This window comes from Callospermophilus lateralis, chromosome 2 (genome assembly GCF_048772815.1).
Source record: "Callospermophilus lateralis isolate mCalLat2 chromosome 2, mCalLat2.hap1, whole genome shotgun sequence".
Lineage (NCBI taxonomy): Eukaryota > Metazoa > Chordata > Mammalia > Rodentia > Sciuridae > Callospermophilus > Callospermophilus lateralis.
Window position 1 is genome coordinate 48,170,715 of NC_135306.1, and position 72,089 is coordinate 48,242,803.

At 38.1% G+C, this 72,089-nt stretch overlaps 3 protein-coding genes across 3 annotated transcripts; 2 read left to right on the forward strand and 1 right to left on the reverse strand.

The window, feature by feature from the left end:
* The first annotated feature begins 2,208 nt into the window (after positions 1-2,208).
* On the forward strand, positions 2,209-2,781 carry LOC143390904 (interferon alpha-6-like). Its single transcript, XM_076843388.2, has one exon. It carries the CDS (start codon positions 2,209-2,211, stop codon positions 2,779-2,781), a length of 573 nt encoding a protein of 190 aa, XP_076699503.2.
* Positions 2,782-39,470: 36,689 nt separating this feature from the next.
* LOC143385985 (interferon beta-like) lies at positions 39,471-40,034 on the forward strand. Its single transcript, XM_076841391.2, has one exon. It carries the CDS (start codon positions 39,471-39,473, stop codon positions 40,032-40,034), a length of 564 nt encoding a protein of 187 aa, XP_076697506.2.
* A 16,825-nt stretch (positions 40,035-56,859) lies between these two features.
* LOC143390905 (interferon alpha-2-like) lies at positions 56,860-57,432 on the reverse strand. The gene has a single exon (XM_076843389.2). The coding sequence runs from the start codon at positions 57,430-57,432 to the stop codon at positions 56,860-56,862; it is 573 nt and encodes a 190-aa protein (XP_076699504.1).
* Positions 57,433-72,089: the final 14,657 nt, after the last annotated feature.

The window sequence follows — 72,089 nt, forward strand, 5'->3', positions numbered from 1 at the left end:
GATCAGGGGGCACACTTTTGCACCACACACCACCCATGGAGAACCCACAATGACAGGCCCCATGCTTGCAGATAGCCACCAGGCTCTGTGTCACTTTGAAATGGACCCTAGGAAGGAGAGTGGGAGGGGTGGTGATCCAGGACAGTCAGAGTGACTGTTCAGATCCAGGCATCCTGAGTTCCTGCACACAAGATAAATAGCCAACAGACAGAGTGCTACACCCTTGGAGCATCCAGCTTTAGGCCATTGGGCTGATAAATGAGAACATGATGGTGGAGACGCCCACAGCAACTCAAGCATTGGCTCCTGGGCCCAGCACCTCTCGGGTTGACCCAAAGTTGAGAGAGGTGGACATATTTTAAAGGTTTCAAATCCTGGAAAATCCAAAGAGCATGCAATAAGAATGTTCTTCACCTTGGCCTGTTTAATTATAAGTATCTCAGCCATCAACTTTGACCATATATGTATTACTCTTCACTTTGATTTTATATTTGTGACCATAGTATTTGATATTGTGCCTCAAACAGGTTTCACTGTATTTCTTCAAAGGTTTTAAAGCATTTATTGAAATTATTCTCTTTTTTTTGAGCTCAGATTTATATTTTCTTCCCTTACTCCCTCTTTTCCCTCTTAGATTACCTGCTGTCAAGTGCCCCCATACATTTTTTCTTCTTCTGCCTTGATGTGCATTTTAGTTTTCTATGTTATCTTCTTTCATTCTTGTTTTCTCTTTTCTTTTGTCCAAATTTTCTTTCCTCTCCTTTTCTGTATCTATATAATGTTATGGCAATATTGGTATATTTAATTGATAATAATGATAATAATATTTTTCAGTCTCTTCCAGAACTGTACTACAAGTTTATACCTGGATTAGAAAAATTGTGGAGAAAAGTTCCAACACGTTTTTGGTGTTTTCCTAAGGTTGAATAGTATGTGGCTTTGCTCTAAAGTGATTGTAGTAAATAGAGATCACAGCTACTCTCAAAGTGATAATAATATTTATCTTAAAGTGATAATGAACTGCAGAGGACATACATTCAGTGAAAGTATCAACAGAGGTGTATTTGCCAAGCCTGTGGCTCTGAGGGGAAAGAAGATCATTAAATAGTCCCTTACATAAATAAAACAATAATCATTGTAAAGATGGTTGGATATATAGTAGCAGTATAAAAAAGGAGGGGAACAAACCACACCAAAGAAACCAGAACAATTGATCTCATATCTACCATATTGGAAGAAATGACATTAAAAATACTTAGAAAGTTCATAGTGAAAATCTTTAACAAGCTAAAAGAAGATAAGAAATGAACTTAGAATAAGTGAGAGATAATTTCAATAAAGATGTAGAGATTCTGGAAAATACGAAACAGAAGTACTAGAAATGAAACTCAATAAACTAAATTAAGTTTTCAGCAGAAAGCTTCACTAATAGATCACTTTGAAGAGAGGTTTTGAGGAATATGATACATTGTGATTTATACAAATTAGTGATACTAAAGTCATTGAGTAAATTTATTTAGAAAGTTACGTTGATACTAATAGCTTTTCAGGTTTACTCTTGATTGAATGTTTAAATTTAGACATTTTAAATTCAGTATTGAATACAAAGATTAAATTTAACAATTTATTTATATATTTACTTATAATATTTTCATTTATAATAATGTCATATTCATCGGGTATATAAATACATACACATGTATATTAAAGCTTAATAGGCTGGACGTAGTTGTGTGCACTTTAATCCCAGTGATTCCAGAGGCTGAGACAGAAGGATCACACGTTTGAGGTCAGCCTAAGGAACTAAGGGAGGACATGGTAACTTAGCAAGACTCTGTGTCAAGATAAAAACGAAAAGGGTTGGGGACGTGGCTCAGTCATAAAACGCTTCTGGGTTTAATACCTAGTAAGCTCCTCCCCCACAAAAAATTAATAGGGGTTTCAGTTGGGAAAATAATTCTGAAAGCAAGGTCTGGGGACAGGGCAGGGGGAATATATAATGAAAATGTGGTTTGGAAACATTACTCTAAACACATGTAGTGAAAGCATAAAGGAAAGCAAAAACAGAAGTAGAAAGTACTTCTGAAAATTGAGAGCATATTGGTTCTATTTAAGACATAGGAACAAGTCAAGGGCTTCAGAGAACCTAGAGGCAAAGGTGCAAGACCACCCATCTCAAGCAGCCCAGCAGCATCTGCAAGATCCACAATGGCCTTGCCCTTGGCTTTCCTGCTGGCCCTGGTGGTGCTCAGCTGTAAGTCCACCTGCTCTCTGGGCTGTGACCTGCCTCAGATTCACAACCTGGGTCTTGCAACTCCTGACAGAAATGAGGAGGGGACCTGGACGCTCCTGGAAAAAATGAGGAGAATTCCCACTTTCTCCTGCCTGAACTACAGAAAGGACTTTGCTTTCCCCAAGGAGCAGTTGGAGGGTGAGCAGGTGCAGAAGACTCAAGCTGTTGCTGTCCTCCATGAGATGACCCAGCAGGTCTTCAACCTCTTCAGCACCCAGGAGGCCTTTGCTGCTTGGGACAAGACCCTCCTGGACACCTTCCTCAGTGGCCTCCATCAGCATCTGGATGACCTGAAAGCCTGTGGGACCCAGCAGGTGGAGGTGGGAGAGGCTCCCCTGAGGGCTGTGAGGAAATACTTCCACAGGATCACTGTCTACCTGAAGGAGAAGAAATACCTGCCCTGTGCCTGGGAGGTGGTCAGAGCAGAAATCATGAAATCCTTCTCTTCATCAGCCAACTTGTATGGAAGACTAAGGAGCATGGGATGAGACCTGGTCCAGCAGGGAAATGCCTCTCACTGATGAACACACCTTACCACACTCCCACAAGTTCTGCCATTTCAAAGACTCTCCTTCCTGCTGGAACTGAGACATAAATTCAATTTTTCAGATGTGTTCAGGCCTTTGCCCAACATTGCTTTCAAATCTATAGGCACTAGACCCTTATGTCCATGCAGATGTCTCTATTTATCTATTTAACTATTTATTTAACTATTTATATAATTTTATTTATTTTGTCTATATGATATTATGTATATGTTTGCAATATAATTAATAAAGCTGGACATTTTCTTTGTATTTAAGAAGTTTATATTTTTGTTCTTCATTACTTTTTAATTTTTTTTAACTCTTTACATTCATGCAGGAGAATGAGGGATTGGATTCATTTTTCTTTTCTTTCTTTTCCATTTTATTTTAAATAGCAACCAAAAGTTTAGTTCCAAATGCTGATTTCTAGGTTGAATTTACTTCATGGCCATCATTGTTTTTGCCTGTAGACAAAGTGAGATTAATAAAAAATCAATAAACTCTGGATATGATAAAGGAAAACCATAAAAATTACCCCCCAGAAGAAGAAAAAAATAACGGGACTTCTCTGACTCATCTTTCTGCTTACTCCATTGGGGTTTGTGCTTAGATACTCTTCATGTCTCACTCATTATCCCAATTCCATCTATTTTCCCTCTGTAGTGATGGTTTCAATGCACACAACTGCTTTCTGATATTCTTGTTTAATTTTTTTAACATACGTAAAAACACAAAAGTGGTGCACATTAGTGCGATGCCATATTGGATGTAATGTTTAAATCAGGTCAACATATTCATCTCTTTGAACATTTATCATGTCTCTGTTGTGAACCTCTCAAGATCCCTTCCTCCAGCTTTTTCAAATGCACAGGAGGTTCATGCTTTGAACAGTCACCACATCCTGCAATTGCCCACCAGCTCCATGTTCCTTTCCAGGTGTATTGGGGAACTATTGATCAGCCTTTCCCACCTTTGCTCACCTTCTGCTCTCTGTGGCCTCCGGTAAGCACCATTCCACTCTCAGCTCCTATGAGATCAACTTCTCTCTAGTTCCCATGTGAGAGAGATCCGGTGGCACTTGTCCTCCTGTCCTAGTTCATTTCACTTTACACGTGATCTCCGGTTCCATGCATGCTGCATATCACAGCTTTTCATTCTTTTCCACATTCATGCAAGTGCACACATGTGTGTCTGAATAATATACCATACAGTATATAATATACAAATATTTAAAAATATAATCATTATAAATATATATATATATATATATATACATATATATATATGTATATACATATATATATGTATATTAACATTTCATTTGTGGATTGTGATTCCTGTGACACTCCTCCTTGTTCCCTAATTCCATGGATCTTATAATGTCACTGCCTTATCACAATTGTTTCCTCCCTCTATGATTCAGAAACCTGCAGTGTGCCTGGCATGGTGGTGCATGTCTGTAATCTCAGAGGCTCTCCAGGCTGAGGCAGGAGGATGGCAAATTCAAAGCCATACTCAGCAACCCATTCAGGCCCTCAGCAATAGGGAGACACTAACTCAAAATCAAAAAGTAAAAAGCGGTAGAATGTAGCTCAGGGGTTATGTGTCCTTGGGTTCAATCCCTGGTACCAAACAAGCAAACAAACAAAACACAAAACCAGAAAGAAAAAACAACAAAAACAAATCAACCAAGTGTGATTTCCTCCTTTATTTCTCATTAACCTGCTCATGCATATCTGCTTCCTGTTCTATTATGGTTTCCGGCTATAAATTTTCTCTAGAATTGTATCCAGTCACCAACTGAAAGCCATAAATGAATGAGAGTTCTACGTTTGTCCGAAACCTCCAAGAGAAGTTTTAGTTCCTACTGGTTAATATTTTTGGAAATAAAAGCATGTTGTTATTACAGTGATATAACAGTAGCATGACAAATAAACATGAGAAAGCATGATTCATTTCACTCTGGAAGCCATTAACATATTGACAGGAGAAGACAGCAGCCTACTGGCCCAAGTAGACAGGGAAAGAGTCCAAGTCTGGCAATCAAGTTTCTGTTCTAGGCACAATTTCTATGTCCTGATAAGAGACATTTTTCCACAGCTAAAATAGGCTGTTCTCCTGGAAGGAAATGACCCCCATACCAGAAGAGTCCATCTTCTCAACTTTCCATCCCAGAAAGAGCAATGACTCTCAGCCCCAGGCAGGTAGTGTCCTCTTTGGCAGAATGGGTCAGAATGCTACCACCCTCCCCTTCAGCCTGCTCAGCCTTCCAGAGTCTCCTGGCCCTTTAGTCCCTCTGCATATTGTATGATGCTAGAAGGCAGGAGAGCATGTCTATTGTATATGGGAGGCAGGAAAGTATACCTGAAGGAAAATGAGGAAAAATCTAAGTGTCTACTTTTACAATTTTACTCTTAGTAAATTACCCAGCATGCCTTTATAGTGAAGAGAAAATTCTGTTTTGAGAAGGAAGGATTGGACCCAGGGTGCTTAATAATTTTGTCATAAACACAGCCCTTTTAAATTTTTAAAAAGTTTTTAACATTTATTTTTTGGTTGTAGGTGGACACAAAACTTCTGTTTTATTTTTATGTCCTGCTGAGGATTGAACCCAGTGAGTGCCTCACGCATGCTAGGTGAGAGCTCTTCCTCTGAGCCACAACCCCAGCCCAAACCAAGCCCTTTTATTTTTTATTTTGAGACAACTTGTAACTTGCTACGTTGTGTAGGGCCTCACTAAGTTGCAGAGGCTGGCCCTGAACTTGCCATCTCCTCCTTCTTTAGCCTCCCGAGCCAGGTGTGCACCACTATGCCTAGAGAAAATTCTGTCTCTTTGAATAATGACTTGGAAGATTTGCTCCACCTTGATTCAGGAGTAAGACACAGCAAGGGCAAATGTAAAGGGATTTCAGAGGGTGCAGAAATAGCCACCTGACAGCCTGTGAAAGAATCCATTGGGGAAGACACTGGGAAGTTTAAAGAAGTTTGAATAATGTGGTTACTTATGAGGGTGATCAGGAATTGCCTGTGAATTTCTGAGCTAGCTGAAAGGGGCTTGGAGTGAGGGAATCACTCAAACTTTAGTTCAGATCACAGACCCAACCTTTTCTCCAGATGAGAGGAAGGGTGCAGTTTGAGAAACTCAAAGTTACATTTAATTATTTTTTTATTTTTCTTCTTTCTTCCTGTAAAACTTACGGGATTCTCAATTTACAAGAAGGCAAAAAACACTGCAATTTCTTACCTTGTGGGTTTCTTTTTTCCTCATTTCTCTATCTCTGTATTTCCCTTTCTTGTTGCTTAACACCTTTCAACATTATTGCCCTTTCTGTTCTTTAATTATTTTTTAGTGTTGTTTACTTCTTTAATGTCGTTTACTTTTAACTCTTTATCATGTCATGCTCCCTGTGCAAAAATCACAAAATTTGGCTCTTTATTCTCAATTCACACTGAAACATCTCTGGAACCATCTTCTGATCATATCCAGATGTTAATTTATTATAGTGGAAAGTGTTGAAAACCAAGATGAGAAAGTAGTGAGTCTGACAGCAAGGGGCTCTGACTCAGCCTGGAAACAGGACTAGAGAAGGACTCAAGTCAGCCCTGGGTGCCTTGGTATGCACCACCTGGAGAAATCATGGCTCTGTGTATGTAAGAAGCAGGAGGATGAAGGTGGCCACAACTCAACCTTCCCTGCCTGCCAAGCCTCACACAGCATAGGGCAAGGTAGGCTTTCTGAGCCCAGAAAGACAGAACATAGACAAAAACCAGATGCCAGATCCTCTGGCATCTCAATTTCTCTGCTATATGGATTTGATATCACACATTACTTGATTCATAAATTCAAGTCTATTTCTATTCTTTCAGTCCTTAATAGGACCTTCCTGACAAACCATAAGTCAACTATCCCTTAGGTGCTGACCTTGGATCATTGGTGAGTTTGGAATAGTTCATCTCTCCAGATTTATATTTGTCTCCAAGGAGCTCTCCAAATGACCTAACAGTGTTAATGGGAAGTATGAGATACTACTTTCAAAGATCTTAAAATGATGGTTTTCTATAGTCAGCCTATAAATCATTTTGATGGTATTATTTTTAATATCATTATTAGGAGTTTGGGAGTATTTTCTAGACTAAGACTTAACTTTTTGAGATTTTCACACTCCCTGTTTTCAACTCTAGGGTTCTCAGGGTAGACTTTTCTTTGAGTAGATTATGACCAAGTTGGAATGCACAGTCAAGGCCAATATCCATGTCCTGCCAGACTCGGTGAGTATGCTAGTCTTGGAGCCTAGTGGGAAGGCTGCTGTTGGTTGGTGTAACTCCCCTCTCTTCTCTTAAGGGCTGATCACATCTGGATTAAATGAGAGAACAGTCAGGCAATCCATTGACTGGTCTTTGAGCCTCTGTCGAAAGCAGGCATTTCCCTGCCTTGGGCACCTGAACATTGGCCCTCAGTCTTCCCCTCTGCCTTGGCCCTGGGACTCAAGTTGGCTGCATTGCATGTGGCTAAGTTAGACTCTGGTAATAGTCAAGGAAGAGTCACTTCCTTCTTTCACTTTCATGAAAATTATGACATCTATTTCTTTTCCCTTTTACCCACAAACTGTCTAATTTTGCTTTTTAGGAAAGTTGAAATGAGAAATGAAATCTGATACAGAAAAGCAGTGCAGCCTTTCACCTTTCTTCTACTTTTCATTATTTATCTGACTTCATTATAAGAGCCTAATGCATGAGCAGAAACACAGAGTTTTCCTGGTAAACCGCTATTAAAAAGATTGTACAAAAAATTAAGGTGACAAAATCACAAAGAGAAGGAGAGGAAAGAAGTCTTTTTCTCCCTGGTTTGATAGCCTGGGTCTCACCACCCTGCACTGTCGGAGTGAGACAGAGACCAAGAGCAATGATCCCCAATGGAACCACACTGACTATGACCAGCTAAAGGCCATGTGTTTCTGTAGGATTAGTTTTACATGAAGGACATTTTACATGAGTTCCCTGTGCCCAGCTCAGAAAATCTGAGGAAGACAAGAATTATAAAAAGTAGAAGAATAAAACATTAAAACTATAATTAGCAAAATAATCTTCTTTGGCTATTGAAGTAAATGATTTTTATAAGATAAGTCCTCTAGGTACCTACTCATAACAAAACTTTAGTCTCAGGATTACAAGAGTTTGATACCTGGGTAAATGTATCAGGAGAGGATAAGTCACTACTGAGCACTAGGGTACATGGGATAAGAACTCTAGAGACAGGGCAAGAATCATGGAGAGTTTATTATTTTGCCAATAAAGAAATGAGTCTCAGTAACAGAGTCCTCACCTCATGAAAAGGTGGTGCACCTGCTCTCTGGATGAGTCTGGTGAGTGTGGACTGAGGACACTTTTTTTTTTATTGGTTGTTCAAAACATTATAAAGCTCTTGACATATCATATTTCATACATTAGATTCAAGATGGTTATGAACTCCCAATTTTACCCCAAATACAGATTGCAGAATCACATTGGTTACACATCCACATTTTTACATAATGTCCTATTAGTAACTGTTGTATTCTGCTACCTTTCCTATCCCCTACAATCCCCCCTCCCCTCCCCTCCCATCTTCTCTCTCTACCCCGTCTACTGTAATTCATTTCTCTCCTTGTTAATTTTCCCATTCCCCTCACAGCCTCTTATATGTAATTTTGTATAACAATGAGGGTCTCCCTCCATTACCATGCAATTTCCTTTTTCTCTCCCTTTCCCTCCCACCTCATGTATCTGTTTAATGTTAATCTTTTCTTCCTGTTCTTCCTTTGACATGTGAGAGCAGAACTTGTTACTAGTTGTGAAAACTACCTAGAAAGCCAGGTGGTGCAGTGAAAATATTATTATTTTGAAATTACTATCAACATACTCATAAGAAACTGAAAAATACCTGGATTTCTCTGAGTATTATTGGCAGACGGAGGAGCAATGTAGACCTCAGTAAGAAGATGGTGGACAGAAAAGACAGTGTCTACATTAACTCTGATCCTGTGGCTCAGTGAAGCATAAGCACACAGAACTGCTGGAATATCTTGTAAAAGGAGAGGAAAAGAGAGAAGCTCATCCACCAGTAATCAGCAGCTTCTGCTGTGAATGAATCAAAGAGCAATCCTATTCAGGAAGAACTTCATTGCCAGAGATGATCTGGTAGAACATGGAACAAATAAGGGATTCATAGGTTGAGGGAGAAGACTTTCTATGTCAAAGAAGGAAAGAAAAGTGAATGTTAGGGTTAGGGCTCAAAGTTTGGTTCTAGAACAGAGAAGAGTAATGTTTAGAGATGAAAATGTGTGTGTGAGTGAGTGAGTAAGTGTGTATGTGTGTGTGTGTGTGTGTGTTAGAGAGATTGGAATTATAGTCCTGTATGGCAACTGGATGTCACAATTTTCTTTGTAAAATTGCGTTCTAATGGAGGAAAATGTTATTAATGAATCCTCTGTGCCCAGCTCAGAAATTTAAAAGATAAAATTCAGAGGTTTAAGGAGATAAATTGGAAATAAAGTAGTACTGAGCAAACTTAAAATCATTTGTATACTGAAACTGAAATGACAGTTACCAGCCCTTAGCTATACAAACAGAACCAACCTTTGCTATCAGCATCTGGTTCTACAGACACTTCTGTCTTTAGGTCAAAGACACTTCCCATTGGACAGGCACATCTGCTATTTACTTGTAAAACTACCTTCTTGTGTAAAATCAATACATTAGGTTGATAGTATCTTGTTTGATCACCTAAAGGTGGTCTCACAAATGCCTGAAAGACAGAGCTGACTTCCACTTTTTCTGAAAAACTGGGAAGATCATCCAAATGCAGAAGACAGAAGCTACCTGTCTCTCCTATTCGATATCCAGCAGATGTTCAATTTTTTTCAGCACAGTGGTCGTCCATGATGATGGCAATGAGTTCCTCCTTCAGCAACAATGCTCTAGACTTCATTTCAGTCTGGATCAACTGAAGCCATCACATATAGGAAAAGTATGTCTCCACTTGGGATTTGCTCCCCAGACATATTTCCAGATAATTATCTACTATCTTAAGGAATAGGAATACATCTCCTGTGCCTGGAAGATTGTCAGAGGGGAACTTGAATTGTCATTTTTTGACATTAGCAATCATCAAAGAAAAGTTAGCAAAGAAAGAAGAAACTCATGCTCATGGCTTCCTCTACCAAATTATATGATTTTCTTACTGAACTCCCAAACACAATCTCATCTATGAGTTTTGCACCAGAAGAAAAATATCTCAAACATAACAATGAAAGTATTTTAAATAGATGTTATACATCATGCATTTTAAATTGACCATAAATATATAGAAGAATAGCATGGTTTATTTTTTAAAGAAAAAATGTTGGGAACTACAGGGCTTGCCGACACGTGCTCCTTCTCCCTCTCAACCTTAGTGTCCTCATCCGCCGCGGGCTATGGCCAAGCTGGAGGCAAGAAAAATCATCTTGGAGCACTAATATCTCAGCTGTGTGCCACCTTCTCCTGCTAGTGAAGAATTTTCATGATCCGTGACCTCTCTTTGACCTCTCCATCTTCAGCAAGGTGATGTTTCTATATCTTCTCACATGAGTGGATCAAGAAATTTGAGAGGTGGATCCAACATGGCGGTGGGCGGAGAGGCAGCATTTTCAATACCCCCCCAGTGGTGGGGTCATAAAGACGCATAGATAACACTTAGATTCTACCAACGGAGAATCTCCTAGCAAAATTCAACTGAAGAGAGACCGGCCGGGAGCTACTAGGATATTTTGAAGCGACAGTTTGCCCCAGATGAATGAATCCCTGCAAGGAGACACAGAGGTCCAAATCCGCCAGCCGCAGTCTGCGCATTGCAGCGCAGCTGCCGGCTCGTCTGCCCGCAGCCAACGTGACTGTGCCCCGCTAGCCTCTGAGACGCAGCTTGGCAGGAAGAAGTCTTTAGCCAAGCCTTCATGAAATAGCGAGCCGGGATCTGAGGCCAATCGGGGACAGACCAGTCCCACCCCTCCCTTCAGACACTCCGGCAAGGAGCCTGGGGCCCGCCATAGCAGAGAGGTGACGTCATTGGAGTTTGGCCGTCGGAATTCCTTCCCAGCAGAATCCACTTTAGCAGGTGTGTGACTCCCTCCCCATCCAGATACAAGCAGCCAGGAAACTTCAGGGACCTCTCAGGGGTCGTGTCTGTAGGAAAGCAGAGGGGATCCCCGACCCCCAGCCCCCCATATCACCAGCGGTGACTCCCAAGGTCTTAGCCGCCAGTTCACCACAGCACTGGGGCTTAAATGGGACACGCGGTGGGGCGGCAAGTGTAACTAGATCTCTGGGGAACTGCTTCTGGGGAATAGGACCTGGCTGGCTGACAGGAGGAAGGGGGGGAAGGGCCGGAGAAGTGAAATGGCTCTGGACTGACAAATCTGAGAGACTCCCAGGAGACGCCTTATAGGGTTTCCTATCGGCAGGTAGAGGGCAGAAGCTCCGCTCAAAGGGCACAGCTCCGCCTACTGGAAGAGAAGAAAGTGGATCTCTAAGACTTCAATATATATTTTTTACTTTTCTCTCTGTTCCTTTCTCCCCTTTTCCTTCTCTCTTTCTTTCCCTTTTCAAGTTTTATGGTTCTTTTCATTCTCCTCTAATCTATCTATCTCTCTCTCCTTCTTTCTTTTTAAGAGCACCTTCATTCCCCTACTCCCCAACTTTCATCCCAAGCATTACATCTTCCATTATGTGTAATTGTCTAAATGCAAATAGGTGAATGTCTCGAGGCTGTCTATAGGGCTCCTAAATACCTAGCTACTACCAACACCCTGATCCAATTGCCTGTTAGTATCCACCTTCAGTAGAGCAATCTTCTAAAGTAGCCAAGACATACTAACCCTCGTACCATCATAGCACCTAACCTAAACATATAGTCCTAAGAACAAACAACAAATCACTATATGCATACAGAACCTGGAAGCCTTTTAAGAATTGAATGAATCAGCTTTAAAGTACAATAAAGCCCAACATTTCTAGGCATAGTCTCCCACCACAAAGGAGAGACAACAGAGATATACAAAGCCAAAACAAATGTATAGGAGAAAGCAGTTACAAAGCAGTCAAACAGAGCTGGAAAGTAACATGAACAACATGAAAAAACAAGGGAAAAAAGGATTACAAACAATGCAGGACAACTTAAATCTACAGGAGGACCTAGAAGCATCAGAAACATGGACAGGGAAAGAAATCAAGGCATACCTAACTCAGATGGAATGGAATATTAGAGAAGACATGAGACAGCAAGTCCAAGCAATGAAACTATATTTTGAAAACGAACTAAACAAACAAATTCAAACTGCAAAGAACGAGGTTTACCAGGAGATAGAGATTAAAAAAATAAATAAAACAAACAGTAATCCTAGAAATGCAAGAAACCATAAACCAGAATAAAAACTCTAATGAGAATATTACAAATAGACTAGATCAAGTAGAAGTCAGAACATCAGATAATGAAGACAAAGTTTATCAACTTGAAAAGAATACAGTCAACACAGAAAAGATGCTTAAATCTCACGAGCAATCTATCCAAGAGATATGGGATCTCATGAAAAAACCAAATTTGAGAGTCATTGGGATAGAAGAAGGCACAGAGATTCAAACCAAAGGAATGGACAACTTATTAAATGAAATAATCCTAGAAAACTTCCCAGAGATCAAAGATGGAATGGATTGCCAAATCCTGGAAGCCTACAGGACCCCAAACATCCAAAACCGTAATAGACCATTCCAAGACATATGATTATGAAGATAGCTAACATACAGAACAAGGAGAGAATATTAAAAGTCACGAGAGAAAGGAGGCAGATTACATTCAGGGGTAAACCATTTAGGTTAACGACTGATTTTTCAACACAGACTTTGAAAGCAAGAAGATCCTGGAACAACGTATTTCAAATGCTGAAAAATAATGGATTCCAACCAAGAATACTGTATCCAGCAAAATTAAGCTTCAGATTTGACAATGAAATTGAAATATTTCATGATAAAAAAAAGCTAAAAGAATTCGCAGCCAGAAAACCAGCACTGCAAAGCATTTTGAGCAAAATATTACAAGAAGAGGAATTGAAAAATAGCACCCAAAACTAACAGTGGGAGGTATCTCAGTAAAGGGGGAGAAAAATAACCAAAGAGGAAAAACTACCAAACTAAAATAAATAAACATGACTGGAAGTACAAACCATATTTCAATTGTTAATGGCCTAAATTCACCAATCAAGAGACATAGGCTAGGAACCTGGATTAAAAAAAAATCCAACAATATGCTGCCTTCAGGAGACTCATATGATAGGAAAAGACATACACAGGCTGAAGGTGAAAGGTTGGGAAAAATCACACCATTCACATGGCCCTCGGAAGCAAGCAGGAGTGGCCATACTCATATCGAATAAAATCAACTTCAAACCTAAGGTAATCAAAAGGGATAAAGAAGGACACTATATACTGTTAAAAGGAACCATCCACCATCAATACATAACAATTATCAATTTGTATGCACCAAACAATGGAGCTACAATGTTCATAAAACAAACTCTCCTCAAGTTCAAGAGTCAAATAGACCACAACACAATAATTATGGGGGACTTCAACACACTGCTTTCTCCATTGGACAGATCCACCAGACAAAAGCCGAATAAAGAAACTATAAAACTCAATAACACAATCAATAACCTAGACTTAACCGACATATATGGAATATATCAACCATCATCAAGTGGATACACGTTCTTCTCAGCAGCACATGGATCCTACTCAAAGATAGACCATATATTATGCCATAGGGAGACTCTCAGTAAATATAAAGGTGTGGAGATAATACCATGCACCATATGTGACCATAATGGAATGAAACTGGAAATCAATGATAAAAGAAGGAAGGAAAAATCCTGCATCACCTGGAAAATGAACAATATGTTACTGAATGATCAATGGGTTACAGAAGACATAAAGGAGGAAATCAAAAAATTCTTAGAGATAAACAACAATACAGACACAACATACCGGAATCTATGGGACACAATGAAAGCAGTTTTAAGAGGGAAATTCATTTCCTGGAGTTCATTCCTCAATAAAAGAAAAAACCAACAAATAAATGAACTCACACTACATCTTAAAACCCTAGAAAAGGAACAGCAAAACAACAGCAATTGTAGTAGAAGACAAGAAATAATTAAAATCAGAGTGGAAATCAACAAAATTGAAGCAAAAAAAACCATTGAAAAAATTGATAAAACTAAAAGTTGGTTCTTTGAAAAAATAAATAAAATCGACAGAGCCTTAGCCATGCTAACGAAGAGGAGAACTCAAATTACTAAAATACGGGATGAAAAAGGCAATATCACAACAGACACTACAGAAATACAGAAGATAATTAGAAATTATTTTGAAACCCTATATTCCAATAAAATAGAAGATAGTGAAGATATCAATAAATTTCTTAACTCATATGATCTGCCCAGATTGAGTCAGGAAGACACACACAATTTAAACAGACCAATAAGAAAGGAAGAAATTGAAGAGGCCATCAAAAGACTACCAACCAAGAAAAGCCCTGGACCGAATGGGTATACAGCAGAGTTTTACAAAATCTTCAAAGAAGAATTAATACCAATAATTTTCAAGCTATTTCAAGAAATAGAAAAAGAAGGAGCTCTTCCAAATTCATTCTATGAGGCCAACATCATCCTGATCCCGAAACGAGACAAAGACACTTTAAAGAAAGAAATCTACAGACCAATATCTCTAATGAACTTAGATGCAAAAATTCTCAATAAAATCCTGGCGAATCAAATTCAAAAGCATGTCAAAAAAAATTGTGCACCATGATCAAATAGGATTCATCCCTGGAATGCAAGGCTGGTTCAATATACGGAAATCAATAAATGTTATTCACCACATCAATAGACTTAAAGATAAGAACCATATGATCATCTTAATAGATGCAGAAAAAGCATTCGACAAAGTACAGCATCCCTTTATGTTCAAAACACTAGAAAAACTAGGGATAACAGGAAATTACCTCAACATGGTAAAAGCTATATATGCTAAGCCTCAGGCTAGCATCATTCTAAATGGAGAAAAACTGAAGGCATTCCCTCTAAAATCCAGAACTAGACAGGGATGCCCTCTCTCACCACTTCTATTCAATTTAGTTCTTGAAATACTAGCCAGAGCAATTAGACAGACAAAAGAAATTAAAGGCATAAAAATAGGAAAAGAAGAACTTAAATTATCACTATTTGCAGATTATATGATAATGTATCTAACAGACCCAAAAGGGTCTACAAAGAAACTGCTAGAGTTAATAAATGAATTCAGCAAAGTGGCAGGATATAAAATCAACACGCATAAATCAAAGGCATTCCTGTATATCAGCAACAAAACTTCTGAAATGGAAATGAGGAAAACCACTCCATTCACAATATCCTCGAAAAAAATAAAATACTTGGGAATCAACCTAGCAAAAGAGGTGAAAGATTTATACAATGAAAACTACAGAACCCTAAAGAGAGAGATAGAAGAAGATCTTAGAAGATAGAAAAATGTACCCTGTTCATGGATAGGCAGAACTAACATCATCAAAATGGCGATATTACCCAAAGTTCTCTACAGGTTTAATGCGATGCCAATCAAAATCCCAATGGCATTTCTTGTAGAAATAGATAAAGCAATCATTAAATTCATATGGAAAACCAAAAGACCCAGAATAGCAAAAGCAATTCTAAGCAGGAAGTGTGAATCTGGAGGTATAGCGATACCAGATTTCAAACTGTACTACAAAGCAATAGTAACAAAAACAGCATGGTACTGGTACCAAAACAGGTGGGTGGACCAATGGTACAGAATAGAGGACACAGAGACCAATCCACAAAATTACAACTTTCTTATATTTGATAAAGGGGCTAAAAGCATGAAATGGAGGAAGGATAGCATCTTCAACAAATGGTGCTGGGAAAACTGGAAATAAATATGCAACAAAATGAAGCTGAACCCTTTTCTCTCGCCATGCACAAAAGTTAACTCAAAATGGATCGAAGAGCTTGATATCAAATCAGAGACCCTGTGCCTGATAGAAGAAAAAGTTGGCTCCGATCTACATATTGTGGGGTCGGGCTCCAAATTCCTTAATAGGACGCCCATAGCCCAAGAGTTAATAACAAGAAACAACAAATGGGACTTACTTAAACTAAAAAGTTTTTTCTCAGCAAGAGAAACAATAAGAGAAGTAAATAGGGAGCCTACATCCTGGGAACAAATCTTTACTCCTCACAATTCAGATAGAGCCCTAATTTCCAGAATATACAAAGAACTCAAAAAAATTAAACAATAAGAAAACAAATAACCCAATCAACAAATGGGCCAAGGACCTGAACAGACACTTCTCAGAGGAGGACATACAATCAATCAATAAGTACATGAAAAAATGCTCACCATCTCTAGCAGTCAGAGAAATGCAAATCAAAACCACCCTAAGATACCATCTCACTCCAGTAAGATTGGCAGCCGTTATGAAGTCAAACAGCAATAAGTGCTGGCGAGGATGTGGGGAAAAGGGTACACTTGTACATTGCTGGTGGGACTGCAAATTGGTGTGGCCAATTTGGAAAGCAGTATGGAGATTCCTGGGAAAGCTGGGAATGGAACCACCATTTGACCCAGCTATCGCCCTTCTCGGACTATTCCCTGAGGACCTTAAAAGAGCGTGCTATAGGGATACTGCCACATCAATGATCATAGCAGCACAATTCACAATAGCTAGACTGTGGAACCAACCTAGATGCCCTTCAATAGATGAATGGATAAAAAAATGTGGCATTTATAAACAATGGAATATTATGCAGCACTAAAAATGACAAAATCATGGAATTTGCATGGAAATGGATGGCATTAGAGCAGATTATGCTAAGTGAAGCTTGCCAATCCTTAAAAACAAATGCCAAATGTCTTCTTTGATTTAAGGAGAGCAACTAAGAACTGAGCAGGGAGGAAGAGCATGAGGAAAAGATTAACATTAAACAGAGATGAGTGGTGGGAGGGAAAGGGAGATAGAAGGGAAATTGCATGGAAATGGAAGGAAACCTTCAACGTTATACGAAATCACATATAAGAGGATGTGAGGGGAAAGGGGGGAGGGAAACAAGGGAGATAATTGAACAACAACAGATGAGGTAGAGAGGGAAAATGGGAGGGGAGGAGGAAGGGGGATAGTAGGGGATAGGAAAGGCAGCAGAATACAAGTCACTAATATGGCATTATGTAAAAATTGTGAATGTGTAACTGATGTGATTCTGCAATTTGTATTTGGGGTAAAAATGGGAATTCATAACTCACTTGACTCAAATGTATGAAAGATGATATGTCATGAGCTTTGTAATGTTTTGAACAACCAATAAAAAAATAAATAAAGAAAGAAAGAAAGAAAGAAAGAAAGAAAGAAAGAAAGAAAAATGTTATTATTTATAATTTTAATTTTTTTAATAAACTTCTGGAAGGCAATTTTCAGTTTCCAGAAGTTTGAAATTTAGTTTTCTCATGGAAAAGGTTCATCAAGAGTGAATTTTTGAGAGATATTTGACAGTAAATATTGATGCTAGGTTCTATTACAGATAATAAAAACATAATTAACTGGATCTTAATACAAATTTATCTTTTTTTGAACTCTGTTTAGTAATTCATGTAGAATGACCCCTTGGTTGTCCCTCTCCCAATAGTTATTCAAAGACCTGAATGTAATTTTCAAGCCATATATTGATGCTAGAGAAGCTGAGAAGCTTCTGCTAAACTGTTCTTATGGATTTTCCTGGGGAATTTTCTTTTTCTTCTGCAGAGGATTCCTTTTCTAGGGAATAGGAATTTCTCAGTTCCATTATAATCTTATGGGACCACCATCATATCATGTGGTCGAATCTTGACCAAAATATCATTATATGGCACATTGTTTTGTTCTTTATTGAATTGATCTTGCCATTAGTTCTTTCAGTTTATTAAACTGTATATCAGTACTTTTCCCCAGATTTGGAAAGGTATCACACAATTATTACTTGAATAAGCTGTCTAATCATCTCTGTGTCACTTCTCACATTCCTTTAACTCATATATTCATATTGACCATGTATAAATCTTGGTTTCCTTCTGCTTTTGTCCTTTGTTTTAATTCTCTCTTTGTTTCTCTAATTGAGTGATGTCGAACAGCTTGAGCCTACTGTTGAAACTATTAAGGTTTTTAGTTTTGTCAATACAGTTTTTAGCTCCAAAATCCATTTGGTTCTTTTTCATGGCTTCAATTTCTTTTTCAGAATTTTTGTTTTGTTGATAAATTGTTCCCTTGATTTCATTTAGCTGTCTTGTCTTCTTCTGCACCTCCTTACGCTTCCTGAACACATTTAATTTTAAATCTTTTGTCCAGCAATTCTCTATTTCCTTGGGGCTCAGTTACTAGTGATTTATTTTATTTCTTTATTGGTGATGTGTTTGACTAACACCTCGTGATTCATATACCTTGCTGTGGTTGCTCTGCACTTGAAGGGGCAACAGCTTTTCCACTCTGATTTCATCATGTAAAGATCTTCTCCATTGCTTCACCAGAATGATGGAATTGCTTCAGGGATCACAGTCAGGTGGAAAGGGAGTCAGATCATGGGTTGTCTGCTGAATCTGTACTACGGAAAGAAGTTGGCAGGCCCATTTCTAGGTGATAGACCGTTGGTATGAGCCCTGCTTGATCATTCGATGGATAAGACGAGGACTTTGTTCAGTAGGGCTGGCACTGGTACAAGACTTGCTTTAGGATCCGCAGTTGAGTCTGTAAAAGGTGGGCCTCTTATCAGTTAAACAGATGGAAATACTTCCCAGTGGGTCTTGGGAAGGACTTTTCCCAGTACCTAGGCAGGTTCAAGAACCTGGACAGGACTGGCCCCAGATTATAGAGAGCACTGTGCTTTAGGATCTGCATCTGGACCTAGGTTGGTGAACTTTCCTTCACAGGCATAGAAAAGCATGTCTCCCAGCTTCTCTGGGTAGATGAGACTGATCATATGCAACAGCTGAGAGAGGCTAAATCCAAGTGATAGGGCTGTTTCAGAATCCACAGTCAGCCACACTTGGTAAGTCTGCCTCCACAGGCATGTTATGTGTGTGAACTCGCAGTGGTGGAGTGAGGGTGCCTGGCACATCTACCACCTTGTCAACCAGTCATTAGATGCTCTCAGCCCCAGGAGCTCCTGAATATATTTAAGACAATTGAAGTAGATAGATAGATAGATAGATAGATAGATAGATAGATAGATAGATAGATAGACAAATAGGGGATTTATTAAAGAATTGGCTCATATAATAATTGTGGCTAAGAGATCACAAAACAGGCTATCTGCCACTGTAGACCCTTGGATGCCAGAATTGTGCCTACATCTAAATATGGCAGCCTCAAAACCAAAGAAGCTGATAATGTATTTCTATCTGAGGCCAAAGACCTGAGAATCCAGGGAGGATAATAGTGTAAATACTGGAGTCCAAAGAGCCAAGGAGCATGGAGTTCTAAACTCCAAAAGCCAGATAAGATGAGTGTCCCAGTTTTAGGAGAGAGAGAGAGAGAGAGAGAGAGAGAGAGAGAGAGAGAGAGAGTGAGAGAGAGAGAGGAAATTTCCCTTTCTTTACCATCTGCTCTGTTTGGGCCTCCAGCTGCTTAGATGATCTTCCCACTCAGTTCACTGACTCATGTGCTGATTTCCTCTAGTCACACTTTCACAGACACAGAAATAATGCTTTACCAGTTGTCTAAGTATTACTTCATCCAGCTTGAATCTGAGATTCATAGGTGAATCTCAAAGGAAAAGTAAATCTATGCTCAGGGCAAACAACATCTGTATCTGAGAGGGATCCTTGTAAGTTTCTAGAAGCAGGGCCCTGATGACACATGTTGGAGATGTGGGTAGGCAGCCCCTGTCGGCCCCAGGGCCACTGAGCACTGATGGGAGCCTTCCATTGTGGCAGGGGGTGCAGACGGGAGGGCCTTCTGGTAATCTTTGTATATAGAATGGCTGAAGAAAAGTCTTTTCCTCAGCAGTTGTGAGGTTCAAGGCTAACATCCCTGTAGTAAAAAAAATCAACAAGAGAAAGGACAAATATACTTAGCCAAAGTTTACAAGACATGGGAGGCTTCAGAAATGAAGATGAGAAGACCCAGGGAAACTGCCTTTCATGTTTAGGATAGATGAACAGGGTACAGCCCTGTGATAGGATGATTGCCCAAATGGGAGTCTTATTGAATGGTAAAACCTGGGGATGTCACTAAGGTCTATTTGCTCAGATTCTTCTGGGAGTCTTTTGATTTCACACCTGTTCTCTGGGGTAAAAATGGGAATTCATAACCCAATTGAGTCAAATGTATGAAAGGTGATATATCATGAGCTTTGTAATGTTTTGAACAACCAATAAAAAAAGTATGATAGCCATGTCATCGATAGCCTTTGTTATGTTGAAGTACATTCCTTCTATACCTCATGTGTTGATAGTTTTCTGTTGCAGTTGTTTGTTGCATTGTTTGTTTATTCTTTTTTGTTTTCAGTAGTGGGATCAAACCCAAGGCCTTGCACATGCTAGGCAAGTGCTCTACCACTGAACTGTATCTCTAGTCCTTGTTGGCAGTTTTTGTTATGAATGAATGTTGAATTTTATCAAATGTTTTTTTCTGCATTTATTGGAATGGTCGTATCATTTTTAATCCTTTGTTTTCTTAATGTGGTATCATATTTATTGATTGGTACATATATATTTTATCATCCTTGCATGCCCAAGGGGAATTTTTTTGATTGTTTTTAGGATCCCATTAGTATGCTGGTGAATTTGGTTTGCTAGGCTTTCATTGAGGATTTTTTTTTATCTATGCTCATTGGGGGATATTAGCCAATAAGTTTCTATTTTACTATCTTGTAGGGTTTTCATCTAAGGGTAATATTGGTCTCATAAAATGAATTTGGAAGCATTTCCTCCTCTTCACTATTTGGGAAAATGTAAGTAGGGTTGGTGTATTAGTCAGGTTTCTCCAGAGGAACAGAACCAACAGGAGGTATGATTATAAAAGGGGATTTATTAGATTGGCTTACACAACCAGAAGCTGCATAGTCCACAATGGTTGCAGGCTGGAGAGCTGGAGAAACCAGTAGGTGCTCAGTCCAAGATGCCAAGCCTCAGAACTAGAGGGATCAATGATGTTATCCTAATCTGAGGCCAGAGGTTCTGGAAACTCTCTGGAGAATCACTGTCAGACACTGCTTTGGAAGAGTGAAAGAAAGTGAGTATGGCAATCACAGCTTCAATCAAGAACCTGTGCAAGAAGGGCGTGCATCTGCTTTTGCTTCCTTCTTCTTTCAACTTTTATTTCATCCAAACCTCCAATCTATTGGTTGGTGCTGCCCATACTTAGGCAGGCCACTTCAGTTTGCTATCCCACCTGCCAATCATTCCTAGACATTCCCTCACTGACACACTCAGAAGCTTCTTAATCTTCAGCATCTCTTAGTCCAATCACATTGACAATTCAAAGTAACCATTACAGTTGATATTCATTCTTCTTTTAAAAATTTTTTAAATTTGTTCCTTCTAGTTATACATGATAGTGCAATGTATTTGGACATATTATACACACGTGGAGTATAACTTTCCATTTTTGTGGTTGTACATAATGTGGAGTTACATTAGTCATGTATTCATATAAGAACATAAGAAAGTGATGTTTGATTCATTTTACTGTCTTTCCTATTCTTGTCCTCATTCCTTCTCTTCATTCGCTTTGTCTAATTAAATGAACTTCTATTCTTTCCAACAGCCCCACTTATTGTGAGTTGGCATCTGCATATCAGACAGAACATTCAGACATTGATTTTGGGGGATTGGCTTATTTCACTTAGCATGTTATTCTCCAGTTGCATCCATTTACTGGCAAATGCCATGAATTCATTCTTCTTTATGACTGAATAACATTTCACTCTGTATATATACCACATTTTCTTGATCTATTCATCTGCTGAAGGACACATAGGTTAGTTTCATAGCTTAGCTATTGTGAGCTGAGCTGATATAAACATTGAAGTGGCTGAGTCACTGAAGTATGGTGATTTTAAGTCCTTTAGGTATATATTGAGGAGTAGGATACCTGGGCCAAATGGTAGTTCCATTGCAAGATTTCTGAAGAATCTCCATACTGCTTTGCAGAGTTGTTTCAGCAATTTGAAGTCCCATCAGCAATGTGTGAGTGAACATTTTTCCTCATATACTGACCAACATTTATTTTTACTTTTATTCTTTACTTATTTATTTATTCATTTATTTATTTTAATCAGGTATATATGAAAGCAAAATGCATTTTGATTCCTTGTACACAATTGCAGCACAGGTTTTCATTTCTCTGATGGTATATACTTAAGGATACTATTCTTGGAATCTCATTCTACCATGTTTCCTGCCCCCTTTCCCTATCCCCACCCCATTCTCCACTTTGCCGAATCAAGTTTTCTCCATTTTTCCCATGCCCCCTCCATTATGAATCAGCATCCACTTTTCAGAGAGAGCTTTCAGCCTTTGGTCTTTGGGGATTGGCTTGCTTCGCTTAATAGGATATTCTCCAACTCCATCCATTTTCCTGCAAATGCCATAATTTTATTCTCTTTTAATACTGAGTAATTTTGCATTGTGTATATATATTACAGTTTCTTTATCCATTCATCTATTGAATGGCATCTAGGTTGCTTCTACAGTTTAGCTATTGTGAATTGAGCTGCTATAAACTTTGATGTGGCTGAGTTACTATAGTATATTGATTTTAAGTCCTTGAGGTATAGATAAAGGAATGGGATTGCTGGGTCAAATGGTGGTTCCATTTCAAGTTTTCCAAGGAATTTCCATATTGCTTTCCAAAGTGGTTGCACCAATTTGCAGTTCCCCAACAATGTATGAGTGTGCCTTTTCCCCCACATCCTCTCCAACACTATTGTTTTATGGATTCTTGATAACTGCCATTCTGTTGTGAGATGAAATTTTAGAGTAGTTTTGATTTTCATGCCTCTAATTACTAGAGGTGTTGAACATTTTTTTCATATATTTGTTGATCAATTGTATATCTTCTGAGAAATGTCTGTTCCGCTCCTTTGCCCACTTATTGATTGGGTTGTTTGTTTTATTGGTGCTAAGTTTTTTGAGTTCTTTATATGTCCTGGAGATTAGTGCTCTATCCAATGTGCATGTGGCAAAAATTTGCTCCCAAAATGTAGGCTCTCTATTCACCTCATTGATTGTCTTTTGCTGAGAAGCAGCTTATTAGTGTGAATCCATCCCATTTATTAGTTCTTGATTTCATTTCTTGCATTTTAGGAGTTTTGTTAAGGAATCAGGGCCTAATCTGATGTGATGTAGATTTGGGCCTACTTTTTCATCTATTAGGTACAGGGTCTTTGTTCTAATTCCTAGGTCCTTGATCCACTTTGAGTTGAGTTTTGTGCATATTGAGAAGGGTTTAGTTTCATTTTCCTGCACATGGATTTTTAGTTCTCCCAGGACCATTTGTTGAAGAGGCTTTCTTTTCACCAATGTATGTTTTTGATGCCTTTATCTAGTATGAGATAACTGTATTTATGTGGGTTTTTATCTGTGTCTTCTATTATGTACCATTGATCTACATGTCTATTTTGGTGTGACTATTATGCCATTTTTGTTACTATGGCTTTGTAGTATTGTTTAAGGTCAGTATTGTGATGCCTCCTGCTTTATTCTTCTTGGTAAGGATTACTTTGGCTATTCTGGGTCTTTTATTTTTCCAAATGAATTTTATGATTGCTTTTTCTATTTCTATAAGGAGTGATGTTAGGATTTTAATTGGAATTGCATTGAGTCTGTATAGCACTTTGGGTAGTATAGCCATTTTGACAATATTGATTTTGCCTATCTACCAGCATGGAGATCTTTTTATCTTCTAAGGTCTTCTTCAATTTCTTGCTTCAGTGTTCTTTAGTTTTCATTGTATAGGTCTTTCATCTCTTTTGTTGATTCCCAAGTATTTGGTTTGTTTGAGGCTATTGTGAATGGGGTAGTTTTCCTAAGTTCTCTTTCAGAAGATTCATCACTTACGTATAGAAATGCATTTGATTTATGATTTTATATCCTGCTACTTTGCTGAATTCATTTATTAATTCTAGAAGTATTGGTGGAATTTTTGGATCCCTTAAGTATAGTATCATGCCATTAGCAAATAATGATAGTTTGAATTCTTCTTTTCCTATTTGTATTTTTTACTTTCTTCATCTGTCAAGTTTCTCTGAGCAGAGTTTCAAGTACTGTTGAATAGAAGTTTTGAAAGAAGGCATGCCTATCTTATAACAGTTTTTAGAGGAAACACTTTCAATTTTTCTTCATTTAGAATGATGTTGGCCTTGGGTTTAGCATATATACCTTTTACAATGTTGAGATATGTTCCCACTATCCCTAATTTTTTTAGTGTTTTGAAAATGAAAGGGTGCCATATTTTGTCAAATACTTTCTCTGCATCAATTGATATAATCATATGATTCTTATCTTTAAGTATATTGATGTGATAATTTATATTTATTAATTTATGTATGTTGAACCATATGTTTGTGTATGCAATTTGCCAGAATGTTCATCAAGGATATTGGTCTAAAGTTGTATGTATGCGTGTGTGTGTGTGTGTGTGTGTGTGTGTGTGTATATATATATATATATATATATATATATCATACACATACAGAGTGGAATGCATTATAATTCTTATTATATAGAGAGAGCACAATTTTTCATATCTCTGGTGGTATACATACTATATTCACACCAATTCATGTCCTTATACATGTACCTTTGATAATAATGATCATTACATTCAACCATCAATAATTACCCCATGCCCCCCCTACCCCTCCCACCCCTCTGCATATCTAGAGTTTGTCTATTTATCCCATACTCCCTCTCCCTATCCCACTATGAATCAGCCTCCTTATATAAAAAAATCAGCATTTGGTTTATTGGGATTGGCTAACTTCATTTAGCTTTATCTTTTCTAATTCCATCCATTTATCTGCAAATGCCATGATTTTATTCTCTTTTATTGCTGAGTAATATTTCATTTTTTATATATGCCACATTTTTTAAATCTATTCATCTATTGATTGGTTGCACAATAGATTGGTTCCACAGTTTAGTTATTGTGAATTGTGCTGCTATAAACATTGATGTGGCTGTGTCCCTGTAGTATGCTGGTTTTAAGTCCTTTGGCTATAGGCCAAGGAGAGGGATAGCTGGGTCAAATGGTGTTTCCATTCCCAATTTTCCAAGAAATCTCCACACTGCTTTCCATTTTGGCTGCACCAATTTGCAGTCCCTCCAGCAATGTATGAATGTACCTTTTTCCCCACATCCTCAACAACACTTATTGTTGTTTGTATGCATAAAAGCTGCCATTAGGACTGAAGTGAGATGAAATCTTAGAGTGGTTTTGATTTGAATTTCTCTTATTGCTAGTGATGGTGAACACTTTTTCATATATTTGTTGATTGATTGTGCATCATCTTCTGAGAAGTGTCTCTTCAGGTCCTTGGCCTATTTATTGATTGGGTTATTTGTATTTGTTTTTGTTTTTGTTTTTGTTTTTGTTTTGGTGTTTAGCTTTTTGAGTTCTTTATTTACCCTAGAGATTAGTGCTCTATCTGGTGTGTGAGGGGTAAAGATTTGCTCCCAAGATGTAGGCTCTCTGTTCACCTCACAGATTGTTTCTTTTGCTGATAAGAAGACTTTTAGTTTGAGTCCATCCCATTTATTAATTCTTGATTTTAATTCTTGTGCCAGAGGATTCTTATTAAGGAAGTTGGGGCCTAATCCCACATGATGGAGATTAGGACCTATTTTTTCTTCTGTTAGATGCAAAGTCTCTGGTTTAATTCCAAGATCCTTGATCCACTTTGAGTTGAGTTTTGTGCAAGGTGAGAGATAGGGGTTTAATTTCATTTTGTTGCATATGGATTTGCAGTTTTCCCAGCACCATTTGTTGAAGAGGCTATCTTTTCTCCAATGCATGTTCTTGGCACCTTTGTCTAATATAAGATAACTGTAGTTTTGTGGGTTAGTCTTTGTGTCCTCTATTTTGCATGGTATTTGGTGCCAATACCATGCTGTTTTTGTTGCTATTGCTCTGTAGTATAGTTTAAGGTCAGGTATTGTGATGCCACCTACTTCAACTCTTCCTGCTAAGGATTGCTTTAGCTATTTGGGGTCTCTTATTTTTCCAGATGAATTTCATGATTGATTTTTCTATTTCTATGCTATTGAAATTTTGATAGGAATTGTATTAAATCTGTATAGTGCTTTGGAAGTATGGTCATTTTGATAATATTAATTCTGTCTATCCAGGGCACATCTTTCCATCTTCTAAGGTCTTCTTTGATTTCTTTCTTTAGGGTTCTGCAGTTTTCATTGTATAGATATTTCACCTCTTTCATTAAGTTGATTCCCAAGTATTTTATTTATTTATATATTTTTGAGGCTATTGAGAATGGAGTGGTTTTCCTCATTTCCCTTTCTGAAGATTTGTCACTGATATACAGAAATGCCATTGATTTATGGGTGTTGATTTTATATCCTGCTACTTTGCTGAATTCATTTACTAGTTACAGAAGTTTTCTGGTGGACCTTTTAGGGTCTTCCAGGTATAGAATCATGTCATCAGCAAAAAAGTGCCAATTTGAGTTCTTCTTTTCCTATACATATCCCTTTAATTTCTTTTGTCTGTCTAATTGCTCTGGCCAGTGTTTCAATAACTATGTTAAATAGAAGAGGTGAAAGAGGGCATCCCTGTCTTGTTCCAGTTTTTAGAGGGAATGCCTTCAATTTTTCTCCTTTTAGAATGTTGTTGGCCTGGGACTTAGCATAGATAGCCTTTATGATGTTGAGATATGTTCCTTTTATCCCTAGTTTTTCTAGTGTTTTAAACATAAAGGGATGCTGTATTTTGTCAAATGCTTTCTGTACATCTATTAAAATGATCATATGATTACTATCTTAAGTCTATTGATGTGATGAATTGCATTGATTTCCATATGTTGAACCAAACTTGCCTCCCTGGGATGAATTCCACTTGATCATGGTGCACAATCTTTTTGATATGTTTTTGTATTTGATTTGCCAGAATTTAATTGAGAATTTTTGCATCTATGTTCTTAGAGATATTGGTCTGAAGTTTTCTTTCTTTGATGTGTCTTTGCCTGGTTTTGGAATCAGAGTGATATTGGCCTCATAGAATGAGTTTGTAAGTGCTGCCTCTTTTTCTATTTCTTGAAATAAATTGTAGAGTAAATGTCTTGTAGAACTTTGCTGTGTATCGGTCTGATCCTGGGCTTTTCTTGGTTTTGATGGTGACTGCTATTTCATCACTTGAAATTAATCTGTTTAAATTGTGTATATCATCCTAATTCAATCTGGGCAAATTATATGACTAGAAATTTGTCAGTGCCTTCAATATTGTCTATTTCATTGAAGTACAGGTTTTCAAAATAATTTTCAATTGTCTTCTTTATTTCTGGAATGCTTTTGTGATATTTCCTTTTTCATCATATATATTAGTGATTTGAGTTTTCTCTCACCTTCTCTTCATCAGCATAGCTAAGGGACTGTCAATTTTATTTGTTTTTTCAAAAAACCAACTTTTTGTTCTGTCAATTTTTCAATTTTTTTGTTTCAATTTCATTGATTTCACCTCTGATTTTAATTACTTCTTGTCTTCTGCTGCTTTTGGTGTTGATTTGTACTTCTTTTTCTAGGAGTTTGAGATATAGTGTTAAGTCATTTATTTGTTGACTTTTTCTTCTTTTAAGGAATTAACTCCATGCAATATACTTTCCTCTTAGAACTGCTTTTATAGTGTCCCAGAGATTTCAGTACATTTTATCTGTGTTCTCATTCACCTCTAAAAAATTTTTAATCTCCTCCTTGATGTCTTTTGTAACCCATTGTTCACTCAGTATCATATTATTTAGTCTCCAGGTATTGGAATGGATTTTATTTCTTCTCTTATCATTTATTTCTCCACGATTAGCTTTCCCCCAGCTCTCTGGCTTACTGAGGTACTTCCCACTGTTGGTTTTGGTTATTGTTTTTCTCTCCCATTGAAGGTTGAAATATATTATATATGTCAATTAAGTCTAAGTTAAGTTTTATTGATTGTTTTATTAAGTTCTATAGTTTCTTTGTTCAGCTTTTGTTTGGAAGATCTATCTAGTGTTGAAAAAGGTGTGTTAAAGTCACCAAAAATTATTGTGTTGTGGTCTATTTGACTCGAACTTGAGAAGGTTTTGTTTGATGAACATAGCTGCTCCATTGTTTGGGGCATATATATATTTATAATTGTTATGTGTTGTTGGTGTATGGTTCCCTTGAGCAGTATGTAGTGTCCTTCTTTATCCTTTTTGATTGACTTTAGTTTGAAGTCTTCTTTATTTTATATGAGAATGGAAACCCCTGCTTGCTTCCACAGTCCATGTGTGTAGTATGATTTTTCCCAACCTTTCACCTTCAGTCTCTGAATGTCTTTTTCTATGAGATGAGTCTCTTGGAGGCAGCATATTATTGAGTCTTTTTTTTGATCCAATCTGCTAGTCTATGTATTTTGATTGGTGAGTTTAGGCCATTAACATTCAGCATTATTATTGAGACATGATTTGTATTCTCAACCATTTTTGTTTATTTTTTGTATTTAATGTGACTTGGTTTCTCTTTTGGTTAGATTTTTCCTTTAGTGTAATTCCTCCCTCTGCTGATTTTCATCATTGTTTTTTATTTCCTCTTCTTGGAATACTTTGCTGAGGATGTTCTGTAGTGCAGGCTTTCTTGTTGTAAATTCTTTTAACTTTTGTTTATCATGGAAGGTTTTTATTCATCATCAAATCTAAAACTTAGTGTTACTGGATATAAGATTCTTGGTTGGCATCCTTTTTCTTTCAGAGCTTGGTATATGTTGTTCCACATATATGTTGATCTCCTGGATTTGAGGGTCTTGGTTGAAAACTCTGTTGAGATATGAATTGGTCTCCCCCTATATGTGATCTGATTCCTCTCTCCTGTGGCTTTTATGATTCTATCCATACTTGTATACTAGGCATTTTCATTACATTGTGCCTTGGTGTAGATCTGTTGTAATTTAGTGTCCTTTAAGCCTCTTGTGTTTGGTCTAAATTATTGTTTGTATTTGGGGTTCTATAGTTTCTTTGTTTAATTTTGTTTGAAAGATATACCCAGTGTTGAGAGAGGTGTATTAAAGTTTCTCAGTATTATTGTGTTGTGGTCTATTTGGTTGTTGTGTTTGAGAAGGGTTTGTTTGGTTTACATAGATGCCCCATTGTTTGAGACATAGGTATTTATGATTGTTATGTCTTGTTCATGTATGAAACCCTTAAACAGTATGAAATGTCCTTCTTTATTCCTTTTCAGTAACTTTGGTTTGAAGTCCACTTTATCTGATATGAGGATGAAAACCCTGCTTATTTATATAGACCATGTGAGTTGTACATTTTTTTTCTACTATTTCACCTTCAGTCCGTGGATGTATTTTCCTGTGGGATGAATCTCTTTAAAGGCAACATATATTTGGGTCCTTATTTTTAATCCAATTATGTCTTTAAATTGATGAGTTTTGGCCATTCACATTTAGGTTTATTATTGAAATATGATTTTTATTCCCAGTCATTTTGGTTTAGGTTTTTTTTTATTATTATTGTTAGTTGTTCAAAACATTACATAGCTCTTGACATATTTCATACATTTGATTCAAGTGGGTTATGGACTCCCATTTTTATCCCGTATACAGATTGCAGAACTGTTAGAGTCTGTAAACAACTCAAGATGGCGCCTGGCATTTTGCAGAGGGAGTGGTTTGTGAAGTAACACCAGCGAGTCATTAAGTGTAGAGATTCCTTATTGGTTGACTGCTGTATCTAGTTTATGTTAATTAAGATAAGCTGTGTGTAATGTATATATACCCCTCTGGTCCTACAATAAATGGCTCCCACTCCTGCTGTATTAATGTACACAAGTTGCTCGTTACCCCCCATTATTTTGCTGCAGCAGGACTGCGGCAGATGGTGGCCCATACCAGGGAGCTCCGGGACACTCGGGGGTAAGTGACGAAAAAAAAGCTGCCCATCCCTAGAAAGATAGGACAGATAGGACGGGAGCAAATCTGCTCATCCCTAGATAGAGCGAGAGGAAAAATGGCCATATTGAGAAAATGGAGAAGATTGATGCAGTATGTTTGTGTCTTGTTTTGTCTCAGTGTATTGTATTGTCTTTGTGATGAAAATATGGAAGGGGTGTTAAGTAAATTGATAAGGGAAAGAGGCACCCCAGTGGAACCAAGAATAGTTAGGGCATGTGTTGATGGAAGCCCAGGAACTCTAGTCAGAAAGAAAAAGAAAGTTCAGAGGAGGAAGGCTTATCAGAAAAAATGTTGCGGCAAAAGGCTATTACTGAATACTTTTCGTTACTGGAGGGTATGTGAATCTACGCGGTGGCTGCCACGTGCACGAGCCGGTCATGGCACAGCAAGGACTTTCCATCCGCGGCAGCAGGCTCTTCCCCGCCCCCCCGCCTGGGAGTAGGACACCACTGCGAGAGCCCAAATCTAAACCTGACCCGGGGGCACAGTCTCCCAGGCTCTTGCTCCCTGTGCCCAGTGGCAGTTTGAGTCTGGAACACTCCCCTGACTCTCCCCAGGGCCATCTGGGGCTGCCCAGGGTGCTGCAGGCCGAAGACAGCCAGGTACCTGAAGTTTGATCATTTCCAAGGCCAGTAACTACAATGGTTCTCCCACATCTGGAAGCTAATGAATAATAAGCACCATTAAGGCCTATTTCAAATGTAAAAAACCTTGAGATAATGTACTAAATTGTTCAGAAGGTTGTTTTCTTAGTGCCTGCTGGAATACTATAGAATTTTCTTTAGCATCATTGCCGGAGTTCCTGCCTTCATCCCAGTGTCAGTGAGGACGAGGGTGGAAGAATTTCCAGTGTTGCTGAGAACCTGACGAGACTTTGGATCAAGCTAGCTGCCTGCAGAACTTACCTGGACTGTGAACTTATCTGAACTGTGATTTACCTGGACTGTGAGTTAATCTGTTGAGACACTGCTTTACCTGGACTGAGACAACAAATTGTAATCTATAACAAATTGTAACTCAGTATCTTTGCTAATGGTGTCATTGCTGGTATAATTTTTTCAAGGGCTTCTTGCATGGAGTCATCAATTGGCTTGGTATTGTGGCATTTTGTATCCTCCCCTTCTGCTTGTAGCAGATTATTTATGGTGTTTGTGTAAAAACCACTATGGTCGTTATTTAAATTAAACAAAAGGGGGAAATGTTAGAGTCTGTAAACAACTCAAGATGGCGCCTGGCATTTTGCAGAGGGAGAGGTTTGTGAAGTAATGCCAGCGAGCCATTAAGTGTGGAGATTCCTTATTGGTTGACTGCTGTATCTAGTTTATGTTAATTAAGATAAGCTGTGTGTAATGTATATATACCCCTCTGGTCCTACAATAGATGGCTCCCACTCCTGCTGTATCAATGTACACAAGTTGCTCGTCACCCCCCGGTTATTTTGCTGCAGTCGGACTGCGGCACAGAATCACATCGGTTATACATCCACATTTTTACGTACTGCCATACTAGTGTCTGTTGCATTCTGCTGCCTTTCCTATCCTCTACTATCCCCCTCCCCTCCTGTCCCCTCCCATCTTCTCTCTCTATCCCATCTACTATAGTTCATTTCTCTCCCTTGTTTTTCCCCCTTTCCCCTCACTTCCTTTCATATGTACTTTTGTATAACGATGGGGGTCTCCTTCCATTTCCATGCCATTTCCCTTCTCTCTCCCTTTACCTCCCACCTCTCATCCCTGTTTAATGTTAATCTTCTTCTCATGCTCTTCCTCCCTGCTGTGTTCTTAGTTGCTCTACTTATATCAAAGAAGACATTTGGCATTTGTTTTTTAGGGATTGGCTAGCTTCACTTAGCATAATGTGCTCTAGTGCCATCCATTTCCCTGAAAATGCCATGATTTTGTCATTTTTTAGTGCTGAGTAATACTCCATTGTGTATAAATGCCACATTTTTTTTATCCATTCATCTATTGAAGGGCATCTGGGTTGGTTCCACAGTCTAGTTATTGTGAATTGTGCTGCTATGAACATCGATGTAGCAGTATCCCAATAGTATGCTCTTTTAAGGTCTTTAGGGAATAGTCCGAGAAGGGGAATAGCTGGTTCAAATGATGATTCCATAGTTTTGATTTTTAACTTGACTTTTTTCTCCTCTTATTGGCCTTTCCTTTAGTATAGTTCCTCCATTTCCTGATTTTTATTATTGTTTTTCATTTCCTTCTTTTGTAATATTTTGCAGGCTGTAGTGCAAGCTGTCTTGCTGTAAATTCTTTTGACTTTTGTTTATCATGAAAGGTTTTTATTTTGTCATCCAATCTGAAGCTTAATTTTGCTGGATATAAGATTCTTGGTTGGCAATTATTTTCTTTCAGAACTTGGTATATGTCATACCAGGATCTCCTGGCTTTGAGGGTCTGGGTTGAAAAATCTGCAGATATGAATTGTTCTCCCCCTAATTGTGAGCTGATTCCTCTCCCTTGCATTTTTTATGATTCTATCCTTATTGTGTATGCTAGGCATTTTCATCATAATGTGCCTTGGTGGAGATCTGTTGTAATTTTGTACATTTGCTGTCCTGTAAGCTTCTTGTATTTAATTTTCCAATTAATTCTTCATGTTTGGGAAATTTTCTGACATTATTTCATTGAAGAGATTGTATATTATTTTGGTTTGAATCTCTGTGCCTTCCTCTATCCCCATGAATCTTATATTTGGTCTTTTGATGCTATCCCAGAATTCTTGGATGTTCTGTTCATGATTTCTTACTATGTGCACTGTGTGGTCAACTTTCTTTTCAAGATTGTATATTTTGTCTTCATTATCTGATGTTCTGTCTTCCAAGTGATCTAGTCTTTGGTGACGCTTCCTATTGAGTTTTTCATTTCATCTATTGTTTCCTTTATTTCAAGGATTTCTGATTGATTTTTTTCCAGAATCTCTATCTCTTTCCTGAAATAATCTTTTGCTCTCTGTATTTGCTCCCTTATCTCTTTGTTGCTGTGATTGATGGTTGCCTGTATTTGCTCTCTAATCTCTTTGTTGGAGTATTGAATGTTTGCCTGTATTTGCTCATGTAGATCATTCTTTAATTCAGATATTATTTTAATTGTGTACATTCTGAACTCCTTCTCTGATATTTCATCATCTGCACTGTCAATGAATTCTATTATTATGTTTCTTGGTTTGTTTCAAGCATTTCCCCACCACCACCCTGCTTTTTTTTTTCATGTTGTCTTTGTGTTATCTTTTCTTGCAGTTCAGATCTGTGGTATTAGAGTTTCTACCCTGTAATCTTGTAGTGTCCTTGCATACTACCTGTACCTCACTTTGGTGTTGGGCTTCTACTGCTCTCTAGTGTGCCATGATAAATGCTACTTCAACTAAATGTGATGGTGGAAAGAATGGAGATAACTCAAGGTAGCCTTGGTGGTGTCCCAAGATGGCCACAACCACTTTCAGAGATGGGGATGAAAAGGTAGGTTGCCTGTACAGAGATTCAGCTGCCTCCAGGCCCTATCTGTTGGCCCAAGGTGGAAGCTACCTGTGTGGGGAAGCCTATGGTGGTGGCTACAATGTTGCAAGTTGGGCCAGGCCTGGCCTCTAACATGGGTCTGCTGGTTGGCAGTGGAGTATTAATTTCATTCTTGATAACTGCCATTCTGACTGGAGTGAGACTAAATCTCAGTTTTAATTTCCATTTCCCTACTTGCTAGAGATGTTAAACATATTTTGATAGATTTGATAACAGATTATATTTCTTCTTCTGTCATTCTTGTTAATTGTTGGTAGCATTTACAAGTGAATCCCTCAAGTCCTAGACTTTTTGTTATTCTGTGGTTTTTGATTATTGATCAGAATTCCCCTTTTAATTATTTGTCTGTTCAAATTTTCTATTGTTTATGATTTATTATTCACAGTTTATGTACTAATAGTCATGTATCCATTTCTTTTTGACTATTCAATTTATTATGTTATTTTTCATAGTTGTCTCTATGCTCTTCTGCATTTCTGTGGTATCAGTTGTAACCTATCCTCATTTATTCCGGATTTTATTTATTTTGAATCTTCTTAGTTACTGTAAACAAAGGTTTGTCCACTTTGTGCTGATCTTTCCTATTGTTTTTGTAGTTCTTTCTAGTTTATTTCTGCTCTTATCTTCATTGTCTCTCTTCCTCTACTCACTGTGGGGGCTTCCTTTGCCTTTCTGTTACTAGTTTATTGAGGTTAAAAGGAAGTTTGATCATTTGAAATCTTTCTTTTTTCCCTTATGTAGGCATTGATCCCATCAGCATCACTCTTAGAACTGGTTTTGCTGCATTCCATGTTTTGGTATGTTCCATTCCAAATTATGTTTGCTTTCAGGTACTTTCTAATTTCCCCTTTGATTTAATTTTCACTCACTACTTATTCAGGACAGATTCGTTTAATTTCTATTTTTTTTCTGGTTGTATATCATTGATTTTGGAAATAATACCGATATGATATGATTGTAATCTTAAATTTATTCAGACTTGTTTTGTAGCCTATGTATTCTATGTATCCATACTCTATTCTAGAGTATGTTGTTCAGCTGGGAAGAATGGGTTTCTTCTATAGAGTGGAAAGTTCTGTTAATATATGTTAGTTAAGATCATTCAGTCTGAAGTGTAGGTCTATTCCAATATTGCCTCATTTTTTATCTGAATGATTGTCCACAGTGGTACAGAAATTGCTATAAATATTGCATTATAACCTCTTTATCTCTTCAGATTCATTCATACTTTCTTTGTATATTTTGGTGTTCTGATGTTGGATGTATATGTTTTTGTGATGGTTAAATACTCTTAATGAATTTACCCCCTTAACATTGTGTAAGGACCTTCCTTGTGTTATGATACTGTTTCTGATGTAAGTACAACTACCTATGTTCTCTTTTGGTTAGTGTCTGTGTAGAATAGCTTTTTCCATCCCTTTGCCTTCATTCCTTATGTATCTGTGAAGCTGAAGTCTTTCGCAGAGAGCGTATTGTTGGGGCCTTTTAAAAGAACCTGTCCAGACACTCTCTATTTTTGATTGGAATGTTTAGTCCATTGGCATTTATACTAATGATTGGTAGGTAAGGGCTTACTATTTCCATTGTGTTAATTTCTTTCTGATTGTTTGTTAGTTTCTTAAATTCCTTTCTTCCTGTATTATTATGTCCTTTAGTGATTTGATGATTATTAAGCAGTGTGTTTTCATTCCTTTCTCTTGATATTTTGTATAAAAAAAACAATTGTTTGCTTTGTGGTAACCATAAAGCTTACATAGAATATCTTATAATTGCAGTAGTCTATTAGAAACTGACAACTTGGTTCAATTGCATATAGAAGCAGTATATGCTTAATCCTCCTGTTATAGTGTATGTTTTCAATGTCATACTCTTTATATAGGGTATCCATAAACAAATATTTGCAGCTGTAGTTACTTAAAGTTATTAAAACTTTAAAATTTTCCTCTTTATACCAGAGTTACAAATAACTTACACACACACAGTGACATTATTAAGTTATCCTGAATTATACTATATTTGACCTTTAGAGTGAGTTGGTCAAATCAATGGAGCTGCCAAATCTTGGACTTTAAAACTCTAGAACTGCCAGCTAAATAGACCTTTTTTCTTTTAAAAGTAGCCTACCTCAAGAATTTTGTTGACAGTAATAAAAATGGACTAATGTATCACACAAATGTTTATTATGAGGATTATTCAGAAAACAGTGTATAGTAAGTGTTCAAGAGTTAGTAACAATACTACAACTACTACTACTATAGCTTCGACTTCTGTGGCTTTTCTCTTACCATAGGATGAACTCTGATGGCCATTTCAGCATAGGAGGATTGGAGACCACTAGATGTGGCCCAAGGAGGAGGCCCACTGGTGCACCAGGTGAGGTCAACTCTACATGAGCTCACAAGTCGTCCTGAATGGGCAGGTCCTAATTACCAGACTCCCTGGATTGTTCTCCCTCTTAGTAGAAAGAATTGAGCTCTGAAAAGCCTTGCATTGGTCTTTGTGTTGTGAGCCATGGATGATTCCAGACTTATCCTAAGATGCTTTTCAAAATGGAGTTTCCCCAAGAAATTACTCAGTCACTGACATAATAAGACTTTCATAATTGAAACAGAAGCAAGATCATTTTCTTTTTAAAAAACTCATTATTTTAGAATCTACTTTTTCATAGAACTTAGGAAATAGCTAAGTAACTTTCATGAGCTCACATGCAAACACCAAAATGTAAGAATAAAACCCACAGAAGAGGCAGAATGGCCTTGACACTTGGTGGTTGATTGTTCCTCTTTTGTGTAGATTGGTCTATTACAAGAGAACACATGTTTGGCAGTGGAAAACTGGAAAACCACACAAAGAAAAAAGGGGGGAAATCAGTCTTTTGTGTTAAATCAAATAAAATAAATGAGTATTATGATGTTGCTATACTTCTTTTTATAAATTTTCTCTCTTCATTATTATATACCTGTTTCTCATAGCATCTTATATCCTTTATGATAAAAACAAATATTTTGGCTATTTATTGACATAGACATGATAATTGTAAGCATTTATACTGAACAGTGAAATGATCATTATACATGTTTATAATGTGTAATGATTTAAACAGGGTAACTAGCATTTTCACCATTATTAGTCAGTTTTCTTTAACCATAACAAATACCCTAGATAATTAACTTTTAAAAGAGATAACTAACTTTTAATGTTCTGGTGGTTGCAGTCCATGATTAATTGGCCCATTGCTTCCTTCCTGAGGAGTGCAGGGTTAAAAGGATAAAAGAAACTGAAGTTACAATGTAAAGGACCAGGCATTGTAAAACTGCTTCTAAGCTGCAAAGCCTGAGTTAAAATGTAAAGGACTAGGTATTGTAAAGTTTCTAAGGTACACTCAAAGCCTGAAATTCCTGTGGCAGTTAAGACAATTCCTGAAACTGCCCATTAGATGTGTTTCGAATTCTGCCCCCTCCTTGACTACCTAGTTGCTTAACAACCCGGACCCTGAGCAGCTCAGCATTTACGCATTCCAGGGCCTAAACCAATCAGTTTGAATATGTACCCCGCTTTAGGACTGACCTATCACCCCCGCCCCATCTGTTCCCGCCACTGAATGTACTAATCATGTTTGAGAGTTGTTGTTTGATTTTCCCGCGCCTCATGATGATTTGTTCTGATGTATGCAAAGCCCCCGCCCTCCCCCAAAAAAGTGTACTTAAGAACTGCTTAACCCCTGCTTGGGGCTCTTGGCCACTCTCCCTTCTTGAGTGAGCACGGAGCCCCAGCACGCTGGAACTTCAATAAACCCCCTTTTGCAGTTGCATGAGTTGGTCTCTTGGTGGTCTCTTCCTCCGTCGTTCACCGGTCCCTTACAGGGTGTCACCACAGGAGGACAAATCTTACCACCTGATTCCAGGGAGTAAGATGGAGTGAAGAGTAGGCCAGGGCCCCAAAATGGCCTTCAAGGACCCACCAACAGTGACCTTCAAACCTCTCACTAGAGGACACCTACAAAGGACTCCACCACCTCCCTTTGGCAGCTCCCTGGGGATCAAGCTTTAACACATGGCCTGGAGGGGACATTTAACAGCCAGACTATGCCACCATCTCCTTCAACAGTGTCAAGTTTTTGAGTTGGGTATTGTTAAACTCTTCTCTTTTAAAATTTCTAATAAGTTGTAATGAGCCAGAGTCACCTCCTCTATGTGCTATAGATACTAGGACTTACTCCTCCTCTATAACTATATTTTCTAATATGGAAAACATACAATAATGTATGTTTGTTATAGAAAAAAATTTAAATGTGAATAAAATAAGGGCTATATTAAACAGAGTAAGGCTTTTTGACTTTCCTCAAACAAAGTATAGTGAATGATTAGGATGCCTCATGGCTCTTCTTATATGTGATTGTGATCAGGGGAGGCAGGAGGGAAGGAAAGAGAAGGCCCTGGTGAGTGAGTTGCATCCAGTTTTGTTGTGTGCATGTATAAACATGGCTTAATGAATCCCACTACCATACATAATTATAATGCACCAATAAGAAATTGTACACTAGAAAATTGTCAATATTTCTAAATTTACATTGTGAGGATGAAAAAAATTTTTCTTTCAAGCCACATTTTCACCCCTGCCAGCATTGTCACTACTACTATTAATATTTGAGTGAATGTACCTGGTAAGAAAGATAATATGCATGTGTCAGCATATGTATTCATGTAAATTTGTGTTTTTGTGTGTCTTTCATTAATCTATAAAACAAACAATATTATCATATCCATTATTTTATAGTTAATCTATTATATATAATATACAATCATTGATATTTATTATATTATATAATATATATTACATTTTACTGATATTGTATGATATTATATATTTCATATTTATTTATTTTATATTATAATTAATGAGTATAATATTATATATTTCATATATTATATTCATTTCATTAAAGAAATTTGTGACATAGGTTTATATCAACTGTTTCCATTTTAATGATGCAATAATATTCCATTTTGTCTGTACTATGGTATTACTTAGCCACTTCTCTCATGATGGATATTTGTATTTTTTATTATGATGTTGCTGCAAGGGCATTTACAGATATTGTGTGCGTGTGTTATACACTCACACACACTTCTGCAGGGACAGCCATAGGTAATTTTCATACTATTGCAAATTAAAGGGATTCCATTGCTGAAACATTTAAATTATCTTGCCAAGTTCCACCTGGCCTCCCCTGAGCTAGTTTGTCCTTCCTTACAGTACAGTAGTCTCAGGGCAGTCACACCCCTCACATGGTGGCTAACAACTTCAAGAGCAAGGATGTAAGCCAACAAAATGGAAGACATGTCACTATTTCAGACACAGTTGGTTTGAAACTTTCTCTTCCCTGCACTATTCCAAGGTCTCTCAGAACTCCCCCAGACCCTCACACATGAACCTACCATTGCAATAGGCAAAACCCCAATCCAGCTGCTGTTCTATGAGTGGCTTTTCAGTTAATGACTCTTAGCTATTTGGGGCTTCTCTGTTTCCTCTAAAGTCCCTTTCTCCCCCTTTGCTTTAGAAATTACTGAAATTTTATACAATTTTAGAAATTGTCACAGTTTGTATATCTTTTTCCCTAATATACATTATATAGAGTAATCAGGAATTTAAATAAAAAGGGTTTTAGAAACTCTTAAGAATGCAATAAGAAGAAAATGACATAATGAAAATGAAAGGGAGAACTGAAAGTGGGAAATTCCTCTGAAACAGAGAGGACCATCCCATATAAATAGCCCATCCCCATGGAGCCAGGACATTCACATTGCAGACCTTTGCAGTCTGTGCAACCTTGCATAGATTGTAGGCAGCCCTGTTCTGGTTGTCATCATGAACAACAGGTGCATCCTCCAACTGGCTCTCCTGTTGTGCTTCTCCACCACAGCTCTTTCCACAAGTTACAACCTGCTTCGACTCCAACAGTTCAACAGCAGTGTGGAATGTCAGAAGCTCCTAGAGCAGTTGAATGGAAGGCCTGCAGACTGCCTCAGTGACGGGATGGACTTCAAGATCCCCAAGGAGATCAAACATCCACAGCAGTTCCAGAGGGAGCAGGCTGCCTTTGTCATCTATGAGATGCTCAAGGACATCTTTCATCTATTCAAAAAAGGCTACTCTAATCCTGACTGGAATAACACCATTGTCACAGACCTCCTTCGTGAACTCCATCAGCAGATGGTCCTCCTGAACACAACGGTGGTAAAGAAACTGGGGGAGGAAAACAACAGACAGGCATACTCCATGATTATCCTGCGCCTGAAGAGTTACTATGTGAGGATCCGGACGTACCTGGAGGCCAAGGAGTACAGCAGCTGTGCCTGGACAGTAGTCAGAGATGAACTCTACTGGAACTTCTCCTTCATTAACAGACTTACTGACAAATTCCAAAACTGAAGATGGCCCAGTAGGCACCTCGTCTGGACCAGACAATGAGATTAGGCATTCTTCAACCAGCAGAGGCTCATTCAGTGACAGACAGCAAATGGGGTGCCTTTGAAAAGACAATAGACGTTTTTAACTTTTTAAATTAATTTATAAATTAAGTTATTTCATTATTTATTTAAATATTTATGTTGGAAAATAAATTATTTATGATGCAAAAATCCATGTGGCAGTTTCAATTTCAACTTGATTTATAAAACCCCTATGTTCACATATTCAGAACCCCTCTTAGATGCTCTTTGTAAATGTGCCTGTAAAGTAGTAGAGTTTCTAGCCTATGCCATAATTTAAAATCCTGACATTTAAATTCCCCTGAGAAATTTATATTCCAAAGAAGCCACATGTAATACACAAGGTACTACATAATAAGGGGATCTGAACATTTTAGGGCAATAAATTGGAGTGAATTCTGTGAGATTGGAGGGTAATGGGTGAGAAAGTGTCTTGGGGCTAGAACCTGGGGTGCCCACTGCTTTTGCTCTGTGCTCCAGGGTCTATGGTCGTGAAGTTAGAATTTAGCTCTCAGGTGAACCAAAGGAATATACTAGCTCTTGTAAGTCAACCTAAGCCCTTCCTTGTTTGCAGGCATTGGATGCTGTTTTCTCTTTCTTTTAGGTATAGCCACTATGACATCACAATGAAAATTAAGGAGAGCTCTCCAGTGGATGTCTTTGCAGAACCCAGATATTTTATGGAACTTCTGCTTTCTACACATGCAGCACTGCTCTTCAGGGAAACCATTAAGCTGAAATCACAACACATCAGAAAACAGTCCTGTGTGAATGAGCAGGCAGATGAAGGGAGAGAATGATTAGGGTGACCCGGGAATTCTATCTGAGAGAAAAAGGAAATTGTGGTGATGAGGGAATGAGTCCTGGGATGCTTAGGGTAAGGGAATGGGTGAGCCAGGAGCCAGAATCACAACTAAATCCCATGAATCTTGTGCATTTCCATGGAGACATTCATTCCCATTGTCAGGTATTAGCAAAAGCCACCAATTCCTGAGTGCATGAAAATGCCACTTCTTTAAAATGTAAAGAGCCATTCTTCAGCCTCTTTAGAACTCATGACAGAAATATGGACTTCTCTCACTAATTTCTCTCTTATCCATTCCCTCTTCTCTCTGTAGTAATGACATTACAGTTGAGCTTCTAGGTTCTTCCTTCTCCATCTCACAGAGAAAATGTGAGGCAGTGAGACCCAGAAAATGGTGCTAAATAAAATTAACTTTCCATTTTATCTTTACTCCTTTCCACTTAAACTATAGCCTACAGTTTTATTATGAATAAAATGGGTTCAAAATATAGTCTGGAAACACTAAAAACGTACTTGAATTTCAGCACAGTATCTTCCATAGATTGAGGATTTAAAATTATGTAGGAATGGAAGGACAGCAGAATAAAATAGACATTATTATTTCTGTGGGTATGTACGTGACTGCATGACCAATGTGATTCTGCAACCTGTACACTCAGAAAAATGAGAAATTATATCCCATCTGATTCAAATGTATGATATGTCAAGATCACTGTACTGTCATTTGTAACTAATTAAAACAAATAAAAAAACTAGAAAAGATATAAAAATAAAAAGAAAGCATTTTAGACAATTCAGATATTTTATAACTAAGTACACCCAACATTTGCATTTAGTTTATCTGGATATTAACAGCACAAGGGGAAAAAACAATAATCTAGTGAAATTGAAATAATCACTTTCATCAAGTAGTTATTATCTCCTTTCCTTTCATCTCTCTCAATAAACATGCAAAACATATTTTAAATAAATAAATAAATAATAAAATTATGTACGTATTTTAAAATTTTTCTTTGCTCTCTAGGCAGATGTCACTTGTTTTTCTAGAGAATTCTTACAACTTTCCCTCATAAAGAGGTCAGTAACTGACCTTTAAAGGAAGCATTCCGAAAGCCCATAATTCTCTCGTTTTCTCCCTTCACCTGCCTGCCCATTCACACAGGGCTGCTTTCTATTGTGTTGTGGTTTCAGCTTAATGGTTTCCCTGAAGAACAGTGCAGCATGTGTAGAAAGCAGAAGTTCCATAAAATGTCTAGGTTTTGCAGAGACATCTGCTGGAGTGCTCTCCTTACTTTCCATTGCATGTGATGTCATAGTAGCTGTACCCAAAGGAAACAGAAAGCAGCATCCAGTGCATGCAGACTAAGGGAAACTCTTTCAGAGAAGAACTCTCCCTGGTGGCTCAGTGTGATAAGGGCAGTGACAGGTTTGGGGTCAAGTTTCTGATCTATGCAGAAGTCCAATGGCTCCATGGGTTTCTCCTCATAATGCAGACTACTTTGGGGCAATGGTAATGGTTACCATGTACCTCTCTCAGTAACTACCTTCAAAGAGATGACTTTTTTTTAAAAAAGAAAAAAGTGCTGGGAAGAGTTTTGGAGAAGACTGAAAAACAGTTACTCTTCACATGGAAGATAAGTCTTTTTTTTTTGGTTTCTTTTTTTATTGGTTGTTCAAAACATTACAAAGCTCTTGACATATCATATTTCATACATTAGATTCAAGTGGGTTATGAACTCCCATTTTTACCCCGTATACAGATTGCAGAATCACATCGGTTACACATCCACATTTTTACATAATGCCATATTAGTAACTGTTGTATTCTGCTACCTTTCCTATCCTCTACTATCCCCCCTCCCCTCCTCTCCCATCTTCTCTCTCTACCCCATCTATGGTAATTCATTTCTTTCCTTGTTTTTTCCCATTCCCCTCAAAACATATGTAATTTTGTATAACAATGAGGGTCTCCTTCCATTTCCATGCAATTTCCCTTTTCTCTCCCTTTCCCTCCCACCTCATGTCCCTGTTTAATGTTAATCTTTTCCTCGTGCTCTTCCTCCCTGCTCTATTCTTAGTTGCTCTCATTATATCAAAGAAGACATTTGGCATTTGTTTTTTAGGGATTGGCTAGCTTCACTTAGCATAATCTGCTCTAATGCCATCCAATTCCCTGCAAATTCCATGATTTTGTCTTTTTTTAGTGCTGTGTAATACTCCATTGTGTATAAATGCCACATTTTGATAAATCTTATTTGTAGGTTGAGTCAGAACATGACAGGTTGTAGGCCATTCTGGATAAGTTAGTCTCTGAAACTGATAGGAAATAGGTATATTACTCCCCTGGATGTTTCTGATAGCTGGCACATTCCTCCCTACTGCTCTGGCCCACATTTTTTCTATTGAGAAATCTTGATAATCATTTTCCCCTTCCTCCAGAATTCCCCACTTGGGGTCTTCCTTTACTCATCATTAACCTGTTCTGTGTTTTCATACAGCTGTTTTTCCCTTGTGGTTTCTTTCCATCAATTTCCCTTTAGTAGTACAGATACCACACTTGACAGCAAATGTTGAGTGTAAGTTCTCTGTTTGTCAGAAAATCCTATGTGAGTAGCTCTTGTTCACACACTATAAATATTTTTAGAAAGGAGGAAATGTCCCTCTAATAATGATATCACAGTAGCTATAGGTATATAGCCTTTCTCCTTAAACTGAGGTTAATATTTTCATATTGTTCACCAATGAGGCTTCAGCAAGTTGTTCCACATGTTATCTTCTCAAGTGAGTGATGCACATTTTAGCATATGGTGGGTGGGAAGCCTAGTGAGGAGGGAAATGAGACTCTGCAGAGCAGGCTGCAAAGCAGGTCAAGGCTCTGGTTTCTTCCATTAGAGAAATACAATTAATATATTGAATAGATACCTATTCTTTATTGACATATTAATGAATATTTGCTGAGCACTCAATAAAGAAAAAGTTTTTGTTTATTGAATGTTTTCTAATGTATATTAAGTGTAAAGACAAATGATGACTCTAGTTCCAAATCATTGAAGAATACTCAATAAAGTTTTAATGTTAGCTTAATTATACATCTTCTGTATTCCTTCTGAGGTTTATTCCAACATATTTTATTATTAATTTTCCAATATGTTTTTGAAAACATCTTATTTTATACTTTATTATTGTTATAGTTATGAATAAAATTAAATTTTATTACATTTTCTAATTTTAAAAGAGAATAACTTCAATTTATATACATGTGTGCTTTATTTTTAATGAAAAAAATATGTAAAACTTTCTCATTTTAAATTTTCTTATGGCAAATGTCAATACATAGAAATGGAGAAGCACTGGGTCCTAAAAACAAAACATTTGAGCAGTGTTGCTGTTGATAATATTTACAAGTGCCTTTTACATGGCTAATTGGGGGTGATTATTAAGGGCTCATAATATCAATCTCTTTATTTTTTGGTTTGTCTATTCAAATCAAAGAAAGACAAATGTGACATTTTTCTGAACAGATGTAATGACCTTGATTCCAGATTCTACTTAGAGCCCAGTCATAAAAACAGTTGGGGATGGGAATGAGGAGGATGCAAAATATAGGAAGAGCCTGGTTGGAAAGCAACATCGTTCACTGCCGCAGTCTGGCTGGGCACAAAATCACAAGCCACTCACAGCCTTGTAGATTCAAACAGCAATTCTTTATTCCCAAACTCTCACCCTCCACCAGGCTCTGCACCCCAAATACTCTCTGAATTCCGGGAAAACTCAATGGGAACTCAAGGAGCGGGCGCCTGAGGCAGCAGGATATGCCCTATTCCCACCAGGATCCACCTTAAACCTGGAACCGCCCTATTCCCAGCAGGATCCACACCCTAAACCTGGAACCGCCCTAAATCCGGATCCGCCCTGGTCCTTGAGCAGGGTCACCTTTCTCAAACATTCATGCAATGTCACTGCAAATGACCTGGGTCCAAGGCAAGCCCATTTCCACAATGGAGAGTCCTCCCTCTAGGCTGACAAGAAAATTGCCATGCATCATTCCTACTTGGCTATGGCTCTCAGCATCTCCCCCCTTCTGATTAATTAAACAACAAGCAATGTGGCTTAGGGACTGTGCCTGTTAGGTTGTCCAATTCAACATATGGTCCTTACCCGTCATCAGATGATCTGACCTCTAGGCGTCAGCCTCCTGTCTTAGGTTGGTACCACTGCAATTGGATCATACCCATCACTGACTACCGATCCAGCATACAGCCATACTTGTGGATAGGCCTATGCACCAGTGTGTGTGGGGGGTGAGGTTCTTTGTCTCACCTCTGTTGGCCCCCAAATTTGGCCTTGGTGCCAGTGGGGGGGGGTGAGGTTCTTTGCCTCACCTCTGGCTATGGCTCTCAGCAGTCTACCTGAACACAGAGAGTGAGAACCTCACCAAGACTCTTCATCTCACTGGAGAAGCTGGCTCAGCCATAGAGTTTCTGTGAAACTTGGGAACCACACGAAAAGCTTATGTTCAGGGAAAGGGAGAAGAGCCTGTGTTCCTGTCTCCCACCTGCTGCCTCACTCACCCCACTCACTGGGTGACCAAGCTGCTCCTGCCCAGGCTGTGGGTTCTCGGCAACCCCAGGAGCAGCTGGCAGGACAGAGAATTCTCCATCTGAGCTGTGTGAGGAGGGGGAGTGCCAGCCTAGATCTGTGTGCCACTGGGTTCAGACACTTTCTGTTCCTCTGTCCTTTCCCACATTCTGCATGTCTTGTCACAGGCCTTTAGCCAGACTGCTTCTTCAGTTTCAGTCCTATTCACCACCAGATCCAGATGTCAGTAGGCCACTGTGCTGGGGGCTGTGCCCAACTCTTGTTAAAGTTAGGATTTGGAATATAATACCACCAAAAGTGACCCCCTGGAAACTGAGAAAACTACAGAAGTAAGAAAGTGATTCTCTTTTGTGTGTGTGCTCTGGCCATAAAGTATTCTCTGAAATTCCTCCCCTAAAGTGGGTCATAGGATATGCAATGAGCATCCTGCCCTATGCCCAGAGAACAGGTGTGAAACCCAGAGACTCCCAGAAGAATCTGAGCAAATAGGCCTTGGGGAGTCCCCCAGTTTGCGTCAGACCCCCTTTTGAACTATCATCTAGCCACAAGGCTGTGCTCTCTTCATCTTTCCTAAACATGAAAGACAGTTTCCCTGGTCTTTTCATCTTCATTTATGAAGTCTAAATAAATTTGTCTTGCTTTTTTCTTGTTGATCTGTCTTTTATTACAGGGATCTTAGACATGAACACCACAACTGCTGAAGAAAAGACTTATTTTTCTTCTCACTTTCTATATACAGAGATTATCAGAAGACCCTCCAGAGTGCACCCCTGCTACATTGGAAGATTACCATCAGTGGTCAATAGCCCCAGGGAAGACAAGGTCTGACCACCCAGCATCTCCAACATGTGCCATCAGGGCCCTGCTTCTGGAAACTCCCAAGGAGCCCTCTCAGATACAGATATTGTTTGCCCTGAGCATGGATTTACTTTTCCTTTGAGATTCTAGGCAGTTCTCTGTGCCATATTTAATTCTCATAATTTATCTTAGGCCTTATGATGGTTAAATTTATGTGTTGCTCAACTGGTAAAGCATTATTTGTGTGTCTGTCTGTGAAACTGTGACTAGGGAAATTAGCACGTGACTCTGTGAAGTGAGTGGGAACATCAGTGTGGTCAGGTGCCTTCTAAATAGCTGGAAGCCCAAAAAGACCAGAAGGAAAAGAAAGGGAAATCATGTCCCCTCCCCTCTCTCTTTCCCAATCCTAAAACTAGGACACTCATTTTATTCTGCTTTTGGACATGAGAACTCCATGCTTCTGGATCTAGGGACTACAGTATTTACACCAGCAGTCTCCCTGGCTTCTTGGGTCTTTGGCCTCAGAGAGAATTACATCATCAGCTTCCCTGAGGCTGCCAGAATTGGGCAGAATCACGCTACTGGCATCCCAGTGTCTCCAGTTGCAGATAGCCTGTCCTGTGATTTCTTAGCCACAATAATCATGTGAGATAATTCCTTTAATAAATTCCATTGTTATTTGTCTATCTGTCTGACTGTCTATCTACCTACCTACCTACCTATCTATTCCAAATGTCTTCAATATGTTCAGATACTTCCTGGGGCTGACAGCATTCAATGATTGCTTGACAAGGTGGTGGAGATGCCAGGCCCGCTCATTCCACCACTGCAAGTTCACACTCATCCATTCCTGTGGAGGCAAACTCACCAACTGTCGTCTGACTGTGGATCCTGAAATAGCCCTATGACTTGGATCTACCATCTCTCAGCTATAGTACTGAAGAAGTTTTATCTACCCAGAGAACTGGTGGGAGACAGGCTCTTACATGCCTCTGAAAGCAAGTCCACCAACTTCAGTCCAGGTGCAGATCCTGAAGTACACTGCTGTCTATATTCTGAGGCCAGTGCTGCCCATGCAAGAACCTGCCTAGGAACTAGGAAAAGTCTTTCCAAAGAACTGTTGGGAAGCATATCCACCTATTTAACTGATAACAGGCCTACCTTTTGCAGACTCAACTGTGGATCCTAAAGCAAGGCTTGTCCCAATGCCAGCTCTACTGACCAACAACCTGGTCTTATCCATCAAGTGACCAGACAAGGTCACTGCCTATCCCCTACAAACCAGCCTCCCAACTTCCTTCTGTACTACAGATTCAGCAGCTGCCACATGATCTGACTTCAGTTCCACCTGACTGTGGTCCCAGTAGCAATTCCATCATCCTGGAGAGGATAATAGAGATATTTACCTGCTGAAGCCAGTCTGTAAAGATGAAGCAGCTGCTTGCTCCTTCAAATGCACAGATATCAATACAACGTACATGAATAATAACATAATAGTCAAACACATCAATAAAAGAATAAAATAGATTATGAGTAACTGCTCCTAAGGAAATAGAGATATAAGAATAACTGGATGGGCTGGGGATGTGACTCAAGTAGTAGTGCTACTTTAGATTGAAAAGCACTGGATTTTGAGTCCTTAGTTCAAGGTTTTTCCTGCCAAGATTCTCATTCTTCTTTTTGTATGACTATATTCTCTCTTCTTGCTACCAGGGATTTGCATCTTGCTCTTCAGGGGATTAATCTCCAGAATATATAATGAAGTAAAAAGATGAATACTAAAAATATAAATAACCCAATTAATAAATGGGCAAAATAACTAAAGAGAAACTACTCAAAAGAAGAAACACAATGGGCTGGGGATGTGGCTCAAGTGGTAGCGTGCTGGCCTGGCATGCTCGAGGCCTGGGTTCGATCCTCAGCACCACATACAAAACAAAGATGTTGTGTCTGCCAAAAACTAAAAAATAAATATTAAAAATTCTCTCTCTCTCTCTCTCTCTCTCTCTCTCTCTCTCTCTCTCTCTCAAAAAAAAAAAAAAAGAATAACTGGACAAAACATTTAAAATTAAATACCTTAAAGAAGCTTAATGAAGTGAAGGAGAAGACAGCTAAATGAAATCAAGAGAACAATTTATGAACCATACAAGACATTTCTTAAAGAAATAGATGACATGTAAAACAACCAAATAGACTCTGGAACAGAAAAATGTACTGACAAAACTAAAAACCTTAATAGAGAGTTTCAACAGTGGACTCAATAATGCTGAAAACAGAATCAGTAAACTCAAAGTCACACTGTTTAAAATCAGTCAATTAGAGAAACAAAGAGAGAATTAAAACAAAGGGCAAAAGCAAAAGGAAACTATGGTACATACAGCATCAAACATATGAATGTATTACTTAAAGGAATGTGAGAAGGAACAACAGAGAGAACTAGAAAGCTTATTCAAGTAAAAGTTGTCTGACACCTTCCCAAATCTTGGGGAAAACATTGAGATTCACTAACTGAAAAAACTCTGGCAAAAAATCAGTTCAAGAACACAATTTGTACCATACAATAATATTTTGGTTAACAATACATCACATAAAATGATGGTGGTCCCACAAGATTATAATGGAGCTGAGAAATTCCTATTATCTCTGAAGAATAAAATGAAGAATTTTCAGGGAAATTCACAGTGAAGTTTTAGCAGAAGATTATCTGGTTTCAATATGGCTTGAAAATTATACTCAGGTCCTTGAATCACTGTTGGGAGAGGGCCAGCCAAGGAGGGGTCATCTGACAATAATTCCTACACAGAGCTCTTATGAAAGAAAGATAAATGTGTGTTAAGATCCAGTTACTTACATTTTTTGTTATCTGTTCAGAAACAGGCATCAATTTAACTGAAAATTGTCATTCAAAAAAGCACCTTTTGATGAATATTTTCTATGAGAAAATTAAATTTCAAACTTCTGGAAACTGCAAATTACCTCCAAGAATTTTATTGGAAAAAAATTAAAATTATAAATAATAACATTATCTCTTTAAAAAATAAACCATGGTGTGTGTGTGTGTGTGTGTATGTGTATATATATATATTTTTTTTTTTTTCAATTTAAAATGCATGACCTATGACATCTATTTAATATACTCTTATGATTTAGGTTTGAGATATTTTTATGTTGGTGCAACTCTTAGGTGAGTTTATGTTTGGAGGTTCAGGAAATAAATCATGTAATGATTTTTCTTTTTTGTAGAATAATCTTTGATGATTGCTAATGTTGAAAAAGGACAATTGAAATTTCCCCCTGGCAACCTCCGAGGCACAGGAGTTACACTGCTTTTCCTTCAAATAGCAGATGATTGTCTGATAATACTTCCAAGAAGCAAATCCCAAGTAGAGACAGAGATTTTCTATGTGTGTTGGCTTCAGTTGATTCAGACTGAGATGAAGCCTAGAAAGTAGTTGATCGAGGAGGAACTCATTGCTGTAAGCATGGTTGTCCACCATGCTGAAGAAATTGAACATCTGGCTGGATCATCAGATGGTAGAGATAGTGGTTTCTGTCCTCTGGATTTGGTTTATCTTCCCTGTTTTCCAAAGAAAATGTAAGTCAGCTCTGTTGTTCAAGTACTCCTGAGACCACCTGAAGATAGTCAAAGAAGATGACATCAACCTATTTTATTGATTTTACACTAAAAGCTAGTTTTGCAAATAAATTCCAGATGTGCCCATCCAATTGGATACTTATCAGTCAAATAGGAAGTGTCATTGACCTAAAGAAAGTACTACATGTGTACAATCAGAGGCTGATAGCAAATACTTTTTCTCCTTGTGTAGCTAGAGGCTCATAACAGTCATTTTAACTTCATGCAACATAATTTTAAGTTTAGTAAATACTCTCTTATTTTCAACTAATCTGCTTAAACCTCTGAATTTTCCCTGTTAAATTTATGAGCTGGGCACAGGGAATTCACCAATGACATTGTTCTCCAATAGAACCCAATTTTACAAAAACTAGTTACCTCCAGTTGCCCTACAGAACTATAATTCCAATCTCTCTCTCTCTCTCTCTCTCTCTCTCTCTCTTTCTCTCTCTCTCTCTCTCTCTCTCACACACACACACACACTCACATACACATTTTATTTTCATCTATAAATATCACTTTTCTCTGTTCTAGAAACAAACTTTGAGCCCTGATCCTAACATTCATTTTCCTTTCGTTCTTTAACATAGAAAATCTGCTCCCTCAATCTATGAATCTCTGTATTTGTTCCATGATTTACCAGATCATCTCTGGCAATAAAGTTCTTCCTGAATAGAATTGTTCTTTGATTTATTCAAAGCAGAAGCTGCTGATTACTGGTGAATGAGCTTCTTTCTCGCTTTTCCTCTCTTTTTAGAATATATCCCAGCAGTTCTGTGTGGTTATGTTTCACTGAGCCACAAGATCATAGTTAATGTAGCCATTGTCTTTTCCGTCCACCATTTTCTTACTGAGGTCTTCATTGCTCCTCCATCTGCCAATAATAGAGGGAGAAATCCAAGTATTTTTCAGTTGCTTATGAGTATGGAGATTCTAATTTCAGGATAACAATATTTCTCTAGCACCAACTGCCTCTCAAGGTGTTTATCACAACTAGTAACACCCTCTGCTCACAAATGACAAAGTGTCCTCAGTCCACACTTGTCAGACTCATCCAGAGAGCAGGTGCACCACCTCTTCTTGATGTGAGGACTCTGTTACTGACACTTGTTTCTTTGTTGACAAAATAATAAACTCTCCATGATTCTTGTCCCTGTCCCTAGAGTTCTTGTCACAAAGTTGCTAGTGCTCAGTAATGACTTCTCTCCTGATACATGTATCCAGGTATCAAAAGTATCAATAGTCAGGGCTGGGGATGTGGCTTAAGCGGTAGCCCGCTCGCCTGGCATGCTTGTGGCCCGGGTTCGATCCTCAGCACCACATACAAACAAAGATGTTGTGTCTGCCGAAAACTAAAAAATAAATATTAAAAAATTCTCTCTCTCTCTCTTTAAAAAAAAAATATCAATAGTCTTCTGATCCTGAGATTAAAGGTTTGTATTGAGTAGGTAGCTAGAGGACTTATCTAATAAGAATCATTTTACCTTCAATCAAGTAAGATTTATTTTGCTAATTACACTTTATTGTTCAGTTCTTCCCCTTTTTTGAATTCTTGCCTTTCTCAGATTTTCTTAGTTGGGCACAGGGCACTCACTGATAACTCTGTCCCTCCTGTGAAGTTAATCTTACAGAAACACATGATCTTCAGTTGGTCACAGTCAGTGTGATTCTATTGGAGATCATTGCTCCCTAGTTTCTGTCTAACTCTGAGAGTGCAGGGTGATAAGACCCAGGCAGTTATGTCACAGAGAAAAGCTTTTTCTCATCTCCTACTCTTTGTGATTTTATCACTTTAATTTTTGTACATTCTTTTTAATGGCAATCAGGAAATCTTTGTGATGCTGCTCATGCATTAGGCTTTTATCATGAAGTCAGACAAATAATGGAAAGTAGAAGAAAGGTGAAAGGCTGCACTGCTTTTCTCTATCAGATTTTGTTTCTCATTCCAGCTTTCCTGAAAAGCAAAATTAGACAGTTTGTGGGTAAAATGGGCGGGGGGGGGGATGTCATAATTTCACGAATGTGAAAGAAGGAAATGACTTCACCTTGACCAGTGGCAGAGTGTAAGTTAGACACATGCAATGCAGCCAAAATGAGCCCCAGGGCCATGGCAGAAGGGAAGACTGAGGGTCAATGCTCAGTTGCCCAAGGCAGGGAAATGCCTGCTTCTGACAGAGGCTCAAAGACCAGTCAATGGACTGCCTGACTGTTCTCTCATTTAATCCAGATGTGATCAGACCTTAGAAGAAGAGAGGGGAGTCACCCAATAACAGCAGCTTGGCCACAGGCTCCACTACTAGCACACTCACGGAGTCTGGTAGGACTGTGGATGTTGACCTTCGCTGTGCATTCCAACTTGGTCATAATCTACTAAGACAATGAAAAGTCTGCCTTGAGAAACCTAGAATTGAAAGAAGGAAGCTCTAAGGTCTCAAAAATTTTAGTTCTAGTCTTCAGTCTTACCATCAAAATTTATTATAGCCTGACTATAGACTAAGATCTCTGAAAGTATTGACTCATACTTCCCTTTAACACTATTTGTGTTAGTCATCTAGAGAGCTCCTTGGAGACAAAAATAAATCTGGAGAGATGAACTATTCCAAACTCACCAATGATCCAAGGTTAGCACCTCAGGGGTAGTTGAGGTAATGGCTTGTCTGGAAGGTCCTATTAAGGACTGAAAGAACAGAAATGAACTTGAATTTCTGAACCAAGTAAAGTGTAACATCAAATCCATACAGCAGAGAGATTGAGATGCCAAAGGATCTGGCACTTATTTTTTGTCTGTGGACTATCTTTCTGAGCTAAGAAGGCCCACCTTGCCCTGTGCAGTGTGAGGCTTGGCAGGCAGGGAGGGTTGAGGTACAGCCATCTTCTCGCTCTTACTTCTTATACACACAAGCTTTCTCCAGCTCATGCTTTACCATGACCTGTCACTGCTCAAGACACCCAGGGTAGGACCAAGCAGTCTCCCTGTGTCCTTCTCTAGTCCTGTTTCCCAGGCTGAGATAAAGCCCCTGGCTGCCAGCTTCACCTCTGTCTTATCTGGTTTCCAACACTTTCCACTATATAACAAATTGACATCTGGATATGTCAGAAAGATGGTTCCAGAGATTTTTCAGTGTAAGTTGAGAATTCAGAGATGAATTGTGCAATTTTCTGCATGGGAGCATGATATGTGAAAGTATTAGAAGTAAAATGACATTAAAGAAGTAAAAACATTAAAAATTAATCAAAGGATGGACAGGGCAATAATGTTGAAAGGTGTTGAGCAATGAGAGACAGAGAAGAGGGGGGAGAAAGAGAGAGAGAGAGAGAGAGAGAGAGAGAGAGAGAGAGAGAGAGAGAGAGAGAGAGAGAGAGAGACAGTGAGTGATTTTGTCACAAGCCCTCTGTGGGCTTTGTGGACTGTTGAGCATAGTAGCCTCCTGAGGCTAAGTCTGGCACTGGGAACTCCCTGGGGCACTCCCCACAGGGATTGACAGCCTGATGCAGGTGAACTTCCCCCTCAAACTCTGCCTAAGATCCCACACAGCACCTGAGAAGGGTGTGACCTGCCAAGATGTCAATCAACCTGCTGGATGCAAGACATCACAAAGCAAGACTCTGCCCTTGGAACCTTACCCCTACCTTCGATGTACCCCCTTAAATAAACTATGGGAGCCAGTTTGTCTTTGTCTAGTTCAAGAACCCATGTGGACAAAATCTATCAGAGGCTTCCCTTTTGTAAATATATTTCTGAGTGTTTGTGTTTTGTTTTTTTGTTAATTATTTGAGATATTAAGATTTAGGGTGGCTTAATTATTTCAGATGGTGAGACTTAGGGTGGCTATTTAGGGTGGCTTGGATTCCTCTGGGCAGAAAAACCCTCCAATGAAACCCTGGCAGTCTTCCCCATGGGGGGGGGGAGGGGAGTGCCAGGGAGGGAGAGGATGGGGGAGGGGGAAAGGAAGCCCTCAAGATGAATATAACTTTGAGTATCCCAGCCTCCCTCCTCTCATCTGGAGAGAAGAACTCTAAAGTTTGGGTCTGTGATATGAGCTAAGGTTTGAGTGATCCCACCCTCCCTCCAAGCCCTTTTCTGCTAGCTCAGCAATTTACAGGCAATTTCTGATCATCCTCTTAAGCAACAATATTATTCAGACTTCTTTAAACTTCCCAGAGTCTTTCCCAATGGATTCTTCCACAGGCTGTCATCTGGCTATTTCTGCATTCCCTAAAAACTCTTTAATTTGCCCTCACTATGTCTTAATCCTGAATCAAGGTGGAGTAAGTCTTCCAAGTCATTATTCAAAGAGACAGAATTTTCTCTGGCATTAAGTGCACACTGAAATCCCAGTGGTTCGGGAAATTAAGGAAGGAAGAAATGGCAAGTTAAAGGTCAGCTTCTGCAACTTAATGGAGCCCTAAGCAACTTGGCAAGTTTTACATTGTTTCAAAATAAAAAGGGATGGGTTTGTGGCTCAGTGGTAAAGTGTCCTGATTTCAATCCCTCCTTCCAAAAAAAGAATTTTCTCTGTACTATAAAGTCATGCTGGGTAATAAACTAGGAGTAAAATTGTAAAACTAGCCACTTAGATTTTTCCTGATTTCCCTTCAGGTGTGCTCTCCTGGCTCCTAGCATCACATAGGATACAGAGAAACTGAAGGGCCAGGAGACTCTGGAAGGCTGATCAGGTGGAGAGAAGTGAAACATTCTGACCCTTTCTCCCCGACACCTGTCCTTTGCCCAAAGAGGACACTACCTGACTGGGGCTAAGAGTCTTTTCCTTCTCTGATGAAAAGTTAAGAAAATGGACTCTTCCAATATTGGGTCACTTCCTCCCAGGAGAACAGCCTATTTTAGCTCTATGTAAAAAGGCTCTTGCCAGTTCCCAGAATTATGCATAGAACAGAAGCTTAATTGCCAGACATGGACTCTTTCTCTGTCCATCTTGGCCTGTAGGCTTCTGACTTCTTCTGTCAATATATTAATATCTTCCACAGTAAAACAAGCCATGCTTTCTCTTTGTTTATTTGTGTCACAACTACTCTTACATCACTGTAATAACTACAGGCTTTTATTTCCAAAAATATTAACCAGGAGGAACTAAAACTTCTCTTGGAGGTTTCTGGAAAACCTAGAACTTTCATTCAACCATTGCTTTCAGTTGGTTGCTGCTTACAATTTCAGAGAAAGTTTACAGCTGGAAACCCTAATAGAACACACACACAAAAAAAAAGATGTCTACACAGGCAGGATTATGAGAAAAGAAGGAGGACATCACAGTCGTTTTTTTCGTTTGTTTGTTTGTATGTTTGATTCTGGCTTGTTTGTTTGTTTGTTTGTTTTGGTACCAGAGATTGAACCCAGGGCTACTTAAACACTGAGTCACATCCAGGATCTTTTTACTTTTTGATTTTGAGGCAGTGTTTCCCTAGGTTGGTTAAGGCCTAGCTAAGTCGCTGACGCCAGCTTTTAACTTGCCAACCTCCTGTCTAGCCTGGAGAGCCTCTGGGACTACAGACACACACCACCACTCCAGGCACAAAGGAGATTTCTGAACCTGAGAGGGAGGAAACTATTGTGGTTTGGGAGTGACATGACAGGATCCATGGAAGTATGGAGCAAGGAGGAGTGTCACAGCAATCACAAATGAAATGTTTCAAACACATGTATATATACATGTATATTATGCTAATATATTTATTTATGTATTACATAGCATATAATATATTATTCTTAGACACATATGTGCATGTGCGTGCACACACACACAGGCACACACAAGAATGAAAACCTGTGATCTGCAGCATGCATGGAACTGGAGATCATCAGGTAAAGTGAAATGAGCTGGACAGGAAGACAAGTGCCACAGAATCTCACTCATGTGTAAAATAGGGAGAAGCTTATCTTATAGGAGCTGAGAGTGGAATGGCGCTTACCAGAGGCCACAGAGAGCAGAAGGTGGAAAGATGGGAAAGGCTGATCAATGGTTCCCCAATACAGGTGGCCCACAAGGAGCTGGTGGGCCATTGCAGGCTGTGGTGACTGTTCAGAGCACGAACCTCCTGTGCATTTGAAAAAGCTGGAGGGAGGGATCTTGAGATGTTCACAACAGAGACAGGATAAATGTTCAAGGAGATGAGCAAGTTGAACTTGATTTAAACTTTACACCAAACATAATACGGTACCCCACTAATATGCACCACCTCCCAGCCCCATATATGTCAGCTGTTTTGTGTATTGAAAGCATCACTGCAGAGGAAAATAGTTGGACTTGGCATAATTAGTGAGAAATGAAGAATATTTAAGAGGGAACCCCATGGGAGTTGGAGGAGAGATGAGTAAGAGAAATCCCGTTATCTTTCCCTTCATATGGGGTGAGATTTTATAATATCCAGATTTTGTTGATTTTTTAAAATCTCAACTTGTCGGAGAGTATCACAAATAAATTGATAGGGAAATGCAAATATAATAATGTGCATGAAACAAGCACAACATAGAAATCAGCATTTAGAACTAAAATTTCAATTTTGCTGCTTAATACAAAAATGGGAGAGAATGAAAAGAAATATTTACCTAACCTTCCATTCTCCTGCAAGATTGAAAGAATTTAAAAAATCGAAGAAGGAATTAATGAAGAACAAAAAAATCAATTGATTAAATAAAAGAAATGATTGGTTTTATTAATCATATTGTAAAGGTATATATAGTATTATATATATTAAATAAATAAAATTTCATAAATAGTTAAATAAATAACATTTAAATATATAAATAGATAACATCTGCAAGGATGTAAGGGTCTAGTGCCTATAGATTTGACAAATTGGTTGAATTCTTCTCTGAATTACTGCAACAAATAACAGTCTTTGAAATGGCAGAACTTGTGGGAGTGTGGTAGGGTGTGTTCATCAGTGAGAAGCATTTCCCTGCTGGACCAGGTCTCATTCCATGCTCCTTAGTCTTCCATACAAGTTGGCTGATGAAGAGAAGGATTTCATGATTTCTGCTCTGACCACCTCCCAGGCACAGGGCAGGTATTTCTTCTCCTTCAGGTAGACAGTGATCCTGAGGAAGTATTTCCTCACAGCCCTCAGGGGAGCCTCTCCCACCCCCACCTGCTGGGTTCCACAGGCTTTCAGGTCATCCAGATGCTGATGGAGGCCACTGAGGAAGGTGTCCAGGAGGGTCTTGTCCCAAGCAGCAAAGGCCTCCTGGGTGCTGAAGAGGTTGAAGACCTGCTGGGTCATCTCATGGAGGACAGCAACAGCTTGAGCCTTCTGCACATGCTCACTCTCCAACTGCTCCTGGGGGAAGGCAAAGTCCTTTCTGTAGTTCAGGCAGGAGAAAGTGGGAATTCTCCTCATATTTTCCAGGAGTGTCAGGGACCCCCCCTCATTTTTCTCAGGAGTTTCAAGACCCAGGTTGTGTATCTGAGGCAGGTCAGAGCCCAGAGAGCAGGTGTTCTTGCAGCTGAGCACCACCAGGGCCAGCAGGAAAGCCAAGGGCAAGGCCATTGGGGATCTTGCAGATGCTGCTGGGCTGCTTGAGATGGGTGGTCTTGCACCTTTGCCTCTAGGTTCTCTGAAGCCCTTGACTTGTTCCTATGTCTTAAATAGGAACCAATATGATTTCCGTTTTCTGAATGTCATCCCCAGAACTTTCTACTTCTGTTTTTCCTTTCCATTATGCTTTTGCAACACGTGTTTAGAGGAGAGTTTCCAATCCTTTTTTCATTATTGGTTACCCATCCACTGCTCTCAGACCACATTTTAATATTATATTCTGAACTGAAATTTCTATTAATTTCTTAATTTTGGTATGGGGAGTTACTGGGGATATAACCCAAAGAAGCTTTACCACTTAGCCACACCCCTAGATCTTTTATTTAATTTTGATAGAAGGTCTCATTAGGTTACTTAGAGCCTCGTTTATTTCCTGAGGCTGACCTGGAACTTGTGATCCTTCTCTCAGCATCCAGAGTCACTGGAATTAAAGGTGTGCACAACCACACTCAGCCTTTACTGTAGTTCAGGCAGGAGAAATTGGGAATTCTAATAAATTTTAATTTTAATAACAGATATACTACTTACGTATTTATATACCCACTGGATATAACTAGTTTTTAAGTTAAGTTTAAATGTTGAATTTAAACTTTATATTCAATACAGAGTTTCAAATGTCTTTTAAAAATTCAGCTTAAAGTTAAACTGAAAACCTATTGACACTGAACTTAATTTTCCAAATAAATTTACTCAGTGACTTTAATAAAACTAACTTACTTACAGAAATTGTATGTATCAAGTTCATGTGCAAATAAACATTTTATAAAAATATAATAATAGCAACATAATGAAATACTTAAAAATCAGTTAAGTGCTACAAGCTATAAAAATTGTTTTCTTAACATTTATTTCTGATGTACTTTGCTTTACCTTCAATGAGAAAATTATTGAATTTGCACTTTGCTAAATATAATTTAGACAATTTTTATTGCCTACTCTTCAGTTCACTACATAATTATTTATTTGTTGATTAACATTAATTGAATTAAATAATGTTATAAAACTTTGTATTTAATTCTCAAAGCCCACCACACATTGGTAAGAATTGATTTTCAAACATAAAAAGCATATATATGGAAGACAATGACAGCCCATCCCTACAGGAAGGCCACCTGTCAAGATGTAACCTGGAGATCAAGTCATCCAGGAATGTCCTCCAAGCCCAGTCTTCTATTTGCCACAGGACTGGAGCACTAATCTTGCACACACTTTTTTATATCTATGATCTCAGCATGCATGCTTTTCATATCAAATAAAGGAAAGCCTAGTGACTTCTTTTCCCAGTGCTGGGGATCAAATCCAGAGCTCTACTGAGGCTAGGAAAGTACTCTACCAGGTAGCGACATCACCAGTCTAGAAAACCCAATGATAAAGATACTAAGATATAAGCTTTTTCAAATAGGGCAGAGCTTTGTGCACCACAAACCTTTATAATAACTAAGATTTATTCATACCTTAAAGAAGTAATTTTAACACTTTTGCGACCAATATCATGACAATGAGAAAACAAATTTGAGAAAAAGTCATCAATTTTATTTATTTTTTCATTTAATTACCAATTTTTTCAAGAATTTGCAGAGGTCCAATCCTAATAGAGTCTTATAAAACTGAAGGAAATCAATTTTTTCTAAATGCCAATACTGGAATCTAAAGATATACTGGTCAATGGCCTTTGTAATTGTTCTATATAGCACACAAGGCACAAGGTATTTTTCTGTCATGCAAGGCACAAGGTATTTTTCTTTCTCATTTTCTTTTAACAGAAAACCAAAGTTCTCACGTTTTATATCCCATTGATTGGGAACAGAAAAATGAATATAAATGTGTGTCTGAATGTGATAAAAATATAAGGAATGCTATACCCCACTGGGGTGAAAAATACCAAAAATAACAACTACATTCATCTTAGCAGAGATAAAAATTATGGGATGAGATAGAGGAGAGGTGAGATAGATAAAAGACTGTAAAGTATCAAGCAGGTGTGGGCCAAAAGAAGAGTCACTAATCCCTGATCCAGGGCTTGTTTTAAGCTTTGATGAATCCAGGCTTCAAAGAGTCAGGAAGCACAAAACAACTAAATCACAAGTTCATATGCAATAAACTTGTGAAATCTGTTTTCCTCTGGATAATGGATAAGTGTTAGATGCACCATGTTCTCCCCTAGGGAAGAAAAGACTCAAAGATAATATTCTTCCTGTCATTTTTTTGACAAGAAGCAAAAATTGATGCTTTCAAAATTTATTTCCCCCAAGATAGTGGAGTTAAATAATATAGATTATGTTAATGAAAAGAAATATCTAAGTTGTGTAAAGTGTTTGTTGTGAGTCAGACCCTAAGAATTTGCAAAATTGATCCTTATCTTATTAATAGCAATACTTTTGCTTTTCATACATGTCAAACATGTACTATATGCTCAGCCCATGGAATTACTAGAGACACCAGTGACCAAAGCAGTGAGAGCTTCTATGGTTGTTACCATTTACAAAAGAAAAATGAAAGCACAGGTGGTTCATGAATAGGTGGAGCCCATGTTGGAACCCAGTGTACCCTTTTCTGAGAGGGGGTGCATTTCATCTGTCTTTAAAAAAAAATCACTCCTTAATGTATCAGATAAAGCATGGATTTAGTATTACTAGGCCTGAGAACAATAACAATCTGTTGTACATCTCCATCAGAACACTTATGGGCCCAGGTTTGTCAATGAGTAGCAATATTTAGAATGAAATCTTTTCTGAGCAGCAAATATTAACAGTAAATTTAAAACATTTAGCAAACTATCATATATATGAATAGGATCTCTTTGATGCTTTTTCTGTTTGTTTTATAGAATAAAGGCTGAGTAAATTAGGAATTACTCATTTTTAAGGACCCTAGGATTCTCAGAATGGCAAATGAGAATGGCTTCATCTTAATTCCCTAACTGTTATTCATTAATGCAGAGAAAGTCAGTCTGTCATTTGCAGCTTTGAAGCCAGCCATTAACTTCTCTTGAATCCTAGGTGGCATCTACCTCCAATTTAATATTGTTTTGTCCATATTGAAAATCTGTTGTTTGGAACAGCCACCTTCATCAAGTGTGTTGGGATTTCTGGATAACTTGCTGATGCTTCTACCTCAGTCCCTGCTCCTTCACCTGGCACTTTTATGTCATGGACATAGCTGCTTTCCTTAAAACTCACGAACCAACCTCTGATGGCTTCATACCTTTCCTCTGTATCTTCCTCATCTTGCATCCTTCACAGAACTGAAGAGAGTTAGGTGCTCTCTCTGGAAAAGACTTTGGTTGAAGGCAACATTATAACTAGTTTGTTCTTCTATGGAGACCAGTAAAACTTGCCCCATATTAGCAATAAAGCTATTTTCCATACTTATCCTTCATGTATTAACTGGATTAGCGCTTTGAATTTCTTTGGGAAACTTTCCCTTTGCATTTACAAAGGTTGACTATTTGTTAAAGCAGTCTAACTTTTTTCCTATTTCAGTTTTTGATAGAACTTGCTCACAAGTTAAATTAAGTCTCGAGTCTACCTTTTGGTTTAAAGTAAGAGAGCTACAAATCCTCCTTTAACTTGAACTCCTAAAGTTCATTGTAGGCTTATTCATTGGTCTAATTTCAAATTTGTTTGGTCTCAGGAAAAAGGAGAAGTGCAAACAAAGGGATAGAAATGGGGGAATTGGAGATGAGTGGAACAATCAGAATAACACAACATTTACCCAAGAAGCTGGCTGTTATATATGGATGTGGATACATCCAAAATACAACAGTATTAAGAAAATAATTAATACTAATACTCCTCAAATTAAAAATAGTGCACCATGATCAGGTGGGGTTCTAGGGATACAAGTTTTGTTCAACATAAGAATCATATGATTCAGTTTTTAGAGGGAATGCTCTTCCAATTTGTCTCCATTTAGAATAATGTTGACCTTGGGTTTAGCATAGATAGCTTTTAAATGTTGAGGTATGTTCTTACTATCCCTAGTTTTTATATTGTTTTGAACATGATACATTTTGTCAAATGCTTTCTTTGCATCAATTGATATAATCATATGATTCTTATCTGTAAGTCAATTGATATGATGAATTATATTTATTAATTTCCATATGTTGAACCAAACTTCCATCCCTGGAACCCCACTGGATGAGCCAGAATTTTATCAAGAATTTTTGCATCAATATTCATCAGGGACATTGGTTTAAAATTTTCTTTCCTTGATGTGTCTCTGCATGGTTTTGATATCAGGATGATACTAGCTTCATAGAATGAGTTTGGAAGGGTTCCCTCCTTTCCTATTTCATGGAATAATTTGAGGAGTATTGGTATTATTTCTTCCTTGTAGGTCTTGTAGAACTCAGCTGTGAATCCATCTGGTCCCAGCTTTTCTTGCTTGGTAGGCTCTTGATGGGGTCTTCTATCCTCTTGCTTGGAATTGATCTGTTTAAATTGTGTATCTCTTTTTGACTCAGTTTGGGTTAATCATAGACCTCCAGAAATTTGTTGGTGTCTTCGAGGTTTTCTATTTTACTGGAGTATAAATTTTCAAGATAGCTTCTAATTTTCTTCTGTATTTCAATAGTGTCTATCATAATATTTCCTTTTTATCATGAATTTTAGTAATTTGAGTTTTCTCTCTCCTTCTTTTCATTCAGGTGGCTAAGGGTTTGTCAATTTTATTTATTTTTTCAAAGAACTCGCTTTTTGTTTAGTCAATTTTTTGAATCTTTTGTCTTATTTTTATTGATTAATTCTGCCCTGATTTTAATTATTTCCTGTCTTCTACTACTTCTGATGTTGGTTTGTTCTTTTTCTAGGACTTTGAGATGTCAGGTGGTTTATTTGTTGGCTTTTTCTTCTTTTAATGAATAAACTTAATACAATGAACTTTCCTCTTAGCACTGCCTTCATAGTGTTCCATACATTTTGATAAGTTATATCAGAGTTCTCATTGACCTCTAAGAATTTTTTTTTATCTCCTCCCTGATGTCTTCTGTTATCCATGTGTCATTCAATTACATATTGTTTAGTCTTCTTGTGCGGAGTAACTTCTATTACGTATCTTATCATTGATTTCTAATTTCATTCCATTATGGTCAGATAGAATTAAGGGTAGTATCTCTATTGTTTGTATTTGCTAAGACTTGCTTTGTGGCATAACATATGGTCTATTTTGAAGAAGGATCCATGTGCTGCTGAGAAGAAAGTTTATTCGCTTCATTATTTGATGTTCTGTCTTCCAAGTGATCTAGTCTGTTGGTGATGCTTTCTATTGAGTTTTTTATTTCATTTATTATTTCCTTCATTTGAAGGATTTCTGATTTTTTTCCTTCAATTTTTTGTCTCCTGAAGTAATCTTTTGCTCCCTGTATTTGCTCCCTTATCTCTTTGTTGCTGTGATTGATGGTTGCCTGTATTTCTTCTTATCTCTTTGTTGGAGTATTCATTTTTTGCCTGTATTTGCTCACTTAGGTCATCCTTTAATTCAGAGATCATTTTAATTGCATACATTCTGAACTCCTTCTCTGACATGTTATCAACTGTGCTGTCCATGGATTCTATAATTATAGTTTTTTGGTTTGTTTGGGGCACTTTCCTCCCCTCCCCCCTTTTTTTCATGTTGTCTATGTGTCCTCCTTTTTTGCAGTGCAGATATAAGGTATTACAGTTTCTGACCTATAATATTATAATGTTGCTGCAGATTACCTGTACCTCACCTTGGAGTTGGGCTTCTAGACCCTGGGTTGGTTTCCCACGATAAATGCTACTGCAACTAAATAGTGGCAATAGCCAAGGCAACGCAACATAGCAGTGAGGATATTCCAAGATGGATACAACCACTTTCAGAGATGGGGCTGAAAGGGTGAACTGCCTGTTTGGAGATGCAGCTGCCTCCATGTCCTATTTGTTGTCCCAAAGTGGAGGTTACTGCATGGGCAGGACTACGGTGATGGCTGCAGTGTCCCAAGATGAATGTGAGCTCTGGCTGGAGCTCTGTCATGGGTCTTCCAGTTGGAAGGGGAAATCCTAGGCCTGGGCCTAGGCTCCAGTGTGGATCTGCTGATCAGCAGGCTACAACAGTAATTTTGTTAAATGATGAAAGTAAAAAATGTTAGCATTCTCAGGCTGATTATCCAACAGCTAGTGAGGTTAAAAATTATTGTTTCATAATAGACAAAATTAACAGGTACGTATACTAAAAATCATTCAACATTTCAAAATTGCAAAATGTGGCTTTATATTTTCATGTTATCCTAAAAAAATTCTGACCATATCCTGATCACATCCAGAAGTTAATTTATTATATATTGTAAAGTACTGTAAAACCAAGGCAAGGTAGAGCTAGTAGCAGGAAGATCTATCACAGTCTGTTCCTCCCAAGTCCCTGAGAAGCAGGACTGAAGAATGATACAAGTAGAGCCTTTAGTCTATTCTGGTTCCCCTGGAGCAACAACAGTTCATGGAGAAATCTGAGCTTTGTGAGTGTATGAAGAAAGAGGGTAAAGGTGGCCACAACTCTACCCTTCCTGTCTGTGAACCTCACTGCTGCACAGAGGTCCTCTGGGTACAGAAACAGTAACTAAAACCCCTCTCCCAATGAGCTGATGAAGAGTCCAGGAATTCCCCTCTGTCCCCATTTGGGAAACTTTAAATGAGAAGACTGTACAGAGCGTTAGGACTATCATTTTCTTAAAAAAAAAGAAAAAACACCATATTTCACATCAACACACATGAAGACAGTAGCTTGAGAGTGTGCATGGAGAACACAAATGTCTGATATGGGAGGTCCTCGGCCTCAAGACATGAATGAATATGAATGGGCAGCATTGAGACTGTGGTTGAAACAATTTCATTTCAGAGGAAGAGAATACCGAAGTACATGATGATAGCACAAAGCTCTCTGATCCATACAAAACCACTGTCCCCAGTGCAGTGATACTGAGAAAATAGCAATCCATAGGATGTTGGATTGGCCATGAGTGATTCCTATGGAGACCAGCAAATGAACATAGCATGGGGTAAAACATGCATGAAGCCATGAGTCTCTTAAATTATAGTCACTATGTCACTGTGCAGCCTTCCTTAAAAAAGAAAAAGAAACGGTACTTGAGCAGAAAGGATGCAAGCAGGTAAGTAAGCACATTTAGAAACAAATGGAGCAGTGTGTTCCCACCAAGACAGATGTTAATAATCCACATATTGGAAGCTCACAATCACAAATTCTAATGGAAGCAAAGACTTATGAGGATTCAGTTATTTAGATGGATTAATTGAAAGGAGGAAACTGATGGAGCAGTTCTTTTGTTTTCTTTCTAACAAGTGCATCTGCACTGAATAGAGAGACATTTAATTTTAAGAGTTTGCAATTAATCCTGAAGATTAGAGTCCAAACAACAAGCAAAGAATGTTCTTCATTAATAAGGTTTAATCACCTTCTCATTTATTGTTAACTTTAATGTCATATTTATTTCAATTATGTAATACTGCTTTATGAGTTTTTAATAGAAAGATTCTAGAAAAGTTGATATGGACAACCAGTCTATGAACTGTGGCTAAATTTTGATTAAAAATCAGCTTCTTTAGCTGGATGTGGTGTTGCACACATCTATAATCCCAGCAACTCGTGAGACTGAGGCAGGAGGATCACAAGTCTAATGTTAGCATTAGTCTCTAAGCAAGGACCTAAGCAACTTAGTAAGACCCTGTCCCAAAATAAAAAAAAAATCAAAAGGGCTAGGGATTTGGCTCCATTGTAAAGCAACTCTGGGTTCAATCTCCAGTACCCCACAATAAAACCCCCACAAACCATCTTCTTGGTAAGTAAGCTTTAAACAAACTTTTAGGACTTCTTTGCTAACACAACATCCTACTCTTCCACTGAGGTGATTAAAAAAAAAGGGTCATTTCAGAATTGACAATTCAATCACTGAATGGAAAGAGAAAGAAGGGAAAATTTTTTCATATATTTGTTAATTGATTGTATATCCTCTTCTGAGAAGTGTCTGTTCAGATCTTTGACCCATTGGTTGATTGGGTTATTTGGGTTTTCTTTTTTGTTTGTTTGTTTGTTTTTGTTTTTTTTGGTGCTTAGCTTTTTAAGTTCTTTATATACTCTAGAGTTTAGTGCTCTATCTGATGAGTGAGGGGAAAAAAATTGCTCCCAGGATGTAGGCTCTCTGTTCACCTCACAGATTGTTTATTTTGTTGAGAAGAACCTTTTTACTTTGAGTCCTTCCATTTGTTGATTCTTGATTTTAATTCTTGCACTATAGGGGTCTTATTAAGGAAGTTGGGACCTAATCCTACATGATGGAGATTAGGGCCTACTTTTATTTCTATTAGAGGCAGTGTATCTGGTTTAATTCCTAGGTCCTTGATCCACTTTGAGTTGAGTTTTGTGCATGGTGAGACTTAGGGATTTAATGTCATTTTGTTGCATATGGATTTCCAGTTTTCCTAGCACCATTTGTTGAAGAGGCTATCTTTTATCTCATGCATGTTCTTGGCACCTTTGTCTAATATAAGATAATTGTAGTTTTGTGGGTTAGTCTCTGTGTCCTCCATTCTGTACTATGGGTCTACCAGTCTGTTTTGGTGCCAATACCATGCTGTTTTTGGTAATGTTGCTCTGTAGTATAGTTTAAGTTCTGGTATAGTGATGCCACCTTCTTCACTCTTTCTGCTAAGTATTGCTTTAACTATTCTGAAAAAATGTTCATCATCTCTAGCAATTAGAGAAATGGAAATCAAAAACACTCTAAGATATCATCTCACTTCAATCAGAATGGCAGCTATTGTGAAGATAAACAACAACAAGTGTTGGTGAGGATGTGGGGGGAAAAGGCAACTCATACATTGCTGGTGGGACTGCAAATTGGTGCAGCCAATATGGAAAGCAGTATGGAGATTCCTTGGAAACCTGAGAATGGAACCAACAGTTGATCCAGCTATACCCAAATTACTTAAAAACAGTATACTACAGGGATACAGCCACATCAATGTTTAAAGCAGCACAATTCACAATAGCTAAACTGTGGAGCCAACCTACATGCCCTTCAGTGGATGAATGGATAAAAAAAATGTGGCATATATACACAATGAAATTTTACTCAGCAATAAAAGAGAATAAAATTATGGCATTTGCAGGTAAATGGATGGTGTTGGAGAAGATAATGCTAAGTAAAGTTACCCAATCCCCCCTAAAACAAATGCTGAATGTTTTCTTTGATATAAGGAGGCTGACTCATAGTGGGGTAGGGAGGGAGAGCATGGGAGGAATAGAAGAATTCTAGATGGAGCGGAGGGGTGGGAGGGCAAAGGAGGGGGCAGGGGATTAGCAAGGATGGTGGTGGAATGTGATAGACATCATTATCCAGAGTACACATATGAAGACACAAATTGGTGTCAACATACTTTATATACAACCAGAGATATAAAATGTTGTGCTGTATATGTGTAATAAGAATTGTAATGCATTCCACTGCCATTTATTTTTAAAAAATCAATTAAAAAGGGAAAAAAGAAAGAAAGAGAAAGGAAGTGTGGAGACTTTACCTTGCATACTCCCAGAGACAATATGGAAATCACTGAGGACAGAAAGGTGGTCAGTCAGTGTCCATATGGCTGGGTTATTGTTAAAGTGAAAATTTTTAGATTGTTTTGTTTTGTGTGATGGATTGAACTCAGAGCCTGGAACACATTAGGCACATGTTCTCCCACACAACTATACCTCCTTCATGTTTTTTTTTTTTATTATTCTTAAACTCAACAAAATTCAAGAGTCTTAAATAAATAGGGTTCTGAGAATCTGCAGTTGATGGGGTACTCTAGTTACTTTGATGTCTTCAAAGAAGAAATCACTCATTAATTTTAGACTCTTTTTCAATGGGCAGAAAAACCTATTCCTCTAGAAGTATTTGAAAGATGTGCTATCTATTTTGACTTTAGAACTTATAGCCAGTCAGTTGCATTCACCCACAGTATATCTCTTCTAAAAAACAACACACAGCAATATCTTGGCATTTGAGGAGTAATACAGAATCCTCTGTCATCTCAATCTCTTTGCTCTACTGATTTCATGCAGGCTTCTTCTTGTTTCATAAATCCCATGTCCATGTCTATTCTAAATATCCTTTAAAAAGAACTTTTCATGCAAGTCATTATCTGACCTTAGGTCATTGATGCGTTTGGAATAATTTATTCCTCTAGATTTATTTTTGTATCCAAAGAACTGCATAAATGAGCTAACCCAAATAGTGCTATTGAGAAATATGAGTTAACACTTTCAAAAATCTTAGAAAAGTGGTTGGTCTATAGTCATCTGGCTATAAATTTCGGTGATATTATTTAAAATTTTAAAAAATTCTTTAGATATACATGACAGTAGAGTACCTTTTGACATGTTATACATACATGGGGTTATAACTTCCCATTCTTGTGGTTGTACATGATGTGGAGTTACACTAGTCATGTGTTCATATATGAACACAGGAAAGTTATGTCCAATTTATTTTATTATCTTTCCTATTCCCATCCCACTCCCTTCCATTCAGTCAGTAGGCTGCGTTTTCTTCTGTCAATATGTTAATAGTGTCCAGAGTGAAATGAATCATGCTTTCTCTTTCTTTTATGGTCACAGCTACTCTTATATCACTATCATGATTGTATTTCTTTTTTTCCAAAAATATTAACCAGGAGGAACTAAAACTTCTCTTGGAGGTTTCTGGCAAACCTAGAACTTTCATTCAACTATTGTGTTCAGTTGGGGACTGCATACAAATCCAGAGAAAATTTACAGCGGAAAGCATAATAGAACAGGAAGCAGATGTACACAAGCACAGGTCAGGTTAATGAGAAATAACGGAGGTGATCACTCTTGGTTTTTGTGGAGGTTTTTTTTTTTTTTCTCTGTTTTTTTTTCTTTCTTTCTTTGGTACCAGGGATCAAGCCCAGGGGCACTTAAACACTGAGCCATATCCAGTATCTTTTTACTTTTTGATTTTGAGGCAGTGTCTCCCTAAATTGCTTATGGCCTCACTAAGTTGCTGAGGCTGGCTTTGAAATTGCCGTCCTCCTGCCTCAGCCTGAAGAGCCTCTGGGATGACAGGCATGCACCACCACACCAGGCACACTGGAGGTTTTAGAATCAGAATGGGAGGAAACTACTGTGATACGGGAGTAACATGATAGGATACATGGAAGTAGGGAGCAAGGAAGAGTGTCACAGATATCCCACTTGACAAATGAAAATGTATACACATGTACATAAACATATGTTTATACATTTATATTATGATAATATTTCTTAAAAATCGTATATTATATACTATATGATACATTATTTATAGACACAGACACACACACGCACACACGTAAGAATGAAAGGCTGTAATCTGCAGTGTGGATGGAACTGGAAATGACCATATAAAGTGAAATGACTCAGGACAGGAATACAAGTGACATAGGATGTTACTCACATGTGAAATAGAGAGAAGCTGTTGTCAGGAGCTGAGAGTGGAATGGTGCTTACCAGAGGCCTGAGAGTGGAAGGTGGGCAAAGATGGGAAAGGCTGGTCAATGGTTCGCCATACAGCTGGAAGGGGGCAAGAAGCTGGTGGGCGATTGCAGGATGTGGTGACTATACAGGGCACTAACGTCCTGTGCATTTGAAAAAGCTGGAGGGAGGTATGTTGAGATGTTCACAACAGAGACATGATAAATGTTCAAGAAGATGAACGTGTTTAACCTGATTTAAACTTTGCACCAAACATAATATGATATCCCACTAATATGTACCACTTTTGTGTGTTTATGTACTTACTACCTGTTGTGAGTATGAAAACATCACTACAGGGGAAAACAGCTGGAACTGGCATAATTAGTGAGAGATGAATATCTAAACAGGAACCCCATCGTAGTAGGTGGAGAGATGAGTAAGAGAAATCCCGTTATATTTTCCCTCATCTGGGGTGTGATTTCCATACTTCTCTTTTATAATATCAAGAGTTTGTTGATTTGTTGTTAATCTCAACTTGTCTAAAAGTATCATGGCTAAGTTGACAGGGAAATGCAAAACTACTAATGTACATGAAAGGAACTCAACATAGAAATCAGCAATTAGAACTAAAATTTTAATTGCTATTTAAAATAAAATAGAAGAAAATGAAGAGAAATATTTACCCCAAACCTCATCTTCCTGCAAGAATGTAAAGGGTTTAAATTGAAGAAGTCATAAATGAAGACTCAATATAAGTTGATTAAATATGAAGAAAGTGAACAATGTCTTCATCTGCAGTGGCCAAGAGGTGGCAATGGTCCCCTGGAAATCTTGAAACAGTCCCATGGTGAATGGGATCTTGCTTTGTTTTTTCTTTTCATTAGAGCTATGTTGACGTTTTTCACAGGGAAATCCCCTCGTTTCCAAAAATATTCATAAGAATAGAAAAAAAAAGATACACTAATACAGGAGTTTCTGACAAACCAAAAACTCACTCAAGTTTTGCTTTCACTTGGTGGGTTAATACTTTTGAGGGAACTCTATGACCACAAACAATGGGGGTGGGAAACAGCTGTATGAATATGCAGGGCAGGTTATAAAACAGTGAATGAAGGCAGCACATTGGGGAATTCTAGAGGAAGGGAAGATGATTATTGTGATTTCATAATGAAAGAATGTGGTCCAGAAGAATAAGGAGGAAATGCCAGGCATCAGAATCAGCAGGGGGGTGGGTACCACACATATTTCACTGTTGTTTAGGAGATGAATTTTGCATCCACAAATTTTTATAAGCTTCCATTTCCTGGCTGAGTCTAAAGTTTAGAGGATCACGTAAAGGTGACTGTTCTTCAGTTTTCTCTAGGACTCTTCCCAGAATTCTTTTATTTAAAAAAAAATTACACTTTTTTCAGGAAAACACAGAGAGAGGGGAGAGAGAGTTCACTATTCTGATAAAATCTTCTATTCTTCCCCCTCCTTTTATTGTGTGTTAGCGTTTGAATATCAGACAGAACATTTGGCCTTTGGTTTTTGGAAGTGGATTATTTCACGTAGGATGATAGTTTCCACTCCACCCATTTACCGGCAAATACCATAATTTCGTTCTTCTTTATGGATGAATAATATTCCATTGTGTATATGTACTACATTTTCTTTATCCATTCATCTGCTGAAGGGCGTCTAGGTCGATTTCATAGTTTAGCTATTGGGAGTTGAGCTGCTATAAACATTAATGTGGCTATGTCACTTACTATGCTGATTTTATGTCCTTTGAGTATTTGCTGAAGAGTGGGAATAATGAGTAAAATGGTGGTTTCATTCCAGGAATCTCCATCCTGCTATCCAGAGTGATTACACCAATTTGCAGTCCCACCAATGATGTATGAGTGAACCTTTTTCCCCACATCCTTACCAACATTTACTGTTAATTTATTCCTGATAAGTGCCATTCTGACTGGAGTGAGATGGAATCACATTGTGGTTTTAATTTACATTTCTCTAGTTGCTAAAGATGTTGAACAATTTTTCATGTATTTGTTGACCAATCATATTTCTTTTGTGAAGTGCCTGTTCAGTTCCTTTGCCCCTTTATTGTTTGGTTTATTTTGGTGTTGTTTTTGTTTTTGTTTTGTTTTTTGGTTTTAAGTTATTTGGGTTCTTTATATATGCTGGAGATAAATGCCCTGAGTGAGGTGTAGTTGGTAAAGATTTTCTCCTATTCTTCGGGGTTTCTCTTCAGGTTCTTCATTGTTTCCTTTGCTCTACAGAAGGTTTTTAGATTGATTCCAACCCGTTTGTTGACTCTTGATTTTACTTCTTGACCTTTAGGTGTCTTGTTAAGGAAGTCAGTTTCTAAGCTAAAATGATGGAGAGTTGGGCCTAAATTTTATTCAAGTAGACACATGGTCTTTCATCTAATGCCTAGGTCCATGATCCACTTTGATTTGAGTGTTGTGCAGGGTGAGAGATAGGGGTTCAATTTCATTCTGCTACAGATGGATTCCAGTTCTCCCAGTACCACTGATTGAAGAGGCTATATTTTCCGCAATGTATGTTTATGGTGCTTATTTCTGGTAAAAAATAACTGTATTTGTGTGGATTTGTCTTCTGTTCCACTAGTCTTTTGTCTGTTTTGGTACCAATACCCTGATGTTCTGTACAAAAATGTTTTTTACAAAATTATGTCCCTTAGCTTAAAGTCCTTAAGGTTTGACCATATTGAAGCATATGTCTGATATTACGTGATAAATGCTATAAATCTTCACTCTTTCATTCTGAAAGCTACATTTTTACTCTATGATTGTGTACTTTCCCTCTCTTTGTCTCTCTCTCTTTGTACCAGGAATTGAATCCAGTGGCACATTGAACCCTCGAGCCACATCCCAGCCCTTTTAGTTTTTTTAATTTTGAGACAGGGTGTCACTTAGTGACCTAAGGCCTCACTAAGTTTCCGAGGTTGGCTTGAACTCCTTATCCTCCTGTCTCAGCCTCCCTAGCCACTGGGTTTATCGATGTGCACTACCATGCCAGGCACACTGGGATTTTCTGCAGCAGAGAGAGAGGAAACTATTGTGATATGGGAGTGACATTATAGGATTCAGAAAAGTAGGGAGCAA

Coding starts and splice junctions, on each gene's coding strand:
- LOC143390904 (XM_076843388.2), top strand. CDS start 2,209: ATGGCCTTGCCCTTGGCTTTCCTGCTGGCCCTGGTGGTGCTCAGCTGT.
- LOC143385985 (XM_076841391.2), top strand. CDS start 39,471: ATGAACAACAGGTGCATCCTCCAACTGGCTCTCCTGTTGTGCTTCTCC.
- LOC143390905 (XM_076843389.2), bottom strand. CDS start 57,432: ATGGCCTTGCCCTTGGCTTTCCTGCTGGCCCTGGTGGTGCTCAGCTGC.